The sequence below is a fragment of the Triturus cristatus genome, chromosome 6 (genome assembly GCF_964204655.1).
Source record: "Triturus cristatus chromosome 6, aTriCri1.1, whole genome shotgun sequence".
In the NCBI taxonomy this organism is placed as follows: Eukaryota; Metazoa; Chordata; class Amphibia; order Caudata; family Salamandridae; genus Triturus; species Triturus cristatus.
The window spans coordinates 269,742,506-269,814,594 of NC_140589.1; the positions used below are offsets into that span (position 1 = coordinate 269,742,506).

At 49.2% G+C, this 72,089-nt stretch overlaps 1 pseudogene; it reads left to right on the forward strand.

Moving 5' to 3' along the window:
• The first annotated feature begins 20,151 nt into the window (after positions 1 to 20,151).
• Positions 20,152 to 59,133, forward strand: LOC146816753 (heat shock cognate 71 kDa protein pseudogene; annotated as a pseudogene).
• Positions 59,134 to 72,089: the final 12,956 nt, after the last annotated feature.

Below are 72,089 nucleotides of genomic sequence, written 5' to 3' on the forward strand. Positions count from 1 at the left end.
CACACTACACCCACCAGCAGGCCCCCAGCAGGCCCTGTCACACACACCCCTTACACAAGCAGACACCCCGGGACAGGCAATGGATTTACCCACTGTCACAATGGACATGTAACACAACAAGACCAATACATAGCCGAAGAAGCATCCAAGCCAAAAATCAACAAGTCAAAGACTCAGGAACACATATCAATCTGTCCCCCGCAACATACCCATCCACAAGTGACCATTAAGGAGAATGCTAGGCACATACACCTACCTGGAGGAACAGTGCCAACTAGAATGTGTATGAAACATGGATGTTGCATGAAACAGCATTAACATTGACTGTCTCTCACACACAGGGCAACGTGAGGAATCTCCCCCCAACAATGGGGGTGAAGAATCACAGTGCCAGGCTCGGGAGGAACCTGATCCCACCGGCAGCGACGCCTCTCAACACTCCGCGGATGACCCCGACCGACCTGGACCCTCTGCTGTCCAAGCCCCTGCAGCACCTGGTTCAGGAACATCTGTGCCAACCACCACCCCCATTCCTGCCACATCCCAGGAGACACCGAGGAGCCCTGCCCGCAGTGAACAACTGAGCTAGTCTGACCAGGAGGGACAAGGTTCGCCAGGCACCCAGGAAGAGGCAGAAAACACCACCACTGCCATCCCTCAGGGGTCCCATAGACCCGATGTGCCCACAACGGCAGGCCAGGCTCGTATGGGCAGGGGTGGTGGGAGTGGAGGCAGGCGGAGGCGAGAACCTGACCAGCCAGCTGAAGAGACCGGTATGTCACACATACACAACATCATGGAGGCATACTGGTGTGTCACAAGGGAGATCAGCCAGGTAGTTGGGACACTCACAGAGATAAAGCGGACAATCACAGAGATGAAGAACCAGCAGGCCGAGCAACATGCCAGTCAACAAGAACACCAAGGACGGATGGAGGCAAGACTGGCTGAGCTCCTGGCGGTGCAAAGGGACATAAACCATTCACTCTGTCGGATCGCAGACAACATGGGCAACCCTCCCTGTGCCACCAGGCAAAGACCACCACCAGCCACAGGGAGGGAGGAGGAGGATTTGTCCGACGGAGCGTCACAAGCATCGTCAAGGCCTGCATCTGAGGGTCCCCTGAGGAAGGTGGGTCGTCCACAGAAAAGACCATGAGAGGCAGCGGGCCATCCACATCTCCTAGGTCACCTGGCCTGGCACCTGGCCTTCATGTGTATCAGTATCACCTCATTGACTGACATTCTCTGCCACATGGACTTGCTGGTCACAGTCTGACCAATGATGCCAAACACTGTGGTCTGGACTCTGCTGCTTTCAAATGCCAAGGATCCCACCTCCCCCTGGGAACTTCAGATTCTATGGTCCCTTTATTGCACCTTTTTCTTGCACAAATCACGCCCCAGACCTATAATAAAAAAAAAAATTACATTTGATGTTGCAGTCATTTCGCATGAGTCCACAACATAAGTGTGGGGATATGTCAAAATATGCCTGAGTGTGGAACTAACTCCAGCCATCCATACACTGGGATCTGAGTCCGGTCGAGGGCACACATGGGTCACAATGTATCATCAAATACAGATATGGAGCCCAATACTCACCCGTGATGGCCTCAAGCTGCTGAGGGGGGGCTTGCAATACTGCTCGGACAGACCAATTTGGAAGAGTATCATGAAGGCGTAGAGGTCATGGGTCATGTGGAGGTGCCCGGGGAGGGAGTCCCAGGTCTGTTTGGCGAGGTGGGAGAACTATCTCCTGCATGCAGTTGTTCTGTGGATGTGATGAATGGTGGCCAGGGCATGGTTGTCTGCACGGAGTTGGGCCAACGGGGTGTTGGATGACAGACATCCAAGGTCGGTTTTGGGTCTGGGGTTGTGGACTGCCTCCTGAGTGTGGGTGAGGAGTCTGAAGGTGATCCTGCAGCAGATAGTGAGCCATTGTAGCTATCTCAGGTGGACGGTGATGTGGCTGGGGCGGAGGATGTTGAAGATGAGGTGTGCGGATGCACCCTGGATGTGGACAAGTTCTCCTGCAGTTTTGCTGTTGTCCCTCCGTACAGGGTGTTGCTGTAGTTGACCCGGCTGGTGTCATGGACCTGGGGGACGGTCTGTCTTGCCTTGGAGTGGATCTATCTGTGGATCATTTGCAGCATGCGGAGGGTGTTGCAGCATGAGGTACAGATGGTGTTGAGTTGCATGGTAATTGTGAGCGATGAGTCCATGCTGAACACCAGCTTGCGTGCGTGGCCACTGGGTGCTGGTGCAGTGCCCAAGCCGGTGGGACACAAGGAGTTGACCCAGCTGTAAGGGGACAATCCTCAGATGATGACCTCAGTCCTGTCCAAGTCCAGCCTCAGGTGGCTTATGTTCAGCTATTCGTCAACGGATCTCATGCCTTCTTGAAGGTTGGATCTGGCAATAGCTGGGTCTTTGGTGAGGGTGAGGAGCAGCTGGGTGTCAATGGCATACGAGATGATGATGAAGACCTCTGCGCATGTGATGGTGCAGAGGGGGGTCATGGAGACATTGAGGATCTTCACGCTGACAGATGAGCCCTGGGGCATGGGCCAGATGACCCCAGTGTACCACATGCGGAAGGGTGGAGGCCGACTCCCTGGGCCTTGCTGGTGAGCTACTTGTTGATTTAATCCTGGGCCCTCTTCTGGATACCAGTGTTTGAGATGTGTGAGCTGACAGGGTGGTAGCACATGGTGTAAAATGCCGTTGAGAGGTCAAGGGGGGTGGTCTCACCATTGTTGAGCAGGGCAAAGTTGTCGTTTGGTGGTGGCAATTGTGACGGTTGCAGTGGTGTGATTACTGTGGAAGAGGGTCTGGTGCCGGTTGCCTGGAGCTGTTTGCATGGATGAAGTTTCTCAGTTGCTCCTTGAGTGTCTTCCTGATGACATTTGCTGGGTAGGGAAGCAGGATGATGTTCCAAGTGTTCCTGCGATACTGCCGTCCGTTGTTTAAGAAGGGCCTGGGTCTCTGCATGCCTCCAGCTCCCATGGAATGTGGCAAACTCAAAGGAGACATTCATGACGTGCTGAACGTGGGATTCAAGGATGGGGAATGATGTGGTTGAAATGTTGTGTGGGAAGGGGCCTGATGGAGAGCCAGAGTGGATGGTGCATATGAGCCAGGTGGTGTATTTGCTGCTGACGGGAGTCCAGAACCTGAGGGTGGTTTGTCCCGCGGATAACAGTGCTGTCTGCCTCTGTGTGCCAAGGCTGTCGTGTATGTCCATGAGCTTGCAGTGGTAGAAAGTTGCAAGGTATTTGATCTGCCTTGCAAGTGTGGGGTGTCTTTTGGATGGAGAGCTGCTGTCAGTCCACTCACAATGCTGATGAGCTACGGTTGTGGTGTCGTGTGTTGTGGTGCCTCAGCCCTATCTAAAGGATCCCCACTTGTCCTTGCTTATGATATGGTGATGGCTGTGTGTGGCGTTTTCCAGGGCTGTAAGGTAACTGATGGTTCTTTGTGTTGCAAGGTTGGCACAAGAGTCCGGCTAGATCTGTATGAGTCCAGTAGGTCGGCCTTGTTCCAGGTGGCTTAACTGTTGTTGTGCTTCACAGGAAAGTTCGTCAATGTGGCAAGATTGTTGGATCAGTTGCTGATCCAGTGTGTGAGGTTGCAGGGTGTGGCGGGGGTGTTGGTTCGAGTGTCCCACACAGCTTGTCTGTGGTGACTTACATCAAGCATCTTTGGGGGATCGGTAGCGGGGTGTGGGGCAGTGTGTTGCTTGTCGGAGACGTGGATGCAAATGCTGATGGACCAATGATGGATGGTGGTGTGGTTCTCCTCCAGCAAGAAGTTACTGGCCCCCAGCCACATGTAGCCTGTGGAGGTGAGGGCGTGCGTGCAGATGTACATGTTGATGGCTTTGGGGATTTGTGGATGTAGGCTTGGAGATCTGTAGATGAGAGTTACTCTGAGGGTTGCCAGGGGGTTGGTGCAAAACCGGATTTGTGACTCTGAGGGTGTACTTGTGAATAAATTGCAAGTCATCCGCCGGGATTGTTGGTGCCGTCCCTGCGGGTGATCTTGTATCCGTCAGGGATGGCAATGAAGAAGTTGTGTGCTGAGGATGCTTTTATCCAGGTTACTGTCATGAAGGTGATGTGTGGGGCTGTTGTGTTGAGGAGGTAACAGAGTCCAATGGCGCGCTGGTGGACGGAGCGGGTGTGGAGTAGGAGGTACATGACCTGGTTGTTCTGACAGGGTCTGGTAGGCGGGGCAGCACTGTGTAGGCAGTTGGAGTTGCACACTCAGCATGCAAAGGTGTCGTGTGTGCGCTTAGGGGTTGCCTGATAGCAGGCGGTTGCTTGTCTGGTGGACATTGCTTGGAGGGATGGCTGCAGCATGAGCCTGTTGTGTGACGTGGGTCATGCAAGGACCAGATGGTTATGCACTGTGCCCGTTGCAGGCTCAGGCGGTCCTGCCTTTGGCACGGCGTTGGCGCAACAGTGGCACAGACAAGCTGCTGGCTGCATTAAGAATGGGTGGAGGGGGAAGGGAGGAGCATTTTGAAGGCGTGTGGGTTGCAGAATCAGGGCACTCGGTGGGGCGGTGCCGCAGGTGAGGCTGCAGTAGGCGGAAGGGGTGAGAAACTAGGCAAAAAGTAGCATACAGACAAGGAGGTCAGAAAGGTACAGTGCAACAGGTGTATGTAAAGGAAGGAGTGTCAGGTTACTCATGGGTCACTCCGAGAAAATGTATGAAGAATCAAAAAAATGACGGCCACAGGATCAGGCAACAAAATACGGAGCTGCGCACAGGAGACACACCGTCAGCAGGCATTGACGTCCCATTGTGGGGAGCAACCTGCACAAATTCATACACAACCAGGTACTTCATGCACAATAGAGATTATTAGCCATGAAGAACTGCATGCATGTTGCAGAAGTACACATACACTCATATGCTCAATCTTTGACAATTATCCCATAGATGACGCATGCAAACTGTCAAGAGATCTGCAGTGACAGAGATGAGGCACTTTGGATTGTGCTGAACACCTTTATTGCACAAACTCACACAAAGGGAAATGCATCCATACGAACAGACTCACAGGTCAGTTGACAGAACATGTGGTACATACGCTGGACCCCCCCTTCACAACACAGATGTTGTAAATCCCAATGAACTGGCACACAAGTTAAGGTTATGAGCCAAACACATCCTGCTGCACACAGAGAGGCTGCAATTCACCATAGAGCCTGTTGTTGTGATGTCCCACACTATGTCCACCCGTAGCATCAGCAATGTTTCAGAGGCAAGGTTTACGCACATTGATGCCTTCATCAGACTCCACACTCCACTACAGATGACTGTCAAGAAGGGTGACTATCATGTCATGGGAGTGATGCTACATGTTATATGCTCCATGGTGAGAAGACATGTATGCATGGTACCACAACATGCACAGAAGCAGTCCCCACACATGCCCAACCCGTACCACCACCAAAAAGCCTTGCTGAAATCCTTACCCAAACTGACATTTCCACATGTCCGTGCATGGAACGCTGATTCAGCACACGTTGCAATCCTCATGAGGAATAGCGGTGCCTGGTACAGCCACATATGATGCCCCACCCCCGTCCGACGAACCTGGAGGTTCATTTGTGCAGGCAAGCTAGGGGTAGACGCGGTCCCCTACATCCCCCCTTGGACTTTACGTATGGACTGGCCATTGGCCTCTGTAAATAGTCTATTTTTGGTTATTTTTTTTTGTGCTGAATAAAGCCTTTATTTTTACTTTCAACACTATTGCATTTCAGGTACTTGATGTTGGTGCTGAAGCTCCTGGAGTTGGTGTTTTGGTAATGTGTTAGGGTTCTGAGAAATGTTTTAGTATGATGGTCATGAGGTGGACCATGGTATCTGTGTGCCATCACAATGTCTCTGCAAAGAATCATTGGTAGTGTGTGTTCATTTTGTTTTGAGACATTGTCCCAAGGAGTGTTCCTTCCTCTGTGGCACCTGACATCTTCCCTACAAACAGTTGCACTACTGCTGTGCTGACCTGTGTCAACATTTCCTTTGTTGGTGATGGATCCCTTCAACAATGGTCATCCCTGCTCAGCGATGTCTCCTGCTGAATCGTCTGTGCCATCCTTACTAGTCATTGTACTTGTGTTTTGAGTATGTCGAAATTCCTATAGGGACAAATTCACCCTTTTCAGCACTATGCATGTGTGTAATCACAGCCTACCACACAAATGGTACTTGTTATGCAGGGTATTTGGGCACGTGACTCACAATTGTGGGCAATGTATCTAGGGGACTTCCACCCTATTCCTTCCATGAAAGACAATATCTTGGTGGCTGGACCAGCACCTGGACATTCCTATCAGTCCTGGGATGTGCGTGACAGTGTGTGTTCCCTTTGGCTATCTTAGTTTTGTAGGCAGTTACATGACTATACAGTCTTGTGGCATGATATCAGGGTGTGTATTGTGCTGCATCCGCCATGGGTCGGTATGCATGTGTTACATGTCCTCACACCCACATGTGGTGTGTCATGCAGTGGGTGAAAGACATCCATCCTCCTGGGAGTGGGACACTGCTGTCAGTGATGTGTTGTTATGGAACTGTCATCATAGTCCAAAGTTAGGGATGTGTACATACCACCATGTAGGTGTGGTCATCTGATAATGATGTACACCCCCCCATATCTATGTCCACTGCTGGGAGTCCTCTACACCCACCCCCATGTCTCTGTCCACTGCTGAGAGTCCTCTGCACCCACCCCCATGTCTCTGTCCACTGATGGGAGTCATATGCACCCATCCCTCATATTGCAGGCCACTGCTGGTTGTCATATGCACCCACCCCCCTGTCTCTGTCCACTGCTGGGAGTCCTCTTCACCCACCCCCATGTCTCTGTCCACTGCTGGGAGTCCTCTGCACCCACCCCCATGTCTCTGTCCATGCTGGGAGTCCTCTGCACCCACCCCCATATGTCTGGACACTGCTGGGAGTCCTCTGCACCCACCCCCATGTCTCTGACCACTGCTGGGAGTCCTCTGCACCCACCCCCATGTCTCTGTCCACTGCTGGGAGTCCTCTGCCCCCACCCCATCTGTCTGGACACTGCTGGGAGTCCTCTGCACCCACCCCCATGTCCCTGTCCACTGCTGGGAGTCATATGAACCCACCCCCATATGTCTGGACACTGCTGGTATTCATCTGCACCCACCCCTACATGTTTGTCCACTGCTGGTATTCATCTGCAGCCACCCCCATATGGCTGGACACTGCAGGTATTCATCTACAGCCGCCCCTATATGGCTGACCACTGCTGGGAGTCCTCTGCACCCACCCCTCATATTGCATGCCACTGCTGGTTGTCATATGCACCCACCCCCATGTCTCTGTCCACTGCTGGGAGTCCTCTGCACCCACCCCCATGTCTCTACCCACTGCTGAGAGTCCTCTGCACCCACCCCTCATATTGCAGGCCACTGCTGGTTGTCATATGCACCCACCCCCATGTCTTTGTCCACTGCTGGTAGTCATATGCACCCACCCCCATGTCTCTGTCCACTGCTGGGAGTCCTCTGCACCCACCCCCATGTCTCTGTCCACTGCTGGGAGTCCTCTGCACCCACCCTTCATATTGCATGCCACTGCTGGTAGTCATATGCGCCCACCCCCATCTCCCTGTCCGCTGCTGGGAGTCATATGCACCCACCCCCATATGTCTGGACACTGCTGGTATTCATCTGCACCTACCCCTATATGTGTGTCCACTGTTGGTATTGATCTGCAGCCACCCCATATGGCTGGACACTGCAGGTATTCATCTACAGCCACCCCTATATGGCTGACCACTGCTGGGAGTCCTCTACAGCCACCCCTACATGTCTGGACACTGCTGGTATTGATCTGCAGCCACCCCCATATGGCTGGCCACTGCTGGGAATCCTCTGCACCCACCCACACACCCCCTCGGAGCAGTACACTGCTGGCCTGGACCTACACACACACACCAATATGTAGGTAACATGCAGGGCCAGACCGTAACCCCACATTCGTGGCATATGTACGCCTCGTATCCCAAATGTACTGGTGCCGTAGGGGTACGGGTGAAATGCACCGTACCCCCGCATTCATTGCGTGTGTACACATCGGATCACTATTGTACTGGTGCCATAGGGGTACGTGTGAAACACACCGTACACATGCTTTCATTGCGTGTGTACGGTCCGTATCACTATTGTACTGGTGCCGTAGGGGTACGTGTGAAACGCACCGTACCCACGCATTCATTGCGTGTGTACGGTCTGTATCACTGTTCTACTGGTGCCGTAGGGGTACGTGTGAAATGCACCATACCCACGCATTCATTGCGTGTGTACGGTCCGTATCACTGTTCTACTGGTGCCGTAGGGGTAAGTGTGAAACGCACCGTACCAACGCATTCATTGCGTGTGTACGGTCCGTATTACTATTGTACTTGTGCCGTAGGGGTACGTATGCAACACAACGTACACGTCCACTTCCGTTGTTGCGGTATGCAGGGGTTGCTGGCCACGCCCCCCCAAGTGACCAGACCCTGGTGGTAATGTATGGGCTCCATATTATAGGTTTGGATTTGGGTATGGGGTATGTTTCCTGCCCCTCACGCCCACCCTGGCCCCTGGGTGTTGTTCTCACCTTCTGCGGAGTGTGCGTCGGGTCTGGTGCACCAGGTCGTAGGCTAGGAGGACCGGGATGACACGTACGATGGGGTTCATGTCGTGTACGTCGCGTACCGGGGCTCCGTTGCGTAGCGGTTTGCGTTGGACTCTGCTTTTCCGGCTGTGTTTGGCTTCCGTAAAAAAAGAGCCGTACAGAGTGACGTAGGGACGAATCGTACTTGCTGGGTCGGAAACCGCTGCTTGAATACGTCCGGACGTCGCGTACAAGCTGTTCTGGATCAGAATCGTTGTTTTTTTTTACCCGTATGGGCTTTTGTACGAAACGTACGGAAATAGGCTTTCTGTACGAATCGTACTTCCTAGGTTGTACGGAAAGTTTACCGGGTACGAGTCGTACAGAGAAAACGCTCCGTACAACGATTCGTACAGCCTTTTTCCAAGATTGGAATCGGCCCCTAAGTGATTAAACTTGTGGTCTGAACCTTATGTATAGGTCAGACCCATTGTTTTGAACTAATGAAGATGTGTTTTTATACAATGAGAATCAGGATGGTTTTATATGTATGTTTTCTGTTGTCAATGTATGTTTTTGATTTGATTATTGGTATTTCTGTATCCCTATTCTAATGCTTTTGTAACATAAAATTAATTACATTTTTGATACACCCATGTGTTGTAATTGCTTTTCCCAAAAATGTCTGTAAATTTACCTTTGAATTTTTTGTTTTTGTTGGTGGTCATTAGACGTCACGTAGACTAATATATAGTTACTTTGAATAATAATTGTTAAAAGAACCCCTTGTAGGCACCTCTACCTTCTTACTTTATGAAACAAACCCACACTGCCCATTACTTTGTCACACTTTTAGAAGCTGGACATTTCTCTGTTCTTACTGCTCTTGCTGTCTAACATCTTGCATCAAATACATGTCTGGGTTGGGTGACAGCTACTCTTTTTGCATTTCCTCTAGACAGCCACAAACACAGAAAGGTAAGGCTCACCTGCATTCTGAGCACTGATCTGCATTTATCTGCATTATGATGGGTCTTTCTGGGCAGGGAGGAAGGAGAGGAGCTGACATGTACACTTCAATAGGTAGTGTTCTGCCCACACAGAAAGCACAGATTTACCCTTCACAGGTAGCCTTGCAGACAGAACTGTGTTGAAAGGGATCTTTGTGCACTTCCGAGAGTTCCTTTGATAACACCCCCTACATAAAAGGCACTTTTGAGTTTAAGTACTGTGCCTCTGACCCCCTAAAACAAGACACTTCTGGATATTTAACTTAACCTCTGTCAGAAAGACTGCTGTGCTGCTTAAAGGACTTAACTGGACTGCTTTTCTGGATGGACTGCTTTTCTCCTTGTTGCCCAGCTGCTCCCTTACTCTGCTGAAGCAGCGCTGGACTCTGCCTTCCCTTCAAGTGATCTCCCAGGGCTTGCTGGTTTGCCTCTTGATTTCTGAAGTCTAAGGGACACAAAAGACTTCCTGTAATTCTTCTGTTGCTGCTGGACTGTGCCATCTGTGAGTCTTATCCTTGTCTGAGATGTCTTCTCCAAATTTTGCAAAAACAACAATTGATGGACAGAATGCAGAACAATGTCATACATTCACCCCAGTACAGAGATCTGGGCCTAAAACCATCATTTTTTTGCTCACCATGCCGTTCCAGTTTGGACCCAGCCATATGCAAATCAGTCTTGACCCTGCGCCCAATGGGAACAGTCCAGCCCAAACTGCCAGGCCAGATCCTCCCTGGACTGGAAACAAGCATCCTAGGACCGGTTTCGGGCTTTCAGCCCTCATCAGCCAGGATAGCTTGACTCCAGTGGCATGGAGAGCACGGGACCCATGTCTGGGCATACCCGTCCCACTCGGGGTGACAAATGCAAAAACAACAATTCATGGACAGAATTCAGAACAATGTCGTACATTCACCCCTTAACTGGTTTGGCATGGTGAGCAAAAGAATGATGGATTTAACCCAGATCTCTTGACAGGGGGTGAATGTTTTAATTTGTTCTGCATTCCGTCCATCAATTGTGTGTCTTTTGCTTCCTTGCCCTAAGTGCACCGGGGATGCCCAGACGTGTGTCCCGGGCTCACTGTGCCACTGGCTAATGAGGGGTGAAACCCTGAAACCGGTCCTAGGATGCTTGTTTCTGGTCCAGGAAGGACCTGGCTTGGCAGTTCAGGCTGGACTGTTTCCATGATGTCAAAAATAACAAGTGAACCCGCAAGGTAATTAACCCCTTCGACGCGCATGACGGAGCGGTTCCGTCATGCACGTCGGTTGCGCTGTGCGCATGACGGAACCGCTCCGTCATGGCCCCGCCTGCGCACGGAACCTTCAGCGTGGCGCGGAAATCCGCGCCGCGCTGAAGGGGTTAAGGACCTTGGGTATCAATTAAAAACATAAACAGTGGTCCTTAAAAATTCAGATATCAAGCACGATAAATATAGACTGAAATCAGAGCTATATAACACATGTCCAGCCGGACAGTAAATTTAATAATACGAACAATTGGACAACCGTAGTTGAGAACATCAATCTAGTGGGACACAGTCCTGTATCCTCTCTGGAACATGACAAATACAAAACATACACAAGGACATTTCAGGCAAGACAGGTATAGCTTGTCAAATTGCAAATTCTACCAAGCTTAGTATAGACAGTCAGTGCACTTGTTTTACATAGTGGATTAATGCGCAAAGCTGTCTAACATGGGTCGACGACGTTTTGATCTTTTCGACACGATAATAGGATCATCTTCAGGACATTGATAAGTACTGTCTCAATTGTTTGGATGCGTAATACTCGCAAAATCAGGACCTGTTGGTTTGGTTTTTAGATTTCACTATTAGGTTTCCTAACTCTATCTTCCTTTTCCCTAACCCTTTTCCTCCTCCACAGGCAATTTCTAAATCGTATCAGGCATGTACTTATTTTTTTTAAGAGTTATTTTTTTTATAAGAGTTTTATATAGCGTGAACTTGACCCGAATCGGGTATCAGAGCGCTTTACATAGCACCAGTTGCATTACATGAGGACACATTCATTTCACGGGGAGATTAAGTGATTTGCCCAGAATCACAGGAAGTTCAGCGTCATTGCCAAGACTCGAACCCAGTTCCCCAGATACGAAATCGACTGTCCTAGCCGTTAGACCAACTCCTCTCCCCAATGGTTGTATATCTGACTTACCCTGACTGGGAATGTGGCTCCTGTTCGGAGAGTGTAGACTCTGCCAACCAGAAACCTCTATTTATAGCAAAGTAGTTGCCAGATTCCTTATGGCAGGACTCTGTTCAAGTGTTGCAAGGGCTACTGGGGCAGTCAACTGGTCATTCATGTCCAGCGAGAGACGCCTTTCTGCTAAATATTCCTTTGCTGATTAAGACCCGGTTGAGGGTCGAAACGTGTAATGCTTCTAGGGGGATGGACTGCTGCATTAAAAAACCTTGTTACCTGTATTCTGTGGCTATGAGGAGTGCTCCCATGCTTCGTTTAATATAGGCCTCCTGTGGGCCAGGTCCCAGGGGCATGTGTAAATAAGTAGGAGGGGGACACATGGGGCCCCCCTCCTAGAATCCCTAAAGAGCACCACCTCCCTGGTGCATATTTCACTAATGTTTGAATGATGTGGGACGCCTGTTTGAATGATGCGGGAGGCCCGTGCAGTGCCCCTGCCCCAGGGACCACCACCACCCCACGGCTAGACATACCTGAAATGTGGGGGGGGGGTTGCTCTGTGGACCGCCACCCCCTCGAGGCTAAATATCACATTAATGCTAGGGCCGTGCCCCAGGGACCACAGCCTCCCTGGGGCACACTTTAAAAAAAAAATGTTAAGAAGGCCCAATGGCCTCCACCAGTGCCTACTGTCAAGCGCACAGAGAAACAGACATTGCTTTGAGATCCAGGGAGCTGCATGTTTGCAGCTCACTGGGTCTTAAAGCAATGCCGGCACCTGCAGGAGGTGGGGAGCCAGCAGTGACCGTGGGGGCATTTAGGCTCCCCCACATGTCAAGAGCAAGAGTGGATGTCCTGGTTGAGAGGTGCGTTTGCAGAGTGATGTAAAAAGGGGCATGGCCTCGGACCACCTCTCTGCAATCCAGCTGTGTGGCGCTTACAGGAGGTACCTGGTGGGCTAGTTGGCACCCAGGGACCCTCAGTATTCAAGGGGACTTATTCCCCCAACTTAGAACGCGCCATGGGGTGCATTTGCAGAGTGCTGCAGGGAGGGGGCAGGGTCTCCGGCGAGATGCCAGCTTTAAAAAAAATATATTTGTAGAAAGGGGGCTGTGTGGCCCCCCCTTCTTTTACTATTTTCTGGGCCCTGGGGACCACATTCCCTAGGGCCTGAGCATTTAAAAAAAAAAGAAACAAGGAAGAGGCCCCCATGCCCTCTCTTCCCAGGGCCGCTATTGACCCCAGGGACCTCATCCCCCGGGGCCTGGCCATCATTTTTTAAAATTATTATTTTGTAGGGAGGCCGCGTGGCCCTCCTCCTGATGCCTATAATGGCCCCGGGGACCCCATTCCCCGGGCCATTGCCTTGTTTTTATTTTATTCTTTAAAAATAGGACGGCGGCCTCGTGGCTTCCCTTCCCTTGGCCACATCTGGCCCCGGGGACCCCATACCCCGGGGCCTGGCCTCACCATTGGGGACCATGGGGGAGCCCCAATGCCCCCACGGTCCCGCCGGCTCCCTGCCTACTGCGGGAGCTGGCATTGCTTTTGCACAAGGGGAGCTGCTGACATGCAGCTCCCCTTGTGCAAAAGAAATCTTCTTTGGTTTTTTGACACAAGAGCAGGAAACCTGCTCTTGCGTCCAAAAACCAAAGCAGTGTTTGCTATGACAGGGTGGGAGCCTTGCTCCAGCCCTGCCATAGCAAACACCAATTTCCCGGGGGTGGGCACCCCGGGACATTGCAGGAGCTGACCATGGAGGGTGGCGGTCCCCAGGGCCATCAAGGACTCCAGAAGGGGGGGCGTGCAGCCCCCTTCCATCATTTCACATAGCCCCGGGGAGCTGGTGGTCCCCAGGGCTTGGGGGAGTCCGTGAGACCCCCAACCACATATTTTATGAAAATAAATTTAAGCCCCGTGGAGGTGGCGTTCCCCGGGACTTGGGGTGGTCATCTTAATAAACAAGCCCCGGGGAGGTGGCGGTCCCCAGGGCTTGGGGGAGTCCATGAGACCCCAACCACATATTTTATGAAAATAAATGTAAGCCCCGTGGAGGTGGCGGTCCCCGGGGCTTGGGGTGGCCATCTTAATAAACAAGCCCCGGGGAGGTGGCGGTCCCCAGGGCTGCGGGGGCCCCCTTTGGGGCCCCGCAAATATAATTTGGCATTGCCCCCAGGACCCTGCCCACCTGGGGGCTTACAAATAACTAAACAGCCTGTGCTTTGTTTTTTTAAATTTTCTCGGCAGGATTTGCACATCCAGCGCAAATTCTGCCAATTTTGTTTTTTATAAAAATAATTTTTTGGGCCCCTGAGCAGGCCTAGGGGGTCAGGGTGTTTCTACCTTGCCCCCTTTTCTTCTTTTTCACCTTTTTTTCTACTGATTTCTTGTGACTCGGTTACCGAGTCACACGATGGCTGCCAACACTTCCTGGTTTGAAGTGTTGGCAGCCAATCAGAAGTCAGCTCGTGCTCGGGAGGAGTCGCGACTCCTCCTCGGTGCTCATATATCAAAACTTTTATTTTTCTAATCTCTCAGGAACTACTGAACGGATTTACACCATTTATAGAAAAGGTTGCTTTCTGAACCAAGAGCTACCTTTTTGGTGTAATTCCATTCAGCAGTTCAGACTGTAGCCTGCTCCAATTTTTCCTATGGAAATTAACATGGGGAAAATGTGTTTTGGGACCCACATTTTTATCTTGGCCCCCTCTTGACGAATCACACCGAAACTTTCAAGACAGGAGCTGACCGGAGCGCCTCATTAGTTTTGAAAATTTCGCGAAGATTCGTCAGACGACGACCAAAGTTATTGGTAAAACAAAAAACGCTTTTCCTATGGAAACTAGGTTCTAACTATAAGTAGGTAATATTATCTACTGGCGGTCGCCAGTAGATAGTTATAGTTAGGACCGAGTTCCCATAGGAAATCTGAAAATTCTATTTTGAATAACTTTATCGCCGGTTGACGAATCCTCGTGAAATTTTCAAAACTAATGGGGTGCTCCGCTTAGCTCTTACCCTGAAAGTCTTGGGGTGATTCGTCTAGCTGGGGCTGAGAAAAAAGGGGGGTCCCAAAACGCGTTTTCGCCATGCATTTTCCCATAGGACCTTTAGTCGAAGGTACAGCCCGAAAGGCTGAACAGAATTACTTGAAATTTGGCAAAGAGGTAGTCCTCAGGTCAGGCATGTGCCTTTAGCATATATGGTGTCAATCTGTTCTGTAGTTCCTGAGAAAATTGCAGTTAAAAGTACATAAATATCTATAAGCGCGCACCGTGCGCGAGCGTAATTCTGATTGGTGGTTACATGTCAGTCAACAATCGGTCGAAATCAGGAAGTGTCGGCCGCCATTTTGTGTGTGACAGTGAAAAAGAAAGGTGGAGAATGTGAAAAGGGGGCAGGGTAGAGAGTTCCTGACCCCTTAGCCTTTGTCAGGGGGTCCCTGAAGGACCCCGAAGGGTGAAAAAAACATTTTATTTCTTTTTCAAAAAATTGCGGGGTGCGCGCACGGTGAAAAACCCTTGAAAAAAAAAAAACATTTTAAACGAGCCATTCCATATTACAGGATACAGTCAATCTATAACTATATACATAGGTAGTTTATTGTAAAATAAATATATAAAAAATATAATAATACATACATAAATTAGCATTTAAAAAACCTTACAAATTCACTTTAAAAACCATAGGTTTTACACACGTTATAGTTAGGAATTAGCATTTAAAAAACCTTGCAAATTCACTTAAAAAACCATAGGTTTCACACATGTTATAGTTAGCTGGGCATTTCACTCATAAAAAACCATTGAAATTCCCCCGTTATAGTTAGTTCAGATAACTATAACTCGCGCGACTGCCACTCTATCACAAGGATGATGTCATCAGTGATGTCATGAGTGATGTCACTGACCATGTCATGAGTGATGTAATATGTGACGTCATCAGCAGTGGATTACGGGCGTGCGAGTTATAGTTATCTGAACTAACTATAACGGGGGAATTTCAATGGTTTTTTACGAGTGAAATGTCCAGCTAACTATAACATGTGTGAAACCTATGGTTTTTTAAGTGAATATATATATATATATATATATATCCATTAGGGAATTGTGAAGCTCGCTACTCACCCCTGAGGGTCTCAAGGCGCTGGGGGAGGGATGAGCTGCTCCGTTCAGTCGAAGAGCCAGGTCTTGAGGGTCTTCCTGAAGATGTTCAGAGAGGGGGCACACCTGATGTCGATCAGGAGCTGGTTCCAGGTCTTGGCTGCGCTGTAGGAGAAGGCTCTATCATCCATTCTGGCTCTGCGGATGCGCGGGGTTTCGGCGAAGGCGAGGTCGGCGGATCAGAGGTTTCTCTTGGATGTGTGGAAGGAGAGTCACTCATTGAGGTATTGGGGTCCGGTGCTGTGGAGGCATTTGTTGTAATGGGTGAGTATCTTGAAGGTTACCCTCTTCTCGATGGGGAGCCAGTGGAGGTCTCGCAGGTGTTGGGTGATGTGTTCATGTCGAGGGATGCCGAGGACGAGTCTGGCTGCACTGCACTGTTCTGTATGGTCTGGAGTTTGCAGAGCAGAGACTTGCTGATTGCGACGTAGAGGGCGTTTCCATAGTCCAGTCTGATGGTTATGAGTGCGTGGGTGATGATCTTTCTTGATTCGGGGGGATCCATTTGAAGGTCTTGCGAATAATGCGGAGGGTGTTGAAGCAGGTGGAGGCGATGGCGTTGATCTGTCGGGTCATGGAGAGGTAGGAGTCGAGTACAATGTCAAGGTTCCTGGTGTGGTCCGAGGGGTCCGTGGGCTTCCGAGGGCGGTGGGCCACCAGGTGTTGTCCCATGTGGTGGGAGAGGGTCTGAGGACGAAGACCTCTGGCTTCTCCGAGTTGAGCTTCAGGCAGCTGCTGCTCATCCAGGATGCGACATCCTTCATTCCTTCCTGGAAGCTGAGTCTGGTGGTGATGAGATCCTTGGTGAGGGAGAGGATGAGCTAGGTGTCGTCGGCATAGGAGACTATGCTAAGTCCATGCTCTCTGACGATGGCATCGAGGAGGGCCATGTAGATTTTGAAGAGCGTTGGGCTGAGTGGCGATCCTTGGGGTACTCCGCAGTTGATATCTGTGGGTTCGAAGAGGAAGGGTGGCAGTCTGATCCTTTGGGTTCTGCCAGTGAGAAAGGTGCAGAGCCATTTGAGGGCGGTTCCCTGTATGCCGGTGTCGTGGAGTCTGGCGGCGAGTGTGCGGTGGGAGACAGTGGCGAAGGCTGCAGGGTGGTTGAGTAGGATCAGGGCTGCAGTGTGGCCTTGGTAGAGGAGGGTGCGGATGTCATCTGAGGCAGCAAGTAGAGCGGTCTCGGTGCTGTGGTTGCTGTGGAATCTGGATTGGGAGGGGTCAAGGATGGAGTTCTCTTCAATGAATTTCGTAGTTGGGCGTTGGCGGTCTTCTCTGTGACTTTGGCCACAGACGGGAGAAGGGACCGCCACTCTATCACAAGGATGATGTCATCAGTGATGTCATGAGTGATGTCACTGACCATGTCATGAGTGATGTAATATGTGACGTCATCAGCAGTGGATTACGGGCGTGCGAGTTATAGTTATCTGAACTAACTATAACGGGGGAATTTCAATGGTTTTTTACGAGTGAAATGTCCAGCTAACTATAACATGTGTGAAACCTATGGTTTTTTAAGTGAATATATATATATATATATATCCATTAGGGAATTGTGAAGCTCGCTACTCACCCCTGAGGGTCTCAAGGCGCTGGGGGAGGGATGAGCTGCTCCGTTCAGTCGAAGAGCCAGGTCTTGAGGGTCTTCCTGAAGATGTTCAGAGAGGGGGCACACCTGATGTCGATCAGGAGCTGGTTCCAGGTCTTGGCTGCGCTGTAGGAGAAGGCTCTATCACCCATTCTGGCTCTGCGGATGCGCGGGGTTTCGGCGAAGGCGAGGTCGGCGGATCAGAGGTTTCTCTTGGATGTGTGGAAGGAGAGTCACTCATTGAGGTATTGGGGTCCGGTGCTGTGGAGGCATTTGTTGTAATGGGTGAGTATCTTGAAGGTTACCCTCTTCTCGATGGGGAGCCAGTGGAGGTCTCGCAGGTGTTGGGTGATGTGTTCATGTCGAGGGATGCCGAGGACGAGTCTGGCTGCACTGCACTGTTCTGTATGGTCTGGAGTTTGCAGAGCAGAGACTTGCTGATTTTCGACGTAGAGGGCGTTTCCATAGTCCAGTCTGATGGTTATGAGTGCGTGGGTGATGATCTTTCTTGATTCGGGGGGATCCATTTGAAGGTCTTGCGAATAATGCGGAGGGTGTTGAAGCAGGTGGAGGCGATGGCGTTGATCTGTCGGGTCATGGAGAGGTAGGAGTCGAGTACAATGTCAAGGTTCCTGGTGTGGTCCGAGGGGGTCCATGGGCTTCCGAGGGCGGTGGGCCACCAGGTGTTGTCCCATGTGGTGGGAGAGGGTCTGAGGACGAAGAGCTCTGGCTTCTCCGAGTTGAGCTTCAGGCAGCTGCTGCTCATCCAGGATGCGACATCCTTCATTCCTTCCTGGAAGCTGAGTCTGGTGGTGATGAGATCCTTGGTGAGGGAGAGGATGAGCTAGGTGTCGTCGGCATAGGAGACTATGCTAAGTCCATGCTCTCTGACGATGGCATCGAGGAGGGCCATGTAGATTTTGAAGAGCGTTGGGCTGAGTGGCGATCCTTGGGGTACTCCGCAGTTGATATCTGTGGGTTCGAAGAGGAAGGGTGGCAGTCTGATCCTTTGGGTTCTGCCAGTGAGAAAGGTGCAGAGCCATTTGAGGGCGGTTCCCTGTATGCCGGTGTCGTGGAGTCTGGCGGCGAGTGTGCGGTGGGAGACAGTGGCGAAGGCTGCAGGGTGGTTGAGTAGGATCAGGGCTGCAGTGTGGCCTTGGGGAGGGTGCGGATGTCATCTGGGGCAGCAAGTAGAGCGGTCTCGGTGCTGTGGTTGCTGTGGAATCTGGATTGGGAGGGGTCAAGGATGGAGTTCTCTTCAATGAATTTCGTAGTTGGGTGTTGGCGGTCTTCTCTGTGACTTTGGCCACAGACGGGAGAAGGGAAATGGGTCGGTAGTTCTTGAGGTCCGATGGGTCTGCCGAGGGCTTCCTGAGCAGGAGCTTGACTTCTGTGTATTTCCAGTAGTCAGGGAAAGTGCCGGTTTCGAAGGTGGTGTTGATGGCACGTCGTAGTTCCGGTGCGATGGCAGCAGCGGCTCTGTGGAAGATGTGTGGAGGGCAGGGGTCATTGGGTGCTCCTGAGTGGATGCCTTTCATGTTCAATTTGGTATCTTTGGTGATGGCTGGGGTCCAGCAGAAATGGCGGGTTGACTGGCATTGTTGGAGGGGGAGGAGGAGTGGTTTCTGAGTCTGGTGTCTGTTTGTTGAAGTTGTCATAGAAGGACTTGATTTTCAGATGACAGTAGGAGCTGAGCATGTTGCAGAGGTCCTGGGAGGGGGTGATGTCCGTGGCCTTGCTGGGGTTTTGGTGAATTCTTGGATGATGCTGAAGAGTTCCTTTGAGTTGTTGGAGTTGGCGGTGATCTTGCACTGGATAAAGGCTCATTTGGTTGATCTGATGATTTGGTCGTATTCTGACAAGGTGTTCTTGTATGTGGTGGGGTCTTCTGAAGTTTTTCTGTTTTGCCAATTCTTCTCGAGACGTCTGCAGGTGCGTCTAGATTCTTGGAGGTCGGCGGTGAACCAGGTGGCCTTTCTGGTGCACTGTCTGTCAGGGTTGCGAAGGGGTGCGAGCTCTTCTGCGCAGTTAGAGATCCATCTGTGTAGTTCTTTGGCTGCGAGGTTGGCGTCGGTCGAGGTGGAGAGGGCATCGCGGTTGAGGGTGGAGTTGAGGTGCTCCTCGGTGACAGTGCTCCAGTTCCTTCGTGGAGGGTGGTGTTCAGGCTTGGGGGCGGTGGGTTTGTCAATGTGGAAGTGTACGCAGTGGTGGTCCGTCCAGAGGGGTTGCCTGGTGTAGCTGAAGTGAATGTTGTTTCCTCCTGCGAAGATGGGGTCAAGGCTGTGTCCTGCCTTGTGGGTGGGGGTGGTGATGAGCTGTTTCAGTCTGAAGTTGGCAAGGTTGTCCAGGAGGGTGGAGGAGTTGGGGTTGTTGAAGTTGTTGAGTTGGAAGTTGAGGTGTCCGATGAGTATGTAGTCCATGGAGGAGATGGCATGGGGGCGGTGAGGTCGGCGATGTTAGCGGTGAACACTGTTTGAGGTCTGGGGGGCCTGTAGGTGAGGGTGCTGCATAGGGTGGATCTGGGGCTGGTATGTATCTGGAAATAGAGGTGTTCGATGGTGGACGAAGAATCGCTCGTGCTGGAGGTGGTGAGTCGGCGCGAGTTCTTGTGTGCAATGGCGAGTCCTCCTCCTGGGCGGTTGGGGCAGTCTTTCCTCTGGATCTTGTATCCTTCAGGGATGGCGGTGGCGATGTCGTGGGCGGAGTTGGTCCAGGTTTCCGTGAAGAAGATGACATCAGGCGAGATGGTGTCGAGGAGGTTCTGGATCTCTACTGCGTGTCTGTGCACGGAGCGCACATTGAGGAGGATGCAGGGCTTCGGGGGTGTTGACGTATGGCGTGGGGGTGACGGCTGTGGGGGTGCAGAGGGTGGTGAAGGTTTGGCGGCAGTGTCTGCAGGAGAACTGGCAGTGGGTGGATTTTGGTGTAGACAGATGGCAGTTATTGTTTCTTCCGGGGTTAAGTGCAAGGAGGGCGGCAGAGTCGTAGCGGTGGGTGGTTGGAGATCCATGGTTTGTGGTGCTGGTCGCGGTCGATCACGCACGGGCGCAGACAGGCTTGCCTTTGGCATGCCTTTGGCACACCAGCAGTGCGCCCGCTGCACGCGGCTGCCATTAAATAGGGAAGGGGGAGGGAAGCTCAGCTGGGAGGTGGAAGTGAGTACGCAGAGGGGAGGGGTCGCGGGGAGCAGCGGTGTGAAAAGGGTGGCGAGATTGAGTACCAAGGAGAAAACAGAGTCACAGACAGACAGGCACAAAAATACAGTAAAAATACAATAAAAGACAGACAAAAGACACAAAGACAAAACGGGCACAACAAGGCAGACAGACAACAGTGGAACAGCAGAAGAGCAAGGCTCTCCCACTGGACCACCAGGTATGAGATCTGTTGAATCCACGGATGCTCCGCATCCCTAAATCTTTTATCTTTAATATCTGCAAACTACTGAATGGATTCATACCAAATTACAAAAAGAGGTCTTTTTGGACCAGGATCTAGCTTTCTGCCAAATTTGGTACAATTCCGTTCAGCGGTTTGGGCTGTAGTTGAGTTCAAAGTCCCAATGGGAAATTGCATGGGAAAAATGCTCCCTTCCCCCTCGAAAGCCTTCAAGGATGGCGACGATGCAAAGGGTGAGATTATGTGTAATTTCTCTTTTTCCGACCACATCATACATGTTTCGTCTGACACTCAGCCTTGTTCACTGATGGTGAGACGCCAACATTCTTGCTAAGTTACATACACATGCATTTTGATATATATATATATATATACACACACATACACACACACAGATATGTGTGTGTATGTGTGTGTACGTTTACTTCTGAATATGTCATACTGCGAACCTTTAAGTCACAAAGCAAACCCAAAAACATGGAAGGAAGATTTTAGATTTTGAAAGAAGGTTTTTTTTTTGTAAATAGTTCGTAATTGACCTAAATTTGCGTTGTACGGTCGGTGCATTACTGCTCGACTCCTGGCCATGAATATGGTGCATCTACTCACAAATGGTTTCTGCCAGTCTCTCTCTAAAGAAACTACATCATTAATACTTGGAGGGAAATATTCCACCAAGCAGAGCAACATCAAAGGGGAGTACACGAACATGGAATGTCTTAGAAGTCTCACTTGGGAGGGCGAGCATGTAACTGTGCTTTTCTCAGTCTGCTCTGCTATTGCATATGATCTCATGAGTTGAAAAAGTTTGAAGAGTTTGCTTCCAAACAAAACTATTTAACGCCTTACTACTGTCAAGAAAGCATTGGAGTTTGGGTCAAGGTAATCTAAATTATCTTGCAATCAAAATGCCTACATTCTGAAATAATGCATATATTTTATGTGCATGCTTCTTTGTACAGTGTGAACCCATGTCAATAGAATGTATGTGAAATAAAAATATATTACAAAAGGAATTCAAAACAGAGAGCATTATGGAGCAATCATTATAGTCTAGAAAGGAAAGGAAACAGATCACACCTAATAAAGAACGTGTGTAGCTCTGAAGTATCGCAGAAGGAAAAAAGGATTTGAATGTGTTTAAATCATTTTACTATCCAGGAAATGGAGATGCACACACAGCATGTTTTAATGCCCTCTGCAACTGTAATTGTGTGCCCTTCTTTCAAGGTCGGTAGGGAACAAAGGACCACAGCCACACAAAAAAAGATTTACTTTTGTAGCTTTACTTCTGTGTTTGAAATAAATTAATAATTTGTTTTGAATTCACAAAATGTGGAAATGATTCCCAAAATCATAAAATTACATCCATTGATTTTTCAATGGGCATTTTTCCTGTTATTTGAGAAACTTTCTGATTTATTGTAATGTACAACATTTCTAGGATTACTTTACTCCCCAAGCGCTGGGATGCCCGATGGTAACTGCGCGCTATACAAAACCGCCTACAATACAATACAATATTTCAGTTCATTGAACTCGACCCAAATTTTTATCCAGGAATAATAAGTAATTTCTAAGAAATTCCTCAGGTCAGCCCCACCCTGAGGTTGAATCCGCCTTGGTAGTACCACCTCATCAGGGTGGGACGAGGTGGCAAATGATGAAGCATGTCACATTACACGAGTGAGCCTACCTTGTCCAATTCTTGGAATTGCCCCCGTTTTCCCAAAGGGAGTGTAGCAGTAGGTGATGCAATTTACAATACGTTAGGCGTGTTGAAAAATTTCTTTTAAACACCAGCCAAGGGTATCATGCCAATTTTTGTGTTGTGATGTGTATTCTAATTATAGAAAAGTTGGAATAATGTTGCATGTTTCAAGACATTCTGATCTACTGAGCCTTTTTCAGATAAACCTAACTTGTAATAAACTGATTCTGATATTTTTTTGGCAGCAAATATCTAACAGTATTTTGTGATGTATTTAATTTTGCACTTTCGCTTCAATTTTTTTCTTCATGTTTTCAAATATGCTCTCTCTTTCATATGGAGGAGCTATGCACCTAGGATTTAAGTGGTTTGTGGGAGAGATGATGGTGTGTATTATAAGGTATAAAGTAGCCCCTGCTGTGAATGATAATGATATTGCAAGTCTGGTCAGCCCAGAGTCCATAACCTTATAAAGGAAATCATCCTTTGGCCTCAGTCCTCTCTATTATCATGGAATTGCACAGTGACTTGCAATATCCTTATAATGTGTGGCATGCAGTACTTCATCCCATTCACAATGTGACAGTAGTGTCCATGTAAATGTGGGGAGGTGCAAGCTTGATGATAAGCTGCTCGTGTCCCCACTCTTGTGTCTGCTGCTCTTCCAAGCCATCTGTGCAGCTGTGATCCATGTATGTCTGTACTATTCGGATCCTCTATAGGTCATTCTGATAACAAGCCAGGGGTACAGTGACTGGGTTTGTGCCTGCAAGTTTGACTTTTCCTCTATGTGGATGATGCAGTTGAGTAATTCTGCAGGCGTTTATGAAGACATTAACTGCTAGTGATGACATTTGTAGTTACAATTGAAAATATGCGTATTATAGATGACACTGATATTCATGCTGACATCTTCCTCTGATTCCTGAGTAAAAGTGAATGTCACCAGTTGTCATCAGGCTTCATGTAATGGGTCATATTGCTTTCATTCAACTGTGGGCAGGGAAACACATTTTCTGGAGTTTCACCATGCTTATTCTAGACTTCCCTCCCATAATGGCCTAGTGCTGGAATTTGGAAGGTTCTTTAATTGGCTAAAGTTTTGAGTGTATTGATAGTCTCCAAATTAGTGATTGTGTTAGTGCTTCATTTTTGGCTGTTAGAGCTTCCAGTCAATGAGATTCAAATTGTGACTTTCTTATTGTCATCCACACTTTTCCACTCCTCTTCTTGTGTGGCTGCAGAAGGCCCTAGATGACATATCTATTTGCTGTTTTATTCGAACCTTAACTTTTGACACCTTTCCTGGGCATTATATGTTTCTATTACTTCTTTTGTGAAGGTATGCATGGCACATGTAGTACATGGTTGCATTCCTTATGTAGTGCTTAATGTGCAATAATCTCTGGGGTAACATTAAAACATTAATATACATAATATTGCCTTAGCCCAGTATAAAAGTGTGGCAGAGCACTGTATTTCTTGGCTTTTGGATTACAGCAAGTCATTGTTTGTTCTTGTCTTAAATGCCTGGGCATTTTAATGCCCAAGGCTTTTTTAAATAGCTTTAACTTTTTTACATTCTTGGATTTTTTCATGTGATGTCCTATATCCATAGGCTTCTTAAACCCATGAATGTTTACATCCTTCTATTTTTACATCCGTAGATTTTTCATATTATTTTTATACATACTGTTTATTTTGTTTTTGACATCTTTGAGGTTTTTATATTCTTAGGTTTTTACATTCTTTCAGATTTTTACAACCTTGCTTTCCCATTCTTGACTTTTAAATCCATGTTTCTTTACATTCATTGATTTGCTTTTATTTAATTGACATTTTTCGATCCTTGGGTGTTTTCATTCTTTGTGTTTTGATTGCAGCTCAACGCTGGAACTCTACACAGAGGCGACTATTGCAATGTAGAACTAAACTGGAAGCAGAAAATATGCCTGGGTATCCTGAACACAGTAGCTACATTCTGTAAACTGTCAAATGGGTGAAAGATATGTGGGTGTGGGCACAGCAATGTTGATAAGGTGAAACAACTTGCTAGATTGATCATTTCCATGCAATATTACACTTAGGGAGATAGACACATGACAATATTTATTACCTTTCATCACTTTTATGAACAAGTTCTAAACGAAGACGTGTAACTCAGAGAACACAGCACGTTTAGACACCTAATGCCCCGCCCAATCCCCAAATGACCCAATGAGCACTCTCAGTTGGATTATCGCTACCTAATCTTTACCATAAATAGATCATGGAAAAATAGGTAAGGACATTATTATTTGTTCGATCGCCTCTGCTCAACTAAGGGCTACTAACAAGGGTGAGACTATTTGGGATCATCCAACAGGAGTGGGGAAGTTTCCCACAACAGTTTGTGAGCTACTTGTGCAAGAGCCCACAATCGTGTGAGTGTCTAGGGATGTTTGGCACCACAGTATTTTTTTGATTAGTGCAATGCTGTTTTCACAATTTTGGTCTTGTGATTAAAAGTGGGCACATCTTATCACTTTCATAACATGTTCTTTTTTTTTGTTGCACCATTCAGATACGGGAGAATCATCAGCGTTCTCAAGCATTTCTAGCCTGGAGCTTGCTGTCGATAAACATTGGTCCAAGAAATAATTTTAGGTTTTCTGCAAAAGTCATCGAAATAATATGATAACTCAGATATATTGTCAAAGGCATGTAATGATCATTGTCAAATCAAATAGGCCTGGCGTTTTAGTTATAAAAACATTTTATGTGGATGAGAGGGCAGGAAGGGGATGTTCTGTTGCTGTCATACTGTGGGTGTCCACCTGGCAGGCAGTAGTTATGTTACATAATATGTATTCCTGGTACAAAGCTAGACTGACATGACTCCTGTCTACGTATTTTATTCACAAAAGAAGCTCAGAGAGTAACGGTGCCCAAAGATTGGCTATTCATTTTGTTCTATTGATGTTAGCCACAATGCCTCAACACTCCGTGCTAGGTTGTATGATAGAATCACACATGGTTTAACCATGCGCGCCTCTACCACGCAGCCCAAACCACGAATGCGTCTTAACCATGCATTCCTTTACCACGTATGCCTTTACCACGAAGGTATGTTGTATAGGAAAGAATGGTAAAGGGGTATGTGTCGCTAAGGTCATCCCCTACCCTTACCACCCCACCCCTCCCTGCTGTCCCTTAGAGTATCTTAGCCCCTTCCACTGCCCTAAAACTTATCCCGACCCACCAGCCCTAAAAACTACCCCACCTACCCATTCCCCTCCCACTGCCCTAATGCCTAAAACCCTGCCCCTTTACATACACTACCCAGACCCCCGTGCTGTCCCTTAAACTTCCCCAACCCCTTCCACTGCCCTAAAACTTACCCCAGCCCTAAAAACTACTCCATCTACCCATTCCCTTCCCACTGCCCTAAGGCCAAAAACCCTGATCCTTTACGTACACTACCCTGACCCCCTGTGCTGTCCCTTAAACTACCCCGACCCCCTCTAATCCCTAAAACCTACCCCGACCCCAGCCCTAAAAACTACCCCCAGCCCCACTTACCTCACTGCGGCGTCTTCCTGCTTTCGTCTTCTAGAAGCTAGACCGCGCCCTGCCTAAACCACGCATATACGTGGTTACGTCATATGTGTGATTATGGTAATCGTGTTTAAGCTTGTGTAGTCAGAACACACGTGGTTCAGACCGTGGTGTTCCGACTGTTTCCCTCCGTGCTGCCATAGTACAGGCACCTCTCTATGGCCATGTAATGTCCAGTACAGATCCGTCTTAACTCACAGTGCTGGTCATGATCACATACAGCACTTGTCCAATACCTAATTAAAGTTACCCAATATCACATAGAGTTAGCTCAATATCACACAGCGCTGGTCTTTGATCATATAGTGCTGACCAGTCTTAACCTTGCAAATCTGAAGTAAGGATTCTGTTAAATACAATGATCATCATTTCAGAAAATTACTACTGAATGATGGGTTCTCCAGCAGATGCACATTCTGTTCTCTGCTAGTAATAATGCAGGTGAAGATCTAAATGTGCTGTTATTCATGTAGGCCAGTGACCTTTGACAGTGATGAATGATACCTGCCCTAATTGCAAAATCTGAAAAATTGTGCAAATGGTGTATTTTACAGCATATTTTCCACATATATTTTCTAAAGGCCAAGGGTCTTATAGGGCGCCCATGATTCACTGTAGTACTCTCATGGAGTGCCAACTAAACCTGTCCCTCCCCAGAAGTGTTGCAGGCCCATCTGGACTAGGGATAAGACAATCAGCTAATTTGCCTTGGCTCCGAAATTCCAAGATTTACATATATGCCAGTGCCCATATTTTGATCAGTGAGGGCACCATTAAACCATGGATGGCCAGAAAAAGGCAACAATTCCGACCAATTTGCTTTGGGTGGTGCCAAAATTCTAAGAGGTAATGCCATCTAGACAGGGCCAGCATTCTGCCCTGCAACATCTTGTCATCGATGGCCTCAAAGCACCAGCGTTTACCATTCATTTACCTTGAGCCCTAAATGCCCTAAATGCTAAGAATTACTGTCAACATTGCAGTATATTGCCCAGTGAGGGAACAATCACAAACAAATAATTAGAATTTCCGCGAATATGCCAGGATCCAGACAGCACATTTGCTTACACATACATACACACATAGCCACAAACGTGGATGGAAAGCACACACACACACACACAGAGCAGACACACCCATACAGTCTTACACGCATGCACTCACACTAGGTCACATACAGATAGGTGTGATCTCACACTTTTGCACTCACACAACGATGAGATCGTTTTTTTACTTAAACCCATCATTCTCCATTACTACATTTCCACTTGCACAACTGGTGCTCACGGACCCTCCGCGCTCCGGACAGGCCCTCAGCCCATCCTGGACAATGTGGCTGTGTTGAGGGGCTTCCGAGAACAACTGAGCAAGAAACAGAAAGCTGGAGCCCGCGCAGTGCATTCGAGCCACATTGATGCACTGAGTAAGTTCAAGCTGCAGATCACCCTCTTACTTTTTCACCCCTCACCGTCAAGTGACAAGTTTGGAAAGGGTGGAGTGAGAAGGTGATTGACATGTAGCCCTGGGCATTCCAGGCCTAAAGTTTGAGGTCCCTGGGGCTACCATTACTACTGACACTGCAACACATAACAAAGTGGGCAAGAGCAAGAAGTGGCAGGCCCCTGAGGAGAGGCCTGTGACTGTACCAGCCATGAGAAATCTGTGTGATGGCTGGTGCAGGAGCCTCTTTGCTGACACCATCCATCACTCCGACTCACAGCTACAGACTGCTGGTCTCCATGCTTTAAAATAGAGCTAGAAAGCAATCATTTGGTTTCCTCTTGTGCCCCTATGTCACTGCCGGTGCAGCAAGGCTATTGCGACGGAAGCTATTGGTGCGAGCCTGGCCCTGGGTTCAACTATGTTATCCATGACATTTGCAAGATAAAAATGTGTGCATCCTAGAACAGCGGTTCTTAACTTTTTTACTTCTGTGAAACCCCACTGAATCATTATTGGAATTTGGGGACCCCATCTGAGTCATTATAGAAAGCTGGGGAACCCGGCATAAGCAATGTCTATGATTTGAACCTCAAAACAATACACATAAAAACAAGTATACACTAAACAACTGATCAAATATTGAAATATTTTGTTGAATTCATAATGAAATGTAGAAAAAGTTTTCAAATGTTACATTTTGCTTCTTTAATTGTATATCCTTTATTAACTTCCATGTATTAGTTTGAATATTACTTAATAGTTTCAAACAGTCACAGACCCCCTCGTAGGCTTCGCTGACCCCCAGGGGTCCTGGGATCACAGGTTTAGGACCGCTGCCCTAGAACAGCTCTCTTGGAGCCGATAGCCTTTGCATTAGTATGGAGCTGCCTTTGTTAACACAGCATGATGCTGACAGTGTCTTCATTGAAACCTATACCTGACAGCAACTCGGAGACATGCTAAGTAGTTATGTATATAGGAGAGGTTCGATTAGCAGGTTTGTGCAACTTTTATATTTGGAATATTGGGCACCAACCTCCACTTATTGGACCAGACTAGAAAGAAACACTCCGGCCCTCACCCAGGATCAGAAGCCAAATTGTGATAATACCATGATTCTGGTAACTATGGGGCATATCAGCAAGGAGAGGCGATAGAATTATCACCGCTTTTGCGTCCGTTTTCGGCCGAAAAGTGGCGATAATTTTATCGCCTAATTAGCAAGCTCATGCTGACGCGTGAGAACTTGCGTTAGCGTAGGAATTCCTAACGCCCAGCTTTGCATCTCTAATGAGATGCAAAGTAGGCGTTCCTGACCTGACATGACAGGAGAAATGTCGCTAAGCGACATTTCTCCTATCATCAAGCCCCACGCTATGAATCATAGCGGCAAGAAAAGTAGCGATAACCCCTGTTATCGCTACTTTCCTTACGCCTGCTTCAGGACTGACTTAGCCATGATATCTGTTAGACCTGGCATCATTGGCATGAGTCTCTCCTCCATTTTTTTCCGTTTGCCTCCTCTGTTTACGATGTTTTTGCTGGAATATTGCTTTGGGCACTGTGCCACTGCTGATCAGTGCCACAGTGCAAGTGCTCCCTATGTTAAATTGATACATTGATTGGTGTTACCATGATCGGCTTGGTTGACTTACTGTTCAGACCCTAGTCTAGTGCACCGCGTGTGCCAAGGGCATGTAAGTTAACTGCTGCTGGTGGGCTTGCAGCACTGGTTGTGCAACCCACAGAAGCAGCGTGTAAAATGTGTCTCAGGCCTGCCATCGCAGAGCCTGTGTGCAGTCCCTGACTGCCATGTCGACTTGGCAAGGAAACCTACTTGCCAGTCTCTAAAACCTTCACTTTACCACATTTCAGACACCTCTATGGTAGGCCCTAGGGCTGGGTGCATTGTGGGTAAAAGGTAGGTCATGCCCTGATGTGTGTGGCATGACCTAATAGTGAATTACAGCCATTTTCGTTTTTCACTATTGAAGGGCTACCTGCCACCAATAGGCCAGAATGGGCAGACTGATTATTAACTCCATTATAATCTATCTGACTCAGGGAGCATGGTAGCAGGTCGAGTTTAGTATCCCTGAACTCAGAATTTAATAACACACCCTTTAGGATGGATGGTTTTTAAATTCTGTGTTTGAAAATAGCCCTTTTAGAAAGTGGCTATTTTCTTGTCCAACTTTCCACCGGTCTCTGCTGGTTTGGTGTGTGTGTCAGGGGCTGGGTGGCTCCAGAGGTCTGAGTGGGTCAGTGTGGGGTGAATGGGGCATCTACACTTAGAGTGGGGGAAGAGTAGTCCCTGATAGCCTGCCCTGCCTGACACAATGCTGGCTCCACCTCCTGCCGGGCGACTGATAGCCCTGCTCCTGCCAGTGACAATACTGGCTCCGCCTCCTGCTGGGCAGCTGAGGACCCTGCCCTGCTCAGTGAATAGGCCAGGTGCCTCTGCCTGGCAACACCCACAACAAACCCAGGATGGGGGGAATTTCCCTGCTTGGACAAAGGGAACAAAGCAGAAAAGGGGTATAAGAGAAGGACCCCTGAACCAAGAACTCAGATCACTTCTGACATGGAAACCTCTACCAAGGACAAGAAGCCTGCTGATCTAAGGGCTTGCCTCCCCCTTCTGCCAGTGTGCTGTTTGCTGGGGGGAACCTGGAGCTGCTTCTTTATTTTTGCCAAGGAACAAGGAGAGAGGAACCTGGTGTGTACTCTCAAAAGCTTGCTAGAAAATCTCCAAGGGCTGGAAGAGTGCCAGCCTCCTGTTGAAGTCACAGGGCCAAAGGACTTCACCCTCTACTGAATTGCTGGTTGCTGGAAAGTGTTATTTCCAGTGCACAGGGGAAATCTGCAGTCTCGACGTCGCCGACGCCGCCGAATCCAGCTCGACATCGTGAGTAACGGCTCCAGTGTTCCGAGTCTTCGACGCCGGCCGCCGGGCCCGATCGACGCCAGTAGCGACGCCAGGAGTAGTGAGTATCGGCTCCAGCTCCAAGTGACCCCGTCTTGACGCCGGTATCGACGCCTCTGAGTAGTGAGTATCGGCTCCAGCTCTAAGCGACCCTGTCTCGACGCCGCTGCTGATCGCATCGACTCGACGTCCTTCTCGACGCCGTGAGCGCTGCTCCGGCCCGACACCCCTCGACGCCGCTGCAGATCAACCCGAATCCGAGGCCCGATCGACGCCGACCTCGACGCCGACATCTCGACGCCGTGGATCATTGTTTTCTTCATTTCCAAAGGTACTGTGTTTGTGGGTTCTGTTGCAGCTCCAGGCTCGACGTAGCACTACTCGCGGTCGACGCCGAACCTTGGGAATATCGTAAACTCGACGTCGTGTGACTCCTGTGGGGGTCACATTGTTGCCAAGAACTGTGTTTCAGAAGAATACTTACTTTTGTTGCTAAAGAACCATTTCCTAAGAAGAAACTGTACCTGAACTATTATTTTTCTTTCCAAAGAGTATTTATTAAGATTGTGGTATATTTTTGTCGTTATTTGGTCTTGTGCTAAGCCTTATATAAAAATACTATTTTTATAATAACTCCTGTGTTGTGTCCATTTGTAGTGTATTCACTTTATTACTGTATGTGGTCATAAATGCTTAACACACTGCCTCTGAGATAAGCCTGTCTGCTCTGCCAAGCTACCAAGAGGGTAGCAGGGGCTATCTGAGTGTGTAATCCCCTTGCCCTGACTAGAGTTGGTAGGTCCCTATTTGTCAGAAGTGTATACCTCTGACAACTAGAGACCGCCGGTTCTAACAATATCCTATTCAAGGTGGATATCATGGCTAAGTTTGTGAGTCCCTATCATCAAGCTAATGCCACATTGCGTGAGATTATCGCTGGGTTTCCAGCGATAATCTCACGTTAGGCAGTTAGCACTAGGATTTTTATCGCTTTTGAGATAAGCGTTGCTAATAGCACGCTATCTCAGCAATAAAAATCCACGCTAGCTGGCGATAATTATCCTAGCGCTAAGTGCGCTCAGCGATAATTATCGCCGGTTGTTGCTGATATGCCCCTTAATTATAGCAACTGGTAACCGTGAGATTAATGTGAATTTGAAATGAATGAGAAATAATGTGCAAAATCGCCTGTTTTTCATTGGATTTTCTTTATTTCTATTTTCATTCTAGCTGGCCTCTTAATAGGGTGCAACAAGGGCTCCTACTCAAAATCATTAGCGCATTTGGGGGCACATTTGCAAGGCGGTGATAGAAAAGTATCTCCACTTTTCTGGCCGTTTTCGGCCGAAAAGCAGTGATAATTTTATCGCCTAATTAGCAAGGTCACGCTAACGCGTGAAACCTTGCATTAACGCACCTATTCTTAACGCCCAGCTTTGGATCTCTAATGAGATGCAAAGTGGGCGTTCCTGACCTGACATGACAGGAGAAATGTCGCTAAGCGACATTTATCCTATCATCAAGCCCCACGCTATGAAGTATAGCAGCAGGAAAAGTAGCGATAACCCCTGTTATCGCTACTTTCCATATGCCTGCTTTAGGACTGACTTAGCCATGATATCCTAAGGAAGGTGGATATCATGGCTAAATTTGTGAGTCCCTATCAACAAGCTAACGCCACATTTCGTGAGATTATCGCTGGGTTTCCAGCGATAATCTCACGTTAGGCAGTTAGCGCTAGTATTTTTATCGCTTTTGAGATAAGCGTTGCAAATAGCACGCTATCTCAGTGATAAAAATCCACGCTAGCCGGCGATAGTTATCCTAGCGCTAAGTGCGCTTAGCGATAATTATCGCAGGATGTTGCTGAAATGCCCCTTGGGGGCATATTGTCAAGAAACGGCGTTAAAATTATCGCCGCTTTAGCGGCAGAAAACTGCTGCTAAAGCAGCGATAATTTTAACGCCGCGATAATTTTAACGCCGTGCTTGATAATATGCCCCGTAATGTGGTACTTTCACGTTATTACAGGCAGAATTACCATCTGATTTTTTTTCTGGGTACAGGTTCAACAGATCAGACATGGAGGAATTATTCCCCAGAAAATCTCCTGTAATTCAAGAGTGACATGCAGATATCAGTGCAGAAATATCTGACGGTATTCCCCCTTCCACAGGGGATTGGGTGGATGACCGAGGTCATTCTGCTTCCCTGAATATCCGATTCCCACTTTCTCTGTAAATCTGTGTTCAAAGTTACAGCAGTTTTACTTTCACCAACCTTGTACTGTGGCCCTTAATGGTGAACAATTATCTAAAGGTTTTTACTGGTGCTAATGCGTGGAGTTTCCTATATCAACAAAATTCCTAGTAAATGCAAGGAAAATCCCTTTCTGTACATTTAGGAACATTTTCTACACCTTCCAACCTACTCGAAATGAGGACCTAAGTAAGTCAATTTAGTTCAGAGAAAATAATTTGAGCGTGCATCCATTAACTTCAAAATCACAAGTTTTTCGGGAAAAGAAATCCTTTGCCCTTAACATTAAACCTTGCTGGACAATTAGTGATAACAACACATGTAGAGCAGCAAGGCTTTTTTGTTAAACCAGCTTTGTTTATAGACACATACAAATATAGATAAATTACCATGCGAAGTGTGGGGCGCAGTTTGTTATTCTTCAAAACACAATTCGTCATAATGTAGAACTGCTTTGTAATGTGCCTGCAAATAGATGGTAATGCGCTCAGATATCTTGCCATTAGTCATTCACGCGCCGAAAAACAACGAAAACTGTGATTCAATGGGCGTTATATGTGAGTTATTACTGGGTTTCAAATCATCAACAATGAAAGAAAAATGATCACATGTGCTAAAAAACCACTGGATAATGTGCAAGGTCTTGGGCAGTGCAGGTGATTAATTGCAGGCAATTAAATAAAGAACAATAGAGGAATACTCGTGTCATGGGATGAATAACTGCTAAATAATGTGTAACTGCTAGTGGATTACACATAATTAATCACTGTTTAATCAAATTATTAAAACCCGAGGAATAATAATCGCATAAAGCGAAGAACCACTGTACACTGTGAGTGGAGGAGTGCATTTTATGATGAATCACACGTGAACTACATTTGAAAAATGGCTTGTTTGCATAGGATCCACCATCAAAAATTAATGCTTACTTTTGTAGGTACTATTTATGATTAAATACAATATAATGATAAAATTATTCAGGTCGCTTTATCCAACTCTTTGATCGTTACAATGAGGTCATCTGCTATTTCTGATTTGTAATGATTCCGGCTACTGAACGGACTCTAAAACTATACTAGATAAGATTGATCATTATTACAACATACACGTAGGAGATGAATCCACCAATTACACAATTCCTTGCAAATGATCTAAGTGTTAATAAAGGCCTGCGTGGTGCAGCGTTTTTCAGCTCAAGAGACCTCTCACTTGGGAGGAAGACAATTACCGAACATTAACGCCCACTCTTCCCATCATTACATATGGGCCACTATGGTCGTTAAACCTGGTTGCCATTCATGACCGGTATTTTTGTGACCAGATTTTTTATTTTACAAAATGACCATGTATAGGTTGGTTCATAAATTTCTGAATTGGAGTGGGTTGCAATCTGACCAACCTAAATAATATCCATTAGCTATGATACAAATTGAGACTCACTCTGATTGGATAGCATCATGTGGATGGTGGCCTGCAAGAGTTAGCAAACCACCATGTCTGTAATAACGTTTAAATAAACTTTTTTTTAAAGCAGCCCGGTTTCTTTAAATAAAACGGGGCTGCTTTTAAAACAATACAAGACTTTCCTTTTGGTCTGCTGGACCACTAAATACTCCTCCAGAAATGTTTTCCCCAATTCACAAAGGGGAATGTCTCTTTAGGGGTCTGCAACATATACTGACTCATAAATTGAGATTCGTAATACGAAAATGCGTTTGCAAACTCTGATTCAGATTGTTTGCCATTGTACAAAAGGTCGGAACCACTGGGCCATTGTTCGTTCATTAGTGCCAAATACCTAGCTATACATCTAAGTGCTTTTTCTAACCAGAGAGAACATCTACTCTTCAGAAATTCATTGGACAAGAGGGATATACCTTTCTTCTGTAATTAAGGATGAAGCTTTATTTTACCAGAGGCGCTGGAAAAGAGTATTCAGGAGATGGACTACCACATTGAAGAATGCTCAAACTTCTAACTCACAATGTCATTGCACTGAGTTCTACTCTTCTCTTCCGCACCACAGTCCAGAAGAGATTAGGGTTTTCCCCCACTTGACGAAGGCACATTATTGCTAGTCCAAATTTTGTTTTCAAATTCCTTCCCTTGTAGTGTAGTTCCTATTTCCCTTATAGGCTCTGTGCATTGGAATAATATACACTATAGTTTTTGCATAGGACTAAGGTCAGTATGCTCCTATCGAGTACATTAAACTTAATTACTTGTATGTGCCAGCTAACTCAGAGGTCACTAGAAACCTCTCGAATAAACAAGAAGGCATTCGTTTCTGACTACCGCATAAACATGACAACTTTGTTTCCCTTAGAATCGGAACAGGTCTCAGAATCGTGGAAACAATGGATAACAGTTTCACTCAGTCAATCATGCATGCTTAGTTTCTCCAGAGTTACACAGAAATAGACGGGCGTTTCAATAAAAATAATTTATTGAACAGTCTTGTTTCTCGTGTAAGAGATATGAGCAGTTACAATCATTCGTGCAAGGTAAGAGTAGGTGCTGTTTTCTATAGTTTGGTGTATACTAAGTTTGTATGCCGAGAGTCCCTCTAGGTTCTAGTCAGCTTCATACCTTAGAACAAGAGAGGTGGGAATAACTTTCCGGGTCTCAAACTCTAACACCCCGCGAAGGGAGTCAGAACACTGGAAGCTGGATTCTCTGCGAGCAGGGATGACAGCGTCTGGTCAATGTGTCAGGCCGGGATATGGTCTCTTCCGAACTTGCCGTGGCGAGCCGTGCAGTCAAGTCGTGCTGAGCCGTGCCGTGGTTTGTCATGGTAAGGGAAGGTATATTTATACCTGGAAGGTGCTTAGGAATGCTAGCATTGACGTAAAGTCGGGCAGAGGAAGACGTCAAGGAATAGTAGTTCATGCATAATACATGAGTTCTTAGAGTGATCAATAATCCTAGCTAGGGAAAGTCCCGATGGCTTAAGGGTCTGGTTTCTAAGAACTCATTGTGACGTGGGATGGACGGATGTAGGTGACCATGCCTGTATTTGGACAGCATGTCTAATGCCTAAATAAGGACTGGGATTCTATGTCCAAATAGGGGCAATGCGAATTGTGCCTTTATAAGGACATGATTTAGGGAAACCTATGTACGGGCATATAAATCGAAACACAACACCCATTCCATTGACGAATGATCGATATTGATAAATGCTAAACATGCTAAACACATAAAATTGAGTATCACATGTTCACTAAAAACATTTGTAAAAGCATACTAAAATAAGTCTTTGTTAAAAACTTTGCCAGACATAAAATGCAAAGGTGCTGTACATATTAAAGCAATGTTTCATCCTAAGCATATATTTACAGCGAATGCTAAGTGAATGAACAGAAATATATAGACATATGTAATTAAAGGTCGAGTTTTACAGAAAGGAAAAAAATAGTTCGGAGCCATTTCATGTCATGATTACATAAATGTGAAGAAAGGTGACAATGTGTCCCTGGAAGTGTTTCAAAGAAACCTGTTCTCTATGAATAGTTCTACTGTAAGCAGAGGTTTTTTTTTCCAATAAAAAGGAAAAAGTCAATATTCACAAAAGTGATCGTAGATAAGTTCAAAATTTTGTCTTTTGTTTTAAAAAAAATGAAGGCCGAATTCATAGATTACATGGTACATTGTGAGCCAAATCAAAAGTTATTTGACGATGCTGGAGAAAACATGAAATCCTCTAATCCTGTAGACAAAAATTTGTCTACCGTTGTCGGTGATAGGTCGATTACCTTGTTTAGAAGACTAACTGCACATAGATGTGATGCATCGTCAGTAGCAGTGTTCGTTGCCGATGTTACCTGTGTGCCGGTTGATCCATCTCGTACCTCAGCAGTAGCATGTTGCGTCTGTGAGATATCAATGAATGCCGTCATCAGGATCGGTATCCTCTGGGGACAACACAGAGCATGGGCCGTTATCTGGTCCAGCAGAGTATCGATATCTGTTGGCATGACTGAGGGGAGTATTAGACAGATGTCTAGCACGCACTCTTCACCGCAAAGCAGGCAGCGTAGAACAGGTAAGATGCAATCTTGCCAGATTGGTCTGAACGACAGGAACCATGTGGTATTTAGTTCTCCTAGACGAGATAAACCCAATAGTTGCACTATGCGCTCATGACACTTCCTTTCCAGGAGAGCATTCTCCAAGCTGCAGGGAGTGACGCTGGTGGATTGGCTTGCCATAGCGTAGCAGTAGGAATAAAAATAGGAATCCTGTGACGATTGCTAAAATTAGCGGCAGACCACCAGAAACCGAGTGCATGAAGTTTGAAATGATTCCGAGGACTGCTTGAAAAGGTGTTAACAGTCCCGAACATACGATCTTAAATACATGCACAATACTGCTCGTATCAGACATGTTTAAGAAACGTCCCAACATTTCTGTGAAATGTGTAAGGCTAATCCGTTTTGTCCCAGACTATACCATCTTATATAGGAACGGCTGTGATGGTCACTGCTGACAAGTCTCTTGCTTTATGATGGGATGATTTGTGTGGTTTCAAAAGTAAGTTCACATTTTTACTTCCTGTGTCCAAATGAATATATCTTCCATCTATCAGCATGCTCAGAGTCATTACTAAAGCTAGCCAAAGCAGAATGAAACATATTCCAGAAATACTCCATAGTTCAATCCATGGTGAAACCAGATAAGTCTTTTTCACATGATGAAAGAAGTCTTGTGCTTGTTCTTTGAAAGTTCTTTTGGCTGGTGTCGTTTCAGGTTTGCTTGGATCCTCAAAAAACCAATCAAAGTTAATTAAATAGCCAGAGGCAGTTCTGTCAATGGTTGAAATTGCATCACGATTCATTAAAATCTCTGGAACCAGTTGGTTACTTGCTACGTTGGTGTAGACAGGTGTATCAGGACGAACTGTTATTTGGATTTCAAGAGGAATGAGTTCCATAGCATTGTTGCTTAGTCCTTCATTTCTTACTGTTGGCTTCTCAACGGTGATGAGTCTTTCAGTTTGAACCTCTTGGATAGTAGCTAGAGGAGTGTGTCTGCTACTTAGTCGAAGCCCACAAGGCCTTCTGCTTAGTATTGGCCACATAGTGTGGTTTGATGAGGTCGATGGACACAAATCTTTTCTCCTTTTTTCCATCAAGGGGTGGCAGAAGTACTGTTCTTAATCTGTGGATTGCTAGGACAGGTACCGGTTGTCTGTAAGAAGGCCCAAATTCCTTCTTGCCTGCGAACTTCTCTCTGACTAGATCCCGACCTTTGGGATCCAGACAGGCCTTCCTGGGACGGCTGGTTTTACCCCAGTGGTGCTTTGTTTCAGGAACACGTTGCTTGGTTTCGATCTTAGTTCATTTAAGTCCTGTAAAACAGCCAAACAATCTTTGATATCAAATGGTTTATTTTCCACCACTGTGCCTTTACATTCGAGATCAGGAACCCACATTCTTGTCTCAAATAGGACCTCACATGGAGTGACCCCCCCCAGAGAACTTCTTGGCAAATTGTTTAATGAGCGTTGGACCCCATAAAGATGTTTAACCCACCCATCACCCGAACCTAATACCCTAGCTGTTATAGACCGCTTTATGTCCTGGTTTTTCCTTTCCACAACATAATTTCCCTCAGGATGGAATGGAGAGGAGTTATTGTTATTGTTATTGTTAATTCAATCTTGTATAGCGCATATATACCGGCAGGTCTCATAGCGCTCAGACAGAGGAAAAAACAAGACAACGGAACAGGCTGGGTCCTTAGATACTGAAAGATTTCACAACCAGATCAAATGCTTCTCTGAAAAGGAGGGTTTTAAGTTTTCCACGGAAGGGAAGAAGTCTAGATTCCTTCCGTAGCTCTCCGGGCAACTGATTCCAAAGTTGAGGCAGGAGGATCGAAAAGGCTCTCCCTCCTTTAGATGCGAGGTTAAAACGAGGACATATTAGTCTACTGGCTTCTGCTGAGCGCAGCACCCGTCCTGGCACGTATTTGAGTACACGTTCTTTTATGTACTCAGGGGCATGTCCATAGAGGGCTTTGTGTACCGCAATGCAGCGCCCAAACTGGCCATGGCTTCTTTGTAAGCCCGAGAGCTAAACGCAGGGCCCTGGTCAGAGTGTAGCACGCCTATTGCGTATGTGCCGATAAAGACTCGCAAATCTTTTATAACAGTTCGAGCGTCAGCCGAGCGCTGAGTCCACATCCATAGGAACCTTGAGTTAGTGTTTGTGGGATTGCATTTGTCCAAGAGGATGCTTGCGCATAGATAGTCTAATGCTGTCTAACAATGGTGTCTGTACTGGGCAGGCTACTTCGTAGTCTGGCGTCTGGTGGCGTTCTGCACTGCGATCTCTATTGCAATCTATGCAGTTATTGATGAAGATGTGAAACAGTGTATTCATTCCAGGCCACCAGTACATCTCTTTTAATGTTAATATTGTTTTAGAGATCCCCTGATGTGACAGACCCTCTCCCAGATGTGTTTCATAAATCAAAGCTGCTCTACGTTCCATGTTTGGAATTCCCTATCCTCCACTCCAGGGATTCAAGGAAACGTAACGTTGTTCGCATCAATTATACACGAGTATTTTAGTGGAAATTTTTTAGGTAACGCTGCACCACTGCCTTTGCTTGAAGCATTGACAGCCAACAATAACTCACTGTCTATTTTCATTTTTGAATGAGTGATCGCAGCTACGGAAGCCATTTGCACAGCCCCCTGTGCGGCTTCGTCAGCCAATTAATTTCCTGCAACGTGAACGCCATCACGTTGATGACTCAGCGTGTGTATCATGTGAGTGTTTTTTAGTCCGTCTTGCAACTGACCTACTTGTTACCAAAGCGTTTTATGCTTGATTGTGCCACCTTTTGCATCTTTGAAACCATTTTGAAGCCAGTTCTGTAAATATTCATTATATGATTGAACACAGTAAAAGAATCGCACACTATAAGTGTGGGGAATTCGCGATCCATGTTTTCAAGTGCCATCTTGAATGCTTGTAGTTCAGCTCGCTGAGCTATACAATCTCCTAGAGATTGTGTTTTTGTCACCATTGGTCGGAATTTACCATTGCGCATATGACCTTTAACGATCGCATGCTGCACTGTATGCTTGCTTACTCCCCGTAGTGGGTTGTGCTGATCTGTCAGTATAAATTATAAATTCACACTGGTCAAGAGGGAGAATCTCATTAGGCAGAGGACGTTCGTGTTCATATTGCAGGAATGCTTGTGTTTTTAAATAAGGATCAAAAACATATTCAACATCTGTTGCAGCAAAAGAATTAACCCATTGTATCTATCTTGGATGTAAAGCTTTTGCATTCGGAATGCTCGCTTTTGTAACTGCCTCTAAGGCTGGTACCGGAGTCACGACAATAATGCGTTTCCCCTGTGCTAGAGCTCTTTTTTTTGCTACAGCGGTTTGAACTGCTGTCCGAATTTTTTCTGTCGAAGCGAAGCACATTTCCGCTTGTGTATACAAATGTGATTTGTATGCAATTGGTACTTTTTCACCTTCATTAAAAGTTAAGTAGGTGAATCCGCATTGACTCGAAATTACTCGGATCACCAAACTGCGTTTATTTACGCGTGTTTGTAAGTGATTTGTTGTTAACATGTCAGCTTGTAATGAAAGCAGGATATTTGTGTGTTCCTGTGTCCAATTTATGTTTTTGAAATCAGGTTTGATTAATTCATAGAGAGGTTTAACCCTTTCTGCGTAATTTAGAATGTAAGTTCTTCCAAAATTTAGGAAACCTAGAATCGACTGTAAATGTTTCAGCCTTTTTGGAGGTTGGAGCAGTGCACTCTTTTCTAAAAAGTTAGCTGCCAGGCTTTTGCCTTCACTCGAAAGTTCATATCCTAGGAAAAGGACATTGAGATGGGCAATTCTTGATTTTTTTTAATTGAATTTGTAGTCCTCAGAGGCAAAGCCCAGTATAATGGTATTTACCCTGTTCAAGTTCCTATCCAGGTCATCGCCTGTCAGATAGATATCATCGAAATATGACAATGCCTCGTCATCATCTATTTGTAGTAACTATGTTACTCTTGCTGACAATAACCCCGGGCTGTTCTTGAACCCTTGTGGGAGTCGACAGAAGTGACGCTGGGTCCCCATTATTGAGAAAGCTGTCAAGTACCTACTTTCAGGTGCTATGTTTTGACAAAAGAAACCATTTGAAATGTCTAATGTGGTTTTATATTTTTTACGCACAATGTTATTCATTAATGCTGTACTGTGTGCATTTTGCACAGCAAAAGTTTCAGAACAAGTGTTCAGGTGTCTGTAATCCAAAACTGGACGATATGTGTTGTTTGGTTTGGAAACAGGAAACAAAGGATTGTTCATTAATGAGGTGCATGTTTCAATCACCCCTTGGTATTCAAGTTGATCTAAGATCTCCCTGACCTGTTTTTTTAGCTTCTTGCTTAATTGGGTACAGTCTTTGTGCAGTAGGTTGACATTTTAATTGGATTTTATGGTGAGGTGAGACCTCATCCCATCCTACATGATTTTTGTATAATGCTGCGGCCTGGGCTACTGCCCATTTCCTGGCATAGGTATGTTAAATTTATAGGAACATAGTTGGAGAAGGCTGGCATAATGATGTCTTCGCCATGTGGGCACTCCCTGACAAATTTTAGTGGCCAGTCTTGTTCTGCTAGAAGTATGTCATAACTCACTCCAAAAGAGTGCTTTCACTTTTCTCGGTATGTCTTCCTCCATTCGCAGTGCTATTTCATTTAACTTTTGTGGAGAACTAACCCTGGTGTCTACAGTCTCAACTGTGATGTACTCATTCAAGTCCACTATCTCCAGAAGTTCCTTCAGGTTCTGGTGAGCTATTCTTACTGCTGCTGCACTGTCCAGCATTGTCTGAGCCCATTCTCCATTCTTGAGTTGTGTCCTCAGAATTCTCGGCATGTCTGATCTTCAGACCTGCTACCTTTTTCTTAGTGAATTGAGGTTTTGGTTTGTTTTTCTGAACGAGTTGATCGTCTCTGGACTTTACGCGTTCTTCTTTGTGATCTGACCTTCCTCCTCTTTCGGATGTCTGTGAAGATGTCTGAAAGGTACGAGAGGAACATGTATCAGTATCTTGATACCTGTCAGGTTTTTTTCAAATTATCCCTATTCCTGAGGTTATACCTCCTTTCAGAGTGCTCCTTTTGAGGAGACCTACCTCGAGATTGAGAACGTTTCTCTTTTGAATGTTGTTTGTTGTTTTTAGAAGATGTAGGATTGTGTTTAATTAAGTTTGTTTCAGGACCTTCAGACAGTTGTGGTTTAACTGGATTTCCACCCAAACTGTCTCTGCCTAATTCTTCATAGGATTTTTCTATTATTCTGGGTAGTTCTTGTTGATGTTCTGTTAAATCAAATTCCCTTAATTTTTGGCAGATCGCCACGGATGCTGCCTCCCCTTTAATATTAGATAATATTACTGTTGAGACTAGGGGTGGGCGGAATTTGCGGAATTAACCTTCGCAAATTATCGCGAGAATGTTTAAAATTATCGCAAACAAGCAGAAATATCGCAAAGATGCGGAAGTTTTTTTCCGGCATGTTCGCGAGATTTTCTGCATGGTTGCGGGTCGCCAACTTACCCATGTGGTTGCTTGCGGGCGAGGCCATCTTGTTTTGAGTTGTTCTCGCGGTGCATGATCGCGAGAAGAAAGACGTGATCGCGCGACGCATGACGTCACTGCGGGCGCGAACTGTCGCGAGACAGCGCAAATGGCTAAAAACAATACAACATCTCATGGAGAACGCGACCGGATCAAGAAAACTTGTCGGCGAACGCAGGGATTCAGGTAAGGTGATCGCGCGCGCGCGAGAATGTATCATTTTACAGCGCGAGCAAGAAACAAATTATCGCCAAGCTGCGGAAACCGGAATTTTTGACATTTTCGCGCTCTCCGCGGAACGCAAAAATGTCAAATTATCGCAATTTCCGCGAACGGAACGAAATTTTTGCCCAGGCCTAGTTGAGACCTGGTCGAATTTTTTTAGTAATTTCATACCTAAGTTCAGAGCAGGCTCTGCCACTTTTTCATTTTGAATTTGTTTCAGGACATCAGGTATTACCGCAATAGACGGAACACCATGTGCTTTAGTATAGATGGCAGCAAAGACTGTGACCCAAGTGGTGCAGTCTTCCAGATGTGGTGTGATCCCCATGGGTAAACAGATTTTTAGGATTCTGTGTTTCTCATAAGGGGTAGTATTAGGAAATACTGCTTCGATTTAAGAATTATTTTTAGCTATCCAGAATGGAATTTGTTCATGTTTTGTGGGCATTTTACCCATGACTGCGTGCAACGTCTGTAGAGTAATTTTTAGTGTATTCCCCTGATGAGGGGTTTGATTTGGAATGGGTATTGGTGGTTGGACTGTTAACCCCTTCGATGCTCATGACGGAATGGTTCCGTCATGAGCATCGGTGCCCCTGTGCTCATGACGGAAGAGGGCGATCCCCAAGCAGGGATCCACCCACTAGACACCAGGGAGGGGGGAGCGGCTCCTTGTGCAAGGGCTTTTTGGGTATGATTTAGTCTTTTTGCCCCCCCTGGGGGGCAGATGGGGGCAGCAGGGGGCAAACAGCCCACTAGACACCAGGGATATTTATTTTTGGCCGCATAATTTATTAGGGTGGGGGATGCCCATTAAGGGCATGTTCATGCCCCCACCCCGCAAAATTTACAGCCTTTCTGCCCCCCCCCCGGGGGCTGTAGCCCCAATCTGCCCCCCGTGCGGCTGAAAGCCCACTATATGCCAGGGATTTAAAAAAAATATATAATTTGTGGTGGGGGCTGCCCAATGCGGGCATACCCATGCCCCCACTCAGCCCCCGCAAAAATGACAGCCTTTCTGCCCCCCCTTGGGGGCATTTGGGGTATTAGCCCCAAATCTGCCCCCCCGGTGGGTAAAAACCCCAGTAGACGCCAGGGATTTTTTAGGCAAATTTGAATTAGGGTGGGGGCATTGGCATGCCCGTTTTGGGCAGCCCCCACCCTAATTAAAATTTGCCCAAAAAACTCCTTGGCGTCTAGTGGACTTTCTGCCCCCTCCTGGCGGGCAGATGGGGGCATTAACCCCCAATCTGCCCAGCCGGGGGGGGCAAAAAGCCCACTAGACACCAGGGATTTTTTGGGGGCAAATTTGAATTAGGGTGGGCGCTCCCAAAATGGGCATGCCCATGCCCCCACCCCCAGCCCGCAAAAATAACAGCCTTCCTGCCCCCCCTGGGGCGCAGATGGGGCAGTAGCCCCCAATCTCCCCCCCCAGCCCAGGGGGGCAAAAAGCTGACTAGATGCCAGGGATTTTTTTGGCAAATTTTAATTAGGGTGGGGGCTGCCCATGCCCACACCCCCTCCCCCGCAAAATTAACAGCCTTCCCGCCCCCTGGAGGGCAGATGGGGCAGTAGCCACCAATCTGCCCCCCTGGGGGGCAAAAAGCCCACCAGGCACCAGGGAATTTTTTGGGCAAATTTTAATTAGGGTGGGGGCATTGGCATGCCCATTTTGGGCAGCCCCCATCCTAATTAAAATTTGCCCAAAATCTCCTTGGCGTCTAGTGGACTTTCTGCCCCGGCAGATGGGGGCATTAGCCCCCAATCTGCCCCGCCAGGAGGGCAAAAAGCCCACTAGACGCCAGGGATTTTTTGGGGCAAATTTGAATTAGGGTGGGGGCTTCCAAAACGGGCATGCCCATGCCCCCACCCCGCCTGCAAAAATAACAGCCTTTCTGCCCCCCCAAGGGACAGATGGGGCAGGAGCCCTCAATCTGTCCCCCTGGGGGGCAAAAAGCCCATTAGACGCCAGGGAATTTTTTGGGCAAATTTTAATTAGGGTGGTGGCATTGACAAGCCCGTTTTGGGCAGCCCCCACCCTAATTAAAATTTGCCCAAAAAACTCCCTGTGTCTAGTGGACGTTCTGCCTTCCCTGGGGGGCAGATTGGGGCATTAGCCCCCAATCTGCCCCACCGGGGGGGCAAAAAGCCCACTAGATGGCAGGGATTTTTTGGGCAAATTTTAATTAGGGTGGGGGCTGCCGATGCCCACACCCCCTCCCCCGCAAAATTAACAGCCTTCCTGCCCCCCTGGGGGGCAAAAAGCCCACCAGGCACCAGGGACTTTTTGGGGCAAATTTTAATTAGGGTGGGGGCATTGGCATGCCCATTTTGGGCAGCCCCCACCCTAATTAAAATTTGCCCAAAATCTCCTTGGCGTCTAGTGGACTTTCTGCCCCGGCAGATGGGGGCATTGGCCCCCAATCTGCCCCGCCAGGAGGGCAAAAAGCCCACTAGACGCCAGGGATTTTTGGGGGGCAAATTTGAATTAGGGTGGGGGCTTCCAAAACGGGCATGCCCATGCCCCCACCCCGCCTGCAAAAATAACAGCCTTCCTGCCCCCCCCGGGGGCAGATGGGGCAGTAGCCCCAATCTGCCCACCCGGAGGGGCAAAATGCCCACTAGACGCCAGGGTTTTTTTGGGCAAATTTTAATTAGGGTGGGGGCATTGGCATGCCCGTTTTGGGCAGCCCCCACCCTAATTAAAATTTGCCCAAAAAACTCCCTGGCGTCTAGTGGACTTTCTGCCTCCCCTGGGGGGCAGATGGGGGCATAAGCAGCCAATCTCCCCGACCGGGGGGGCAAACAGCCCACTAGACGCCAGGGATTTTTTGGGGGCAAATTTGAATTAGGGTGGGGGTGCCCAAACCGGGCATGCCCATGTACCCCATCCCCGCCCTGCAAAAATTACATCCTTTCTGCCCCCCCGGGAGACAGATGGGGCAGTAGCCCTCAATCTGCCCCCCGTGGGGCAAAAAGCCCATTATACGCCAGGGATTTTTTTGGGCAAATTTTAATTAGGGTGGTGGCATTGACAAGCCCGTTTTGGGCAGCCCCCACCCTAATTAAAATTTGCCCAAAAAACTCCCTGTGTATAGTGGACTTTCTGCCTTCCCTGGGGGGCAGATTGGGGCATTAGCCCCCAATCTGCCCCACCGGGGGGCAAAAAGCCCACTAGATGGCAGGGATTTTTTGGGGGCAAATTGGATTAGGGTGGGGGTTGCCCAATACGGGCATGCCCATGCCCCCATCCTCTCCCTGCAAACATTACAGCCTCCCTGCCCCCCCTGGTGGACAGATGGGACAGTAACCCCAAATCTGCCCCACTGGGGGCAAAAAGCCCACTAGATGCCAGGTATTTTTTTGGGCAAATGTTAATTAAGGTGGGGGCTGCCCAAAACAGGCATGTCAATGCCCCCACCCACAACAATTACAGCCTTTCTGCCGCCCTGGGGGGAAGATAGGGGCAGTAGCCCCCAAACTGCCCCCCGGGGGGGCTAAAAGCCCACTAGACTCCAATGATTACGCTGGCTTTATTTATGCGTGGGGGCTGCCGAGAATGGGCATACCAATGCCCCTACCCCCAAAAAATAGCCACAGTGTTTCTGTCCCCCTTGGGGTCATAACAGGGCAACCCCCTCCTCCCCGATATCCCCCCCAGGGTGGCAGAAAGTCAACTAGGCACGGAGTTGTTTTTAACAATATACCTACCTGTGGATTTTGGGCCCTAGCGCAGCCGACACATAGGGAAACCTAGCAAACCTGTACATTTTTGAAAACTAGACACCCAGGGGAGTCCAGGATGGGGTGACTTGACTGGCTCTCACCAGGTTCTGTTACCCACAATCCCTTGCAAACCTAAAAATGTGTTTGAAAATACACATTTTCCTCACATTTCTGTGGTGGAAGGTTCTGGAATCTGCGTGGATCCACAAAATTCCACCCACCCCGCGTTCTCCAAAGTCTTCCGAGAAAAATGGTACCTCACTTGCGTGGGTAGGCCTAGTGCCCGGGCCAGGAAATGTCCCAAACCGCAACGTGTACACACCACATTTTCACAGTGAATTCTGACCCTTTTTTTTGCAAAGTGCCTATCTGAAGATTTTGAACCCTAGCTCTGCCGGCACCTAGGGAAACCTAGCAAACCTATACAGTTTTGAAAACTAGACACCCAGGGGAATCCAGGATGGGGTGACTTGACTGGCTCTCACAAGGTTCTGTTACCCAGAATCCCTTGCAAACCTAAAAATTTGTTTTAAAAACACATTTTCCTCAAATTTCTGTGGTGGAAAGTTCTGAAATCTGCGTTGATCCACTAATTTCCACTCACCCCGCGTTCCCCAAAATCTTTCGAGAAAAATGATACCTCACTTGCGTGGGTAGGCTTAGTGCCCACGACAGGCAATGGCCCAAAACTTACCTATTACAAAACAACCTGGTTTTACAAGGGGGGTCCCATGACATTTTGGCCCTGTGCTCGGTGGCCATCTAGGGAAACCTACCAAACCCACACATTCCTGAAAACTAGACACCCGGGGGAGTCCAGCGAGGTATGGCTTGCATGGGTCCCCTAACGTTTTCCTACCCACAATCCCCAGCAAACCTCAAATTTAGCTGAAAAATTCACTTTTTCCTCAAAGTTCTGTGTAGGAACGTTCTGCGATCTACCTGGATCCACAAATTTCCTCACACCCAGCGTTTCCCCAGGTCTCCCGATAAAAATGATACCTCACTCGCGTGGGTAGGTCAAGTACCCGAGACAGGCAAGGGCCCAAAACCTATTGAGGCGATATCAAAATGACCTACCAGAAAACAACCTGGTTTTGCAAGGGGGGTCACCTGAGTTTTGTCCCAGGGCTCGGCGGCCATCTTGGAAAACTACCAAACCCAAACATTTCTGGAAACTAGACACCCAAGGGAGTCCAGCGAGGTATGGCTTGCGTGGGCCCCCCATCATTCTCCTACCCAGAATCCCCTGTAAACCTCATATTTTGCCGAATAATTTACTTTTTTCTCAAATTTCTGGGTGGGAAAGTTCTGGAATCTGGGTGGATCCACAAATTTTCTCCGGCGCAGCATTCCCCCAGGTCTCCGGACAAAAATGGTACCTCACTTGCGTGGGTGGGTCAAGGACCCGCAACAGGCAAGGGCCCAAAACCTATTAGGGCGACATCAAAATTACCTATCACAAACCAACCTGGTTTTGCATGGGAGGTCCCAAGAGTTTTTGGCCTGGAGCTCGGCAGCTATCTAGGGAAATGTTGGACAGGCCACACGAAGGGCTTGCTCCCTCCCCGCACGACAGGGCCCGAGCTCCGGCCCACCAGGCATAATCCACGAAAAGCACCTGTACCCCGTCTCCCGACGGATCTTCTGCCCTCGGACCTCTACTCATCACGGGGCCCAGCCCCACCGGCTCCCCCGGCCGGTTCAAGCCGCCATCTTGGGCCCTGCACCACGAGGCCGCGTGGCCTCGCCCCGACCCTAACCCCGGGCCTGGCCGGCCCCGACATCCCAGCACCACCATCCACCCGGGAGGTGAGCGGACCACTTGGCAGGTCAATGGGAGGACGAAGTGTCAAGAGCTCTTCCCCCGCCAGGTGCCGATCGCCTCCAGCTCCCCCAGGCGCTGGCTCCACCCCCTGCTGGGTGTCTGGACACCTTCATCCCGGGCCCTCCGACCTCCAAGTGCGAGGGTCCGGACATCAAAGGGCGCCTGCCCTATAACTGGGGCAACTCCGGAGCAGGAAGGCAGTTGTATCCTGGAGTCGAGAGACACCGAGAGAACTCAGCCTTGACGGACTACTGGCGCTGCCGTAGCCCGCTCTTGTGAACCATCGTCCTGCCTGCTGGCGCTGCCGCGACCTTCTACAACATCCATCCTCGTCGGGACCTGCTGGCGCTGCCGCGGCCCGTTGTAACGACCATCCTCACCGGGACCTGCTGGCGCTGCCGCGGACCGTACATCGACCATCTTTCCGGGACCTGCTGGCGCTGCCGCGGCCCGTTGTAACGACCATCCTCACCGGGACCTGCTGGCGCTGCCGCGGACCGTACATCGACCATCTTTCCGGGACCTGCTGGCGCTGCCGCGGCCCGCACCAACTAAGCTCGAGGATTGTGAGCTAATCATCATCTCATCCAAACTACCTGACTGGTAGACAGACTGTCCCGCTACCCCTTACCCTGCTTTGAGAGACTTGAATCGAGGGGACCCCTGAGTCCAGACCTCCTTGTACCATTCAACCGTACCTTAAGAAGTGCTTATAAAGAACACTGAACCTTATCCGTGTGTGGTATCTGTCTGTGGGGGGGAAGTTACTTGTCTGTACGATCGCTGGAGACGGCTCTCCCCGGAGACCTCTCCTCCTGACCCCGGCCGACCCTCCCGGTCCGTCTATCCTTTCTAACATTGGTGGCCAGCGGCGCGATCCGAATCAACGCGTAATCGTACAGAGAGTAGCTCACCCCACGACAACAACACGATGTCAGCCAAAGATAGCAACTCCACCGAGAAATTCCAAATGGATAAATTAGAAGAATACAACCACCGCGAACTGAGACAATTCTGCATAGAACTTGGCATTGCTACCACCGGCCTGAGTACCAAAGATGATCTAAAGCACGCCCTAGAGTCGTGGACAGAAACTGGGGTCGCCGGACCCTCCGACCAAAGCAGCATCACACCAGAGGGGAACGCCACGGCTCCCGAGGAGCGGGGAACGGGCCTCTCGCAGGAGGAGATCCGAGAAAGAGAAAGAACCAGATTGCACGAGTTGGAAATGGCACGACTCAAGATGGATGGGGAACTCAAGTTAGCTGAACAGAAACTCAACCTCGAGCACATGCGGCTCCGAGATGAACGAGAAGAGAAGCAGAGACAGAGAGAGCTGGAGGAGAAAAAAATAACGCTCGAGCACGAGCGCAAACTGGCGGAAATAGAACTTCGGAAACAGAATAAAGAACTGGGGGTGCCTGAGCGACCACACACCCCGGGGCCAATCGAGAAAAAAGTCCACATCCCCAAGGATGTTGTCCGCGAGTATGTCCGAGAAGACGACATACAACAGTGGTTTAAAGCCTACGAGATCGCCATGACCTCCCACCGGATCGACCGGAGTGATTGGGGAGCCGGACTCTGGGGGAGGTTTATCAACGAGGGGCGCGATGCCCTACTGCAGCTCCCAGATCACCAAATGTCGTCCTACGACCACATGAAGGCTGCCCTCCTCACCCGCTACGGCCTCACACCCGAGATGTACCGCCAGAGGTTCAGAGATTGCACCCGGATCCCAGGTACAACTTGGGTAGAATACGTGAACTATTTCAGCCGTGCCTTCGAGGGTTGGATAAAGGGGAGCCAGGTCACCACCTACGAACAACTCTTTAACCTGATGGTATGGGAGCACCTGTCGAACAACTGCTTCGTCGAGCTCAGGCAGCACCTCCTCGACAGTAAGCTGACTGACCCCCGGCAGCTCGCCGCCGAAGCTGACCGATGGGAAAGCACCCGAGTGGGCCGGAGGGGGCCACACGAACAGAACAGAAACAACCAAGGCCAGCACCGTCCTCGGGGAGGAGGAGGGGGCCAGGGGCGAGGGAGAGACGCCTTGCCCGCAACACCCGTGGCCAGCACCCCGGCTCCGGCCGGTCGGGGCAACCCCCCGTGGCGTCCTGGGGTCCGAGCCAACGTCATGTGCCACCGATGCCAGCGAGTCGGCCACTACGCCAATGACCCGAGCTGCCCGCAGAACCAAACACCCAAGCCCCGACAGGTAGCTGCCGCCGCCCTGGGGGAAGAGCGATCATTGGAGGAACCAGAGGAGTATGAGCCGGCCCAGCAAGAGTGGGAACCGGCCGCCATGGTCCTGGCGTGCTTAGGGGGAAGAGACATGGTCCCGCGGGCTCCCCTACCCGCTAACACCAGGAAATACGGTCAGTGGGTGACCATTAATGGACAGCGAGCCGAGGCCTTGCGTGACACAGGCGCCAGTGTGACGGCCGTCCGCTGTCACCTGGTGAAGCCCGAGCAGATCCTGCCGAACATTCTCTGCCCCGTCCGCTCGGCAGACAACTCTGAAAGTATGTGTCAAATGGCCTGCGTTCCATTCGAATGGGGAGGGGTCTCCGGCCTGTTGAAGGTGACGGTCCGGGACGATGCCCCCGTGGACTGCCTCCTGGGGAATGACCTCGAGAGTTCCCCGTGGGCCACCGTTGAGAGAAGAGAGCACCTGGGGATGCTGGGCCTCCCGGACTGGGCCTGCATAACCACCCGGTCCATGGCCGCCCGTGCCGTCCCTCGATCAGAAGAACCAGAATGGCCAGCACCTCCGCCCCCAGTCGCCCCAGTAGAAGACAACGACGAGGCCAGCCTCCCAGACCCGACGGCCGAAGGGGACGCGCAACCCCAGGACCTTCCTGACCTGGCTCAGTGGCGTCAAGAGGGGGGGCCCACCCAAGCACAGTTCCGCCAGGAACAAAAGACCTGTCCCTCCCTCGAGGGACTCCGCCAACAAGCCAGCGCCCAGAACGCAGGGGACTCCACCGGAACTCACTGGGTCTACTGGGATAACGACCTGCTATACAGCGAGCAAAGAATCGCCGAGCTGGGGGCCGGTCGAGTACTGGTGGTACCTCTCCGCTTCAGAGACTTTCTGCTCAACCTGGCCCACGATGTCCCCCTGGCTGGACACCTGGGCCAAGATAAAACGTACAGCCGCCTAGTGACCCACTTTTTCTGGCCGAAGATGAGGAACGACGTCCTGAACCACTGCCGATCTTGCCCCACATGCCAAGCCAGCGGGAAGAGTGGTCGGAAGCTGAAAGCCCCTCTGCAACCCTTCCCTGTGGTCACCACCCCGTTCGAGAGGGTGGGGATAGACATCGTGGGGCCTCTGGACCCCCGCACGGCACAAGGACACAGGTTCATCTTGGTACTGGTGGACCATGCCACCCGCTACCCCGAGGCGGTGCCCCTACGGACCGTGACAGCTCCGGTGGTTGGCCGGGCCCTAATGGGGATCTTCTCCCGGGTAGGCTTCCCCCGAGAAGTCGTCAGCGACCGAGGCACGAACTTTATATCCAAATACATGAAGTCCCTCTGGCAACAATGCGGGGTCACCTACAGATTCACGACCCCCTATCACCCCCAAGGGAACGGACTAGTGGAGCGTTTTAACCGCATCCTCAAGGGGATGATTGGGGGATTGGAAGAGCCCCTCCGTCGCCAGTGGGATGTACTACTCCCGTGCCTCCTCTTCGCCTACCGCGAAGTTCCCCAGAAGTCCCTCGGTTTTAGCCCTTTCGAACTCCTGTACGGGCACCCTGTGCGAGGGCCCCTCAGCCTAGTAAAAGAAGGTTGGGAGATGGCCCCCCTAAAGACCCCTCCAGACGTCTTCAAATACCTCCTGGCCCTACGCAATCAGACCCGGCGCTTCAGAGAGATGGCCAAGGCGAACCTCGAGGCCAGCCAGGAGGACATGAAGAAGTGGTATGATCACAATGCCTCCTCCGTTGAGTTCGAGCCTGGACAACAAGTATGGGTGATGTCCCCCACCGAACCATGTGCCTTGCAAGATAAGTGGACGGGGCCCTTCAAAGTGGTCGAGCGCAAAAGCCCCGTCACTTACCTCATCGACCTGGGGACCTCCCGGAACCCCCTTCGGGTCCTCCACACCAACCGACTCAAACCACACTTTGTGCGCTCAGAACTCAGCCTCCTGATGGCTACGGACAGTGGGGCAGAGGAAGACTCCGAACCCCTCCCGGATCTTCTGAAGACTCAGGAGAATGACGGCTCCGTGGACGGGGTCCGGCTCTCTGACGCCCTCACTTCGGAGCAACGCCAGGGCTGCCGGAACCTCCTGCTGCAGTTCGCTACCCTGTTCTCCCTCACCCCCGGGGTCACCCCTTGGTGTTTGCACGACGTGGACACCGGGGACAGTCCCCCTGTCCGACACCGGGCCTACCGCGTACCAGATCGGGTACGGGCCTGCATACAGGAGGAGGTGGCCAAGATGCTCACAATCGGGGTCATCGAGCCCTCGGACAGTCCCTGGGCCAGTCCGGTTGTATTGGTCCCCAAAGCCGCTGCCCCCGGCACCGCACCTGAACTGAGATTCTGCGTCGACTACCGGGGCTTGAACGCTGTCACCCGGACCGACGCTCATCCGATCCCCCGAGCAGACGAGCTGATCGACCGGCTGGGGGCCGCCCGCTACCTCAGTATCTTCGACCTAACAGCGGGCTACTGGCAGATCGGCCTCACACCCAGGGCTCAGGAACGGTCAGCCTTCTCTACCCCCGATGGCCACTACCAATTCAAGGTCATGCCCTTCGGCATGAAGAATGCCCCCGCCACGTTTCAACGCCTCGTGAACCAGGTCTTGGCGGGGCTCGAAGAGTTCAGCGCTGCCTACCTGGACGATATCGCTGTATACAGCCGCCACTGGCCCGACCACCTCCGTCACCTCCAAGAGGTCCTACAGGCCCTCCAGCGGGCCGGCCTCACAATTAAGGCCGGCAAGTGCCAAATTGGCCAAGGGTCTGTGACCTACCTTGGGCACCAAGTGGGAAGCGGGCTGGTGGCCCCGCTACAACTTAAGATTGCTGCCATCCAGTCCTTTCAGCCCCCCGTCACCCAGACCGAGGTCCGAGCCTTCTTGGGGCTCACCGGCTACTACCGGCAGTTCGTGAAGGACTACGGCAGCATCGTGGGGCCCCTCACGGGTCTCACGTCCAAGAACCAACCGAAGCGGATTAACTGGACCCCCGATTGTCAAGCGGCCTTCGAGAAGCTGAAGGCCGCCCTGTGCACCGCCCCTGTGCTCCAGGCCCCCGATTACGGTCGGGAATTCGTGGTACAGACCGACGCCTCCGACCACGGCATCGGAGCCGTCCTTTCTCAGTTAAACCCCGAAGGTCATGACCAGCCGGTGGCCTTCATCAGTCGACGTCTCCTGGCCCGAGAACAGCGCTGGAGCACCATCGAGAGGGAGGCCTTCGCAGTGGTGTGGGCCCTCAAAAAGCTCCGGCCCTATCTCTTCGGTACCCACTTCCGGGTACAAACCGACCATCGACCCCTGCAGTGGCTGATGCAGATGCGGGGGGAGAACCCAAAACTCTTGCGCTGGTCCATTTCCCTGCAGGGAATGGACTTCACTGTGGAGCACCGACCAGGCCAAGACCACGCCAACGCGGATGGCCTGTCCCGCTTTTTCCGCCTCGACGAAGAGAGTCCCCAAGGAGATGGGTGACTCTCCCCGCCTTCAGCTGGGGGGGACGCATGTTGGACAGGCCACACGAAGGGCTTGCTCCCTCCCCGCACGACAGGGCCCGAGCTCCGGCCCACCAGGCATAATCCACGAAAAGCACCTGTACCCCGTCTCCCGACGGATCTTCTGCCCTCGGACCTCTACTCATCACGGGGCCCAGCCCCACCGGCTCCCCCGGCCGGTTCAAGCCGCCATCTTGGGCCCTGCACCACGAGGCCGCGTGGCCTCGCCCCGACCCTAACCCCGGGCCTGGCCGGCCCCGACATCCCGGCACCACCATCCACCCGGGAGGTGAGCGGACCACTTGGCAGGTCAATGGGAGGACGAAGTGTCAAGAGCTCTTCCCCCGCCAGGTGCCGATCGCCTCCAGCTCCCCCAGGCGCTGGCTCCACCCCCCTGCTGGGTGTCTGGACACCTTCATCCCGGGCCCTCCGACCTCCAAGTGCGAGGGTCCGGACATCAAAGGGCGCCTGCACTATAACTGGGGCAACTCCGGAGCAGGAAGGCAGTTGTATCCTGGAGTCGAGAGACACCGAGAGAACTCAGCCTTGACGGACTACTGGCGCTGCCGTAGCCCGCTCTTGTGAACCATCGTCCTGCCTGCTGGCGCTGCCGCGGCCTTCTACAACATCCATCCTCGTCGGGACCTGCTGGCGCTGCCGCGGCCCGTTGTAACGACCATCCTCACCGGGACCTGCTGGCGCTGCCGCGGACCGTACATCGACCATCTTTCCGGGACCTGCTGGCGCTGCCGCGGCCCGCACCAACTAAGCTCGAGGATTGTGAGCTAATCATCATCTCATCCAAACTACCTGACTGGTAGACAGACTGTCCCGCTACCCCTTACCCTGCTTTGAGAGACTTGAATCGAGGGGACCCCTGAGTCCAGACCTCCTTGTACCATTCAACCGTACCTTAAGAAGTGCTTATAAAGAACACTGAACCTTATCCGTGTGTGGTATCTGTCTGTGGGGGGGAAGTTACTTGTCTGTACGATCGCTGGAGACGGCTCTCCCCGGAGACCTCTCCTCCTGACCCCGGCCGACCCTCCCGGTCCGTCTATCCTTTCTAACAGGAAACCTACCAAACCCATATATTTCTGGAAACTAGACACCCGGGGGAGTCCAGCAAGGTATGGCTTGCGTGGGTCCCCCATCATTCTCTATCCCAGAATCCCCTGTAAACCTCAAATTTTGCCGAAAAATTAACTTTTTTCTCACATTTCTGTGTGGGAAAGTTCTGGAATCTGCGTGGATCCACAAATTTCCTCCCACCCAGCGTTCCCCCAGGTCTCCCGATAAAAATGGCACCTCACTTGTGTGGGTAGGCCTAGCGCCTATGACAGGAAATGGCCCAAACTGCAACGTGGAGACGCCACATTTTCACAGTGAAAACTGACCCATTTTTTTGCAAAGTGCCTAGCTGTAGATTTTGAAACCTAGCTCTGCCGGCACCTAGGGAAACCTAGCAAACCTATACAGTTTTGAAAACTAGACACCCAGGGGAATCCAGGATGGGGTGACTTGACAGGCTCTCACAAGGTTATGTCACCCAGAATCCCTTGCAAACATAAAATTTGTTTTCAAAAAAACATTTTCCTCACATTTCTGTGGTGGAAAGTTCTGGAATCTGCGTTGATCCACTAATTTCCACTCACTCCGCATTCCACAAAGTCTTTCTAGAAAAATGGTACCTCACTTGTGTGGGTAGGCCTAGTTACCTATTACAAAACAACCTGGTTTTGCAAGGGGGGGTCACATGAGTTTTTGGCCCCGTGCTTGGCGGCCATCTAGGGAAACCTACCAAACCCACACATTTCTGAATACTAGACACCCGGGGGAGTCCAGCGAGGTATGGCTTGCGTGGGTACCCCAACGTTTTCCTACCCAGAATCCCCTGCAAACCTCAAATTTAACTGAAAAATTCACTTTTTTCTCAAATTTCTGTGTGGGAAAGTTCTGGAATCTACGTGGATCCACAAATTTCCTCACACCCAGTGTTCCCCCAGGTCTCCCAATAAAAATGATACCTTACTCACGTGGGTGGGTCAAGTACTTGAGACAGGCAAGGCCCCAAAACCTATTGAGGTGAAATCAAAATTTCCTATCACAAAACAACCTGGTTTTACAAGGGGGGTCCCATAACTTTTTGGCCCTGTGCTCGGTGGCCATCTTGGAAAACTACCAAACCCAAACATTTCTGGAGACTAGACACCCTGGGGAGTCCCTGTAAACCTCAAATTTCACAGAAAAATTCACTTTTTTCTCAAATTTCTGTGTGGGAAAGTTCTGGAATCTACGTGGATCCACAAATTTCCTCACACCCAGTGTTCCCCCAGGTCTCCCAATAAAAATGATACCTTACTCACGTGGGTGGGTCAAGTACTTGAGACAGGCAAGGCCCCAAAACCTATTGAGGTGAAATCAAAATTTCCTATCACAAAACAACCTGGTTTTACAAGGGGGGTCCCATGACTTTTTGGCCCTGTGCTCGGTGGCCATCTTGGAAAACTACCAAACCCAAACATTTCTGGAGACTAGACACCCTGGGGAGTCCCTGTAAACCTCAAATTTCACAGAAAAATTAATTTTTTTCTCAAATTTCTATGTGGGAAAGTTCTGGAATGTGTGTGGACAATCTTTTAGGTTTGCAACGGATTCTGGGTAACAGAACCTGGTGGGAGGCAGTCAAGACACCCCATCCTGGATTCCCCTGGGTGTCTAGTTTTCAAAAATGTATAGGTTTGTTAGGTTTCCTGTTGTGATGTACTAATTACCCAATGCACTCTCCCTACAGTGGTTCTCTGCCTTGCTGCTCAGTCTATGATGAGGTCATATAGAATGTTCAGTGGGTTTGGATTGAAGGGAGAATCAGTTGGTCTGGAAGGGCTGAGCAGCGAGGAGGCTGCTCCTGGTGGGGCACTTTTATGGATCAGAACATCTTCCTGTAACCTAGAACCTGTGATGTAACTTAAAGAATAAATCTATTACCTTTACATACAAGACATTGCCTGCGCATCATACCTTGTTTTAACACTGGCCACGATTCGAAAGAACCTACGTGAGCTACCTTTAATGGACTTGTATACCTAAGAAACTGAAGAAGTGCATTTAAAAGAAGCAAGCTGGCAGTCCAGAAGCCCCACCAGTGACCAAAAGATCGGTAGGCCCCATCGTGGATGTGCCAGTGCTTGCTGAACTAGGGTGAGTGTTCCCCATAAGAGTAGCTAGACTAACATAAGTTCCTGATATTCCTCACCACCTGTGAACCATCAGCCCTTATTTTTGTGGAGCCTGCTGTCACCCTGCCTTGGATAATCTGTTCTTGTTGGACTTTATTTGTTTGAAATCTGCCTACCAACAGACTTTTGAGCTTTGAGTGCTTAACCTGTCTAAACTATCTGACAATCTTTTTTTTATTTATTTAATTAATTTCTTTATTGAGAAAGAATCCATTTCAGTCCTGAAGCCATTAAACATTAAGAAAATCGTGTGCACATTTTATACGACAAAAATCTCACTATGTAAATGAGTCCTTCATGGCAGAGGGAGTAACCTATAGTTATATCTGTGTTTCTATTCCCATTAATCGCCCTAGATAGCCATAGGTGGAGGCCAACGACATTGTCAGGATACTTATGAAGGCTGACCAGGGTTTAGGGATCTGGGTAAAGGTGGAAGCAAGTCGAAGATGGGAAACAGGCAATCCGTGGCATGTTACATAGCAAGGGCAAGCAAAGTGAGACGCCGCATCTTAACATTGCATTTTTTGAAAAGATGCATGCCTGGTTGAAAGCTACATTAGAGAACTTAATTTGTTTAAGTGTTAAATCGTGTCCGGACTCGAGGCAACAAACACGTCCATATTTTTAATTGTCCTTTCTAGTGGCCAGTCCAGGATTCACCACTGTCCTTATCGGCAACCTTCTACTACGATGATACAGTCAGTTTTCCAACAGTGCCAGATGACGTTGAGAGCCCTATATCGCCACCCGCACCATCTACAACCTGTGCCGATACATTTCTGCAGGCGGCCATCCTTTCTGGAGACAAGTCTGAAAATGTTCAGGATCTACTGTTGCTCGATGTCACACCATTGTCCTTGGGTATTGAGACTGCTGGAGGTGTCATGACCGTGCTGATCAAAAGAAACACCACCATCCCCACTAAGCAGACGCAGACCTTCACCACCTACTCTGACATGTACTGATTCAGGTGTACGAAGGCGAGAGGGCCATGACCAAAGATAACAACTTGTTAGGCAAGTTTGAGTTGACTGGTATTCCGCCAGCTCCTCGAGGCGTTCCTCGGATCGAGGTGATATTCGACATTGATGCCAATGGTATCCTGAATGTATCTGCTGTGGATAAGAGCACAGGAAAGGAGAACAAGATTACCATCACAAACGACAAAGGTCGCCTCAGTAAGGAAGACATTGAGCGGATGGTCCAAGAGGCTGAGAAATACAAAGCGGAGGACGAAAAACAGCGCGACAAGATGTCGTCCAAAAACTCTCTGGAATCCTATGCATTCAACATGAAGGCAACGGTGGAAGACGAGAAGCTGCAAGGGAAAATCAGTGACGAGGACAAACAGAAGATTATGGAGAAATGCAACGAAATAATTGCCTGGCTGGATAAAAATCAGACTGCCAAGAAAGATGAGTTCGAGCATCAGCAGAAGGAGTTGGAGAAGGTGTGTAACCCGATCATCACCAAGCTGTACCAGGGTGTTGGTGGGATGCCCGGCGGCATGCCAGGAGGGTTCTCAGGCACAGGCGGCACTCCAGCTGGCAGCGGTGGCTCATCCGGACCCACTATCGAAGAAGTCGATTAAAAGATGAATTTGTTTCACAGGGTTTTGTCGTCAAAGGTGATCCAAGGACACAAATTTGTAACAGTAGCTGTTTAAAAAGCAAACCCGATTTCACATTGAAGCTGCTGTGCAGCTACTGGGCATTCAGAGTACTTGGATCTGGGCCGTGAGGAGAGAACAGCATTGCACTTTACTTATCTGTACTGTAACAAACGTTGAGTCCTGACAAATAAAATCTATTTAATTGGCAGTTAAAAAAAAGAAAAAATAAACTATCTGACTATCTAAACTATCTGAAGTCATCTGGAATATTGAGGGGAGGCACGTTATGGATCATGTTGTGGTCTGGATATCACATAGAGTAAACCCGCAGTGTAGTTTGTTAGCAGCTCGCAGCAAGTAAATGTTTGAACACCATTGATTTTAAAACTAATCTACAGTTTTCAAGATGCATTGAACCAGCACCGTGCATGCACATTGTGAAAATTAACTTTAATGTGAGCTTATCTAAGGACAATCCGATGTCGGGGGCATAAGTCGAGCCCCAAGAAGTCTTTGGCTGAACTTCACGCTCGCATGGTGTATTGGTGAGCGGTAACTGTGGGAGTACATTAGTGACTTAAGATGGTGGAGATAACAGTCAGCAGTTGAATTTGTGTGCCAGCCTCTGCGTGTATTATGGTTCAAACACTTACCGGCATTCTGTGGTGGGCGCGTGTTTCTCCTGGGAGTGTGGGTTCCCATGAGCTGAGCCATCCTGCAGGTTCCTGTCCGATGCGCTTCATAGTGAGAAGCGTCTTGGCAACGTAACTCCGGACGTTCCCTTGGTAATTGGTGACGACTTGGGGGACATTTTCCAGCCTTAGCTTGCCGGGAGCCATCCTGCCCCACGTCAATCAGCGTGCCGCCATTTTACCATACAGATCTTCTTGGATCGTGCTGTTTTATACCTGCAACTTACTCGCTTTGCCAACCATGTTTTTCACACTTTGCCAACCACAGCTGGAATCGAAATGGTGAATTCGGGTCAGTAACGCTGTTTATGTATGAGGAACAGAAATAATGAAGGAAAATCAGCAAGGTGGTTAAAAGCAACTTGCAACAAAAATGAGCGGTCTTCGTAAGTAGGAGTGCCGTTTTCTTCTCTTCAATAAACCTGCGGTCCCTGTTGCTATCCGTTCAAGGCAAGATTCTGGTTTTGTCTCTGTGGAGGGAAATTTCATCAAAGGACTTTCTAAAGCTGTTCGCGAAGGTCGTCTCGAGTGAGATTTCGCTCACTGGTGGCAATAGGGGATTTTTTGGTTCTTCTGGGGTGCACGTGCTCGATATTGTTCTTGCATGTTTTGGTGTGTGCTCTGTTTTCCTACTATGCTATTTCCTACGAGAAGGGTGAAAGAGTGTTGTGTTCTTGTTTTGAATCTGTGTGGAATAGAGGTTGTGTCCCTGGTCATGTTGGTGTTCGCCTTTTAAGTAAGTTTTGCCTCTTGTGAGGTGCATGGACTGTGCGTTGCGGGTGTACATGTGAGAAGACTCCTTCTTGTGTAGTTTCCCTGACTTACCGGTTTTGGTGATACCCTGGATTTTACTTTGGGTTTAAAGATACCCTGGATTTGCCTTGGGTTTAAAAATACCCATAGAGTGTCTTGAGTGTGTTTTGGGTTTAAAGTTACCCTGGATTTACTTTGGGTTTAAAGATACCCCGGATTTGCTTAGGGTTAAAGGATACCCTGGATTTACTTTGGGTTTATAGATACCCATATTAGTTTTTAGAGTTTTTCGGGATTATAGTTACCCTGTCTTGGTATGTGTTGGACTTGGCCCTTCTGGCAAGTTCACCCCTGAAACTTTTTGCTTTTATTGATGACATGGTGGTAGTGGTTTTTGGTTTCTGCGCACTTTCCCTGTGTCCCAGGGTAAAGTGCGTGCGCATTCTGAGTGCGTGTGGTGAGATAGGCCTGCCCTCCCATAGGAATGCATGGGGAATGTATGTGTCCCTAGTAGTTCCTGATGCGTGGGGTGTGCAGGCCCGAGTTTGGTATGTGCGGACTCGTGTGATCGAATGCTTCGCAATGATGTATGATGCGTGATTATGTCATGTGCGGAAGTGCCACTTCTAGGAGCTGGCATATTAGTGTAAAGTGTGTCTGGCGTGTGATTGGCTGGAGCTGGCTGGTGAGCCTGGCTCCAGGAGTCTGGTTGGGTCTGCCCCAGTGGTGAGTGTGAGATTAGCATGCTGATGGCTGGGGGAGAGTGCACCTTGGACCTGAATAGGGCAGGGCTTTCCCCACACAATGCTGGCTCCGCCCCCTGTGGTGCGACTGACGACCCTAGCCCTGCCAGTGAATAGAGTGAGGGGCTGAGCACATCAAGGGTGCTCCCCAACCAGCTGCGACTGGTTCTCCCCCTCACCCTGAACCCAGACAAAGGAACCTGTGTATAAAAAGGGGCTGTGTCCCCTTACAAAATGTTCTTGTTCTAACTCGAATCTACCAGGGGCGTGCTGCTGCTGGGGCCCAGGGGAAGGCTTGCCTTCCTGGGCCCGGCCCAGCCCCTGGATGCCCTGGGCGCTGGAGGACTTCTTGGACCATTCTTGCTATTGCCCCTTCCTTTCTGAAGACCTCTTTGCTGGGAGCTTTTTGCTCCATTTCTTTATGCCTCCAGGACTTTATTGACCTAGCGCCTGGAAAGCGCTATCTTTTCCCCCAGTAATGAGGAACATGTGGGCCTTGGCAGCGCTGGGCTGCGATCTCCGCCGCGAGAATCCCAACGTAGGGATTCCCCCGTAATGCTGGTCTCGCGGGTGCCCACCCCGCTGCCTTTGCGTTAATTTTATGCAGGTGCCCACCCTGCGTCTTCGTTTCCGTATTATAACTAATGCGGGTGCCCACCCCGCTTATGGTATTCTAATCGCGGGTGCCCACCCCGCTATCGATTTAACTAACCGAGGGAGCCTACCCCTCACATGCCGCGGTGAAAATCACCACGGCGGCCCAGGACGCGGACAGGAGGAGCCTGACGGCGGGCGGGACTTCCGGTTTTGCGAAGGAAGTCCCGCCGCCGCCGCCGGAGAAGCCGTCCAGAGGGAAAAGGCTGGCACCTGCCTGTGCGGGGCTCCCATGGCTGAGGGAGAGCCCCGCGGGTGCCAGCAAGTGGATACGAGAGGCGGAGGGGGCTCGAGGCACATTGCCGGTGCCTGCCCCCGCCGCGGAATGAGCGCAGAGACGAGCCCTGCCGCTGGAGAGCCCAGGTGAGAGGGGCTCACAGTCAATGGTGCCCGGCAGAGGCACCCGGTCGAAGCGGCCCCGTTTGTGGGGGGGCCGCTCCCACGTGGCAATATTTGTTTCACGAGCCCCGTGAGGCTCCAATGACTTGGGCAGCATTTGTCTTTAGAGCCTAGAGGCTCCAACGCTACGGGGGCGTAATGCCTTTCTGAGCCTGCGTGGCTCCCACGAAGGGCACATGTTTGTTTGTTTTGAGCGCCAGGGCGCTCCAATGGGGGCTCCATATTGATCTAAACCCCCAGTGCGCTCCACAGTACTTTGGGGCAAGTTCCCTTGCTATATTGGTGCACAATTATTTCAGGAGCCAGTGTGCTCCAGGGGGACATGTGGTTCTAGAGCCAGGAGAGGCTCCAACTTGGGGACATGGTGTGTGTCGAGCCTAGAGGGCTCCAACGTTGGATATTGTCTCAGGGGCTAGTGAGAGTCCCTGCCTACTATGTGCCTTCCCCAGCTGCGCAGCACTTAGTGCCAGCTGCAGCGTTTAGGCCCTGCTTTGTCCCCAGCTGCCCAGCAAGTAGTGGGCAGCTGCTACGTTTAGGTTCTGGTGCGACCTGGGCCCTAATGTGATTGAGGTATTATTGCGACTCATGCTGATGTGATTTTGGTGCTAGGAAATGTACGGTGTAGTATGTTTTGCGCACCCTGTCTTCATGCTTTTGGTGCTAGGAAATGTACTATATAAAGCATGTTTTGCGCACCCTGTGTCTTATACCTCTAAATGTGGTTAGTTCTGCCTAGGAGGTTGTTTTACCTGTTTAGGTTGATGGTAGGGAGAATGTACTTCCCTGTGCGATGTGCGCCCCTAGTATAGTTATACTTAGGTGGTTAGGTCTAATGCGTTAGACCAATGAGAATTGCATAATGTGATTTATGTCCCTGTGATAGATGCAGGATAGGTTTTACACCTGATGCTAGTGTGATGACGCTGAGGACATTTTTGCGCCAGTAGAGACTGGTTGTGCTCTACAGTTACTTTGTGTTATGTTCTACATTTACTATTGGTGATTTGTGCTATGTTCTAAGTGCTAATTCCTGACAGTGGTCCATGTGGCCCTGTCCCCTGTATATATAATCCCTTGTAAATTCTGCCCGTGCCTGTTGGCCCATTGTAAAGTGTGTGTTTTTATCTAATGTGTTTGGTATAATACAAAGGCTATTTTTATATAATACCTTGTGTGGAGTTTCCTTTGTGGTGGGCCTTGGGTGTTGTTGCTGGGTGCGCGCGCAAACGCTTTACACATTGCCTCAGAGATAAGCCTGACTGCTCGTGCCAAGCTACCAAGGGGGTGAGCAGGGGTTATCTTTGGCGTGTAACTCCCCAGCCCTGACTAGAGTGGTGGTTTCTGCCTGGCTTTGGCGCAAGCCTCAGCCAACCAGAAATCCCATTTCTAACATTGGTGATCAGCGGTGGGATTTGGACTTGCGTTTGCGCTGTACCGCAGCAGCAACTGGCTGCACTACAAAACTCTGCATTTAGATAATCACATGGTATAGGGATTATTGTTCTAAGTTTGTTTTTAAATGTCATTTCTGTGGAAATGTGTTTCTTGTGCACTGGGAGTTAGGTGTCCCTAGCTCGGGAGGGTAGATCATCCCCCTAAGTGCAGTGTGTTTCTGGATTCACCAGTGAGGGTGGGATCCAGTGGTGGCAGCAGATGTGTGTCCAGTGCATGTATTCCCATTTCCAGTTCCAGGGGTAATGGTACCTGTGTCACGTGGTGGTCAGGTTGAGAAATCAGGGGCGGTAGAAACTGTCTTACCAGTCTTGGGAGGGGTTTGGGGATGAATGTGTAATGCGCTGGATGAATGTGAATGTCCCATTCCCAGTTCCCGGAGTAATAGTACCTGTGTCACGTGGTGGTCAGGTTGAGAAATCAGGGGCGGTAGAAACTGTCTTACTAGTCTGGGGGGTGTGTGTGTGGATGAAGGGTGTGAGTTCTCTGAAATAAGGAGCTTGCTGAATACTTTGGTGTGAGTTCTCTGAAATAAGGAGCTTGCTGGTTGATTGGGTGTGAGTTCTCTGGGATAGGGAACTTGCATTGGGGAGTGATTCCAAAAGTAGTGGCTGAGGTGTCTTCCAGCCCAGCGTGGTGGAAGAGGTTCAGAGTAGCCCAGCTAGGTCTCGGTGTAGGGGCTCACGGCCTGTCTCTGCGGAGAAGGAGTGGGTGGGACTGCGTGTCTCCAGGTGCCCGAAACACAGTGTCAGGGCCTGGATGGTTTCTTTAGGGAACATCAGGTCGGGGGCCTAGGCTGTACCAATAGGTCATTTGAGGAGGATCTCCCAGTGTCTAGAGGACGTGGAGCGTCTGTAATCAGAGCTCCAGTAGTCCTGGTGTCTGGCGGTACCGCTCCAGTTGGGAGGGTGCGGAAGTCCAGAGTGAGGGGTGAGAGGGGGAGGGATTCCCCAGTGGGAACCAGTAGGTCAGGGACCAGCCAGGAGGGCTGAGTCGCCACAGAGTGACCGTGGTGTCCCCACTTCTGTCCTGGGGCATCTTCACGCACTGTCAGAGGGACAGGAGGTCATGAGCTCTGCGCCAGGCAGACTGTCACACGACACGCTAGGTATGTGTCACCCTCGGGAGGGTATATGTACTCCCAGGAAGTCCTGGTTCTCCGGGCAATTGTGAGGTGATACCCCCTGAAAGCAGGTGGGGTACAGTTGTGAGGGGTGAGAGGGGGAGAGGTCCCCAGTGGGAACCAGTGGGTCAGGGGGCCGGCCAGATGGGCTGAGCCACCAATGAGTGACCATGGTGACGCCACTTCTGTCCTGGGGCATCTTCACGCACTGTCGGAGGGACAGGAGGTCGTGAGCTCTGCGCCAGGTTGCTGGGGCATCTTCACGCACTGTCAGAGGGACAGGAGGTCATGAGCTCTGCGCCAGGTTGCTGGGGCATCTTCACGCACTGTCAGAGGGACAGGAGGTCGTGAGCTCTGCGCCAGGAAGACTGTCACACGACACGCTAGGTATGTGTCACCCTTAGGAAGTCCTGGTCCGCCAGGCATCTGACCAAAGGGTACGTCCCTCGGTTGGAGAGCCAGTAGCCGGTGTTTCCGGATCTGGACGTAAGGACGACTGTAGTCAGTGTCCTGGCCGGTTTGCCTTCTAGGGGTACCACTCCAGTTGGGAGGGTGCGGAACTCTGGAAGGGGGTGCAGAGGGAGGGCGGCCTCGCCTCTGACCCCGGTGCAGCCGGCGAACTTGGATCCCAGGTGGTAGACCAGTTGGTGGAGAGAGGTCCTGAACTGGTGGGAGAGTTGTGTTCTGGTGGGTGCTTCCCTGGGAGGGTGCAGAACCCCAGAAGTAGAGGTAGGGTGGGGCATTCTTGCCCGTGACCTCTGGTCAGCCTGAGGGTGCGGACCCTAGGTTGAAGGATCAGTGGTAGTTGGGAACTACACTGAGAGGGAGAGTGGAGAATGGTTTGTACGCCAGGGGTTACTACCCCCCACTCTGGGTTTGGCAAGGACCAGTGGTATCTGGGTGGCCTAGGGCCTGGTCCTGGCCGTGGACAACTAGGTAGTACCAGTGGGGTAGCCTAGTTGGGCCTGAGTTCTTTTCGGTTGTTTTTTTTTTCAGATGGAACCATGTTGATTGAGAATGGCGTAGAACCAGAGAGTGTCCCTGCAGTGCGGGCCTGCGTCCGTGTTCTATCGCCCCAAGCAGGGAAGTCCATCACGGTGGTGATTGGTCTGCCCTGCGTTTTGGCTGGAAGGGGGTTGTGTTGGACTTGGCCCTTCTGGCAAGTTCACCCCTGAAACTTTTTGCTTTTATTGATGACATGGTGGTAGTGGTTTTTGGTTTCTGCGCACTTTCCCTGTGTCCCAGGGTAAAGTGCGTGCGCATTCTGAGTGCGTGTGGTGAGATAGGCCTGCCCTCCCATAGGAATGCATGGGGAATGTATGTGTCCCTAGTAGTTCCTGATGCGTGGGGTGTGCAGGCCCGAGTTTGGTATGTGCGGACTCGTGTGATCGAATGCTTCGCAATGATGTATGATGCGTGATTATGTCATGTGCAGAAGTGCCACTTATAGGAGTTGGCATATTAGTGTAAAGTGTGTCTGGCGTGTGATTGGCTGGAGCTGGCTGGTGAGCCTGGCTCCAGGAGTCTGGTTGGGTCTGCCCCAGTGGTGAGTGTGAGATTAGCATGCTGATGGCTGGGGGAGAGTGCACCTTGGACCTGAATAGGGCAGGGCTTTCCCCACACAATGCTGTCTCCGCCCCCTGTGGTGCGACTGACGACCCTAGCCCTGCCAGTGAATAGAGTGAGGGGCTGAGCACATCAAGGGTGCTCCCCAACCAGCTGCGACTGGTTCTCCCCCTCACCCTGAACCCAGACAAAGGAACCTGTGTATAAAAAGGGGCTGTGTCCCCTTACAAAATGTTCTTGTTCTAACTCGAATCTACCAGGGGCGTGCTGCTGCTGGGGCCCAGGGGAAGGCTTGCCTCCCTGGGCCCTGCCCAGCCCCTGGATGCCCTGGGCGCTGGAGGACTTCTTGGACCATTCTTGCTATTGCCCCTTCCTTTCTGAAGACCTCTTTGCTGGGAGCTTTTTGCTCCATTTCTTTATGCCTCCAGGACTTTATTGACCTAGCGCCTGGAAAGCGCTATCTTTTCCCCCAGGAAAGAGGAACATGTGGGCCTTGGCAGCGCTGGGCTGCGATCTCCGCCGTGGGAATCCCGACGTAGGGATTCCCCCGTAATGCTGGTCTCGCGGGTGCCCACCCCGCTGCCTTTGCGTTAATTTTATGCAGGTGCCCACCCTGCGTCTTCGTTTCCGTATTATAACTAATGCGGGTGCCCACCCCGCTTATGGTATTCTAATCGCGGGTGCCCACCCCGCTATCGATTTAACTAACCGAGGGAGCCTACCCCTCACATGCCGCGGTGAAAATCACCACGGCGGCCCAGGACGCGGACAGGGCGGAAGTCAGGCAAGGAGGAGCCTGACGGCGGGCGGGACTTCCGGTTTTGCGAATGAAGTCCCGCCGCCGCCGGAGAAGCCGTCCAGAGGGAAAATGCTGGCACCTGCCTGTGCGGGGGCTCCCATGGCTGAGGGAGAGCCCCGCGGGTGCCAGCAAGTGGATACGAGAGGCGGAGGGGGCTCGAGGCACATTGCCAGTGCCTGCCCCACCGTGGAATGAGCGCAGAGACGAGCCCTGCAGCTGGAGAGCCCAGGTGAGTGGGGCTCACAGTCAATGGTGCCCGGCAGAGGCACCCGGTCGAAGCAGCCCCATTTGTGGGGGGGCCGCTCCCACGTGGCAATATTTGTTTCACGAGCCCCGTGAGGCTCCAACGACTTGGGCAGCATTTGTCTTTAGAGCCTAGAGGCTCCAACGCTACGGGGGCGTAATGCCTTTCTGAGCCTGCGTGGCTCCCACGAAGGGCACATGTTTGTTTGTTTTGAGCGCCAGGGCGATCCAACGGGGGCTCCATATTGATCTAAACCCCCAGTGCGCTCCACAGTACTTTGGGGCAAGTTACCTTGCTATATTAGCGCACAATGATTTCAGGAGCCAGTGTGCTCCAGGGGGACATGTGGTTCTAGAGCCAGGAGAGGCTCCAACTTGGGGACATGGTGTGTGTCGAGCCTAGAGGGCTCCAACGTTGGATATTGTCTCAGGGGCTAGTGAGAGCCCCTGCCTACTATGTGCCTTCCCCAGCTGCGCAGCACTTAGTGCCAGCTGCAGCGTTTAGGCCCTGCTTTGTCCCCAGCTGCCCAGCAAGTAGTGGGCAGCTGCTACGTTTAGGTTCTGGTGCGACCTGGGCCCTAATGTGATTGAGTTATTATTGCGACTCATGCTGATGTGATTTTGGTGCTAGGAAATGTACGGTGTAGTATGTTTTGCGCACCCTGTCTTCATGCTTTTGGTGCTAGGAAATGTACTATATATAGCATGTTTTGCGCACCCTGTGTCTTATACCTCTAAATGTGGTTAGTTCTGCCTAGGAGGTTGTTTTACCTGTTTAGGTTGATGGTAGGGAGAATGTACTTCCCTGTGCGATGTGCGCCCCTAGTATAGTTATACTTAGGTGGTTAGGTCTAATGCGTTAGACCAATGAGAATTGCATAATGTGATTTATGTCCCTGTGATAGATGCAGGATAGGTTTTACACCTGATGCTAGTGTGATGACGCTGAGGTCATTATTGCGCCAGTAGAGACTGGTTGTGCTCTACAGTTACTTTGTGTTATGTTCTACGTTTACTATTGGTGATTTGTGCTATGTTCTAAGTGCTAATTCCTGACAGTGGTCCATGTGGCCCTGTCCCCTGTATATATAATCCCTTGTAAATTCTGCCCGTGCCTGTTGGCACATTGTAAAGTGTGTGTTTTTATCTAATGTGTTTGGTATAATACAAAGGCTATTTTTATATAATACCTTGTGTGGAGTTTCCTTTGTGGTGGGCCTTGGGTGTTGTTGCTGGGTGCGCGCGCAAACGCTTTACACATTGCCTCAGAGATAAGCCTGACTGTTCGTGCCAAGCTACCAAGGGGGTGAGCAGGGGTTATCTTTGGCGTGTAACTCCCCAGCCCTGACTAGAGTGGTGGTTTCTGCCTGGCTTTGGCGCAAGCCTCAGCCAACCAGAAATCCCATTTCTAACAGTATGGGTGGTGTCTTATTCCTCTTCTTTGGGGTAGACCTATCCTGCCATTAGTATGTGCAGTTGAGGGCTGTAGATCCCTGTTCTGCTGCAGTCTTGTGCCTTAGTTTGTGGCACAATGGGTACTCTGTGTGGTGTAGTGTTTTTGTATCCGTAGTTTGTGGTGTGTGTTTTCATACTAACCATCCATTAACTGTTTTTTAAGAATGTATCTCTTTATCTTGCATTCCTTGTTGTCTATGATCATTATCAGGGGGAAGGATGTGTTATAATATTTTGTTGTTAATGCATCCTCCTTTGCTGACATGTGTATCTTATCACCTTCAGTCCTTTTGAATGTTTTCGATCATTATAAGGGGGGAGATATTTTGTAATGTACTAATTACCCAATGCACTCTCCCTACAGTGGTTCTCTGCATTGCTGCTCAGCCTATGATGAGGTAATATAGAATGTTCAGTGGGTTTGGATTGAAGGGAGAATCAGTTGGTGTGGAAGGGCTGAGCAGCGAGGAGGCTGCTCCTGGTGGGGCACTTTTATGGAACATCTTCCTGTAACCTCGAACCGGTGATGTAACTCAAAGAATAAATCTACTACCTTTACTTACAAGACATTGCCTGCGCATCATACCTTGTTTTAACATTTCCCTAAGTCCCGGCAGAGCTATGGTTCAAAAGCTACAGCTAGGCACTTTGACAATAAAGGGTCATTTTTCATTGCGAAATTGAGGTGTGTCCACGTTGCGTTTTTCGCCGTTTGCTGTCGCGGGCACTCGGCCGACCCACACAAGTTAGGTACCATTTTTCTCCAAAGACTTTGGAGAACACGGGGTGGGTGGAAATTTGTGGATCCAAGCAGATTCCAGAACTTTCCATCACAGAAATGTGGGGAAAATGTGTTTTTTTTTACAATTTTTTAGATTTGCAAGGGATTCTGGGTACCAGAACCTGGTGGGAGGCAGTCAAGTCACCCCATCCTAGACTCCCCTGAGTGTCTAGTTTTAAAAAATGTATAGGTTTGCTAGGTTTCACTAGGTGCCGGCAGAGCTAGGGTTCAAAAACTACAGCTAGGCACTTTGCCAAAAAAGGGTCATTTTTCACTGTGAAATTGGGGTGTGTCCACGTTGTGTTTTGCGCCGTTTCCTGCCGCGGGCAGTAAGCCTACCCACACAAGTTAGGTACCATTTTTCTTGGATGACTTCGGGGAACGCGGGGTGGGTGGAAATTTGTGGGTCAATGCAGATTCTAGAACTTTCCACCACAGAAATGTGCGGGAAATGTTGTTTTTTGGACAATTTTTTAGGTTTGCAAGGGATTCTGGGTAACAGAACCTGGTGGGAGGCAGTCAAGTATCCCCATCCTGGATTCCCCTGGGTGTTTAGTTTTCAAAAATGTATAGGTTTGCTAGGTTTCCCTAGGTGCCGACAGAGCTAGGGCTACAAAACTACAGCTAGGCACTTTGCCAAAAAAGGGTTATTTTTCATTGTGGAATTGGGGTGTGTCCACGTTGCTTTTTGTGCCGTTTCCTGTCGCGGGCACTAGGCCTACCCACGCAAGTGAGGTAGCATTTTTTCTTGAAAGACTTTTGGGAACGCGGGGTGGGTGGAAATTTGTGGATCCACGCAAATTCCAGAACTTTCCACCACAGAAATTTGAGGAAAATGTGTTTATTGACAAAATGTTAGGTTTGCAAGGGATTCTGGGTAACAGAACCTGGTGAGAGGCAGTCAAGTCACCCCATCCTGGATTCCCCTGCGTGTCTAGTTTTAAAAAATGTATAGGTTAGCAGGATTTCCCTAGGTGCCGGCAGAGCTAGGGTTAAAAAACTACAGCTAGGCACTTTGTAAAAAAGGGGTAATTTTTCATTGTGAAAATGTGGTTTGTTCACGTTGGGTTTTGAGCCATTTCCTGTCATGGGCACTATGCCTACCCACACAATAGAGGTATCATTTTTATCGGGAGACTTAGGGTAATTCAGATTTGTAAAGCAACTGTTATTACCTATTGACTTTCGATGCATTTCTGCCTTCCAAATGAAAGACAATGTGTAAAAAAGAAGTAATTTTGAAAAATGATCGATAATTCTCATGCTAGTATGAGTATTTCCAATTTCGGAAATGTGCGAATATCTACTGTTTCTAAACTCTATATTTTGTTCCCATTTCAGAAATACATAGGTGTCTTTCATACCGATTTTTCCATGTACACACTTTCCCAGACTAATTGCTATATACCCGGTACATAATAATAAACCATTGCAAGGCACTGATCAGTTTTTGGCTCTGGGTTCGTTGGGTTCTTGGTGAACCAACAAGTCCTATATATCCCCACAACCAGGAAGGTGCAGCGGATGTAACGTAATATTGCTTTCATAGAGGTGTCATAATTACAAGAAGTTATATGTAAAAACGTTGAAACAAAAGGCTGTTTTTCTCAACTAATTTTCAATTTTTCCTATATTTAACTGTTAGTTTCTATAACGAAACCTTGAAGGATCTACACAAATGACCCCTTGCTGAATTCTGAGTTTTGTCTACTTTTCCAAAATATATAGCTTTCCTGGATCCATTATTGCTTTCATACCCATTTCTACCGTTAACTGGAAGGAGGTTGAAAGCACAAAAAACAGCAAAAATAGGCAATGTCCCAGAAAAATGCCGAAACTGAATAAAACAAAGAGGTTTTCTGACAAAAGTCTGCTTGTCCCTGAAAGCTGGGAAGATGGTGATTTCAGCACCACAACCCCTTTTTTGATACCATTTGCAGGGAAAAACCCAGACGCTTTCATTTGCAGCCCTTTTTTCACATTTTTCCCCAAAAAAACAAAATTTAACTTTATTTTGGCTAATTTCTGGAACCCCTCCAGGGGAATCCACAAACCCTGGGTACCTTTAGAATCCCATGATGTTGGAAGAAAAGGATGCAAATTGGGAGTGGATACCTTATGTGGTCGAAAAGTTACAGTGTCCTAAGCGCGCACTACCCCAAATAGCCAAAAAAAGGCTTAGCACGGGGGAAAAGGCCTAGCAGCGAAGGGGTTAACGTCTGCATGACATATTGTACTAACTGTCTATACATTTTTATTAACTCTTTGAGTTGAGTGAGTAATTCATCGTCTGACATTGTTTCAATGTCAGGATGAGGTGTGTAGCTGGCTAAAATCGGCCATATTGCTCCTGGTCTACCTAGTGGACCGAGCCTGGTAACGTGATTGTAGTGTTTTAGGGTGCCTTTAAACCAGAGCTGAGGCTCCTGATATGTGAGTGGAATTTCAATATCCTCGAAGGGAATATATTCCTCAGTTGGTTCATCTTCTTTGAAGAAGTGAAACACGTGTTACTGGATTTGATTC